General features: G+C 37.3%; 2 protein-coding genes across 4 annotated transcripts in view; one reads left to right on the forward strand and one right to left on the reverse strand.

Annotated features, from left to right (window-relative positions):
- Nucleotides 1-3609: 3609 nt before the first annotated feature.
- On the forward strand, nucleotides 3610-42619 carry LOC146586861 (PRKC apoptosis WT1 regulator protein-like; the record flags this gene model as incomplete). The annotated part of the gene is made up of 5 exons (XM_085320472.1): nucleotides 3610-3738; nucleotides 23477-23511; nucleotides 35132-35270; nucleotides 36485-36589; nucleotides 41433-42619. Coding segments are annotated over 5 exons (495 nt in total), but the record flags the coding sequence as incomplete, so codon positions are not given.
- Nucleotides 42620-71259: 28640 nt separating this feature from the next.
- Nucleotides 71260-72089, reverse strand: part of SYT1 (synaptotagmin 1) — a 269749-nt gene continuing 268919 nt past the window's right edge. For all 3 annotated transcript variants that reach the window (XM_085320512.1, XM_085320510.1, XM_085320511.1), the window contains one exon: nucleotides 71260-72089. This exon is cut by the window's right edge and continues 1464 nt beyond it. The gene's annotated coding sequence lies outside the window, so the exon portion shown is untranslated.

Raw genomic sequence — 72089 nt, forward strand, 5'->3', positions numbered from 1 at the left:
TAATTAAAATTGTTGAAACTGATTTTTTTTTTTCCCAAGATACGAATTGGGAATCTCTTAGATATCTGCTCTGCCCTCAGAACTACGAGGCAGAAACAAGTGGACGGAGGGAAGAGGGTAGTGACATTTTGAACGGGCAGAATTTTCTTGTGGAGCGAGTAGCTGTGTCGTGGCATTTAGAAACTAATCTTTTGCATTTAGCCATACTGCTTGCTTTTATGGAAAAGACATCATCCTTCCCCTCCCCCTCATTTTCTTTTTTTTTTCTTCGCAATGCACAAATATTTATAGGAAGCGACCCAGTGAATCATTAAAAATGTTCTTTATGCAGTATCTCCGTAAGCTGCAGGCTAGTGGTGCGTTGGAACATAGGGATATCTTTGTGGCTGTTTCCTTCATCGTCCTGATTCTTTTGAAAGCATCTTATTCTGCTTGTATTTTCCATACTAGAGGTTTACAGAAAAATGTTTATACTGTAGCTTCAAACATTTGCTGAAATGCTAGAAAACCTAAAGAATTTCTGTGGATTCCTTATATTAAGATCAGATGTGAGAATGTCTCATTGAATATCTGCTCTGCAACAACTCAGCTGATTTTAATGGCAAATAAGGGTCTGAAGTGGTATGTGCCTAGCAGCAAAATAAAAAAGCAGGGGGAAGGGAATGGACAGGGAGAATTATATAATATGTCAGAATTACACCTCAGTGGTTACAAGTCCATTTCTGTGATGCTGAAGAAGGAGAATATAGTTATTGTATTTGTGTGTGTGTATATATATATATATGTATTTTTTTTTAACGGTGTGAAACTAGTTGAGGAAGCAGAGGAATGTATTTGAGAGAACGAAAGCAAAGGCAAGAGTCCATCCGACTGAAATGTTGTACGAGTTGAGGCAGTTTCAGTTGTGAGGTAGTTTGAACAAAACATTTTTTAAAGTATATACCTTCTACATTTTAGATTTTCAAACAATATATTAAATCTGCCAATTGAAACTTGTCTCTTCCTTGATTTTTTTATTGCTGTACAAGCCAGTCCTATAATTTAAATAGTTTTAAGATTACTAATTAACTGAAATTGTCGGAGAGCTATCTAACAGGCTATTGAATGTAAAGTGTTGTTTTGCATACTAGAAGCAATATTTCATTATGAGTCAAAGAAATGTGGAGTTCTATATTAAGGTTAATGATTCTTAAAACTCTTAGGATAACTAATAGTAAGTTGTAAAATCTTAAAATTCCATAATTATTGCAAAGTTAACTTGTCCTCAGCTAGCATTTCATGGAGGTGGTATACATTTGTGCCTGTATGTATGTATGTATGTGCGCCTTTGGAAAGGGAACATGTTCGCTTGGGAAACCCCAGAAGATTTTGACAGGTACAAAACAATTTGCTTTATGGCAGGAAGGCATTGGCAATATTTCATATCAGCTGCAAATAGTGAGGCACAGCCCATCCACCCGTGCCTCTGGTACATCATCTGTAGCAAGGAATAAAAAATCTGCTCCAGTGGTGTAAATGGGAAGGGGAGCAAGCCCCCATAACCTTCAAAATAGAGGTTGCATCCTCCAAGTTAGCTTACTTGAGCTGTCTAGCCTTGTTCCTTGCTTGGGAAGAAAGCCTGTGACTAATAACTCTTCTGGGTTTTTAATATCTTTGGATGGCATTGCTTGTTCAATCCTCTCTGGCTTCTTGAGAGTAAGAGAGTGAGAACACGTATCCCTGAACAAATCTCTACCTGAAAATACTTTGTGCAAAGTTTTATAGCTGGACATTTCAGATAATGACATTTCATACCTGTCCAAAACTGCTAAGTACGTAAGTAGTAGACGATCTTTCATCAAAAAACAGGAAATTATTCTTCCTCACAGACCTAGTAGTATTCAGAGAAAAAGTATTTCTGTGAAATGTTTATGGTCTGTAGAAAATGTATGAAAGTGCTTATCTGAAGAAAAGAATTTGCAAATTAAGAAGCACTATTTCTACTTATAAAAAAAAAATCATACCTACAATGTTGAACTTTGAGCTTTATACTTGCCTTTAAAGATGCTTAAAAATAGACAGTTAAACAGTGATTGCATTAAAAAGTTAATTAAAAATAGACTGGTGAAATTGTGCTAGGATTCTGCTATGGGTGGTGCTGTAGAGAATCTAAATGGCCTTTATTCAGGTAATTTAAGTTCACTGTCATAAACATAAACCTTTCCTATTTGCCAGCTTTCCAGCGCTTCTGTCACCATCGTATTTGCTCTGGAGCAGCCATTTGTTAGTTTTTTATATGGTAGTGTAATTTTTAGTCAGTAAATAACCCTGTTTTTCATTTTCCAAAATAGTATATTCGAGTGCTCTCATTATATGCTTGTGACAATTTCTTTGTCCTCTGGATGAGATGATGCTAAAGATTGTCAGTATCAAAGCCCCAGAGTATTGATTTTTTTTTCCAAAAAACAGTGTGTTAGAAACTTATATTGAAATCCGTTGGCATTCATCTTCATTCTGCTTTAGCCCTGTAGAACAGGGTAATTTACCGTCTCTACTTCTCAAGCTGTTGTGCATTTGTCTGGCAGATTTTTTTTTCTTGTCTTAGTCTAACTTGGGGTTAGCTCCCCACGTATTTTGTAACTAGGCTCTGCACATACTGTTTTAAAGCAGAGTGTTAGCAAGCAGCTTGTAATGTTATGGGCAAATTTTTTTGAATCTTTATGTCTGCTTCAAGTTGGTCTTCAAAATACAAGACTGTAGTTTTTCTTTCTGTATTGTAAATTATACTAACAAAACAAGATACATAGCTGACTTACTGTAAAGGTAGCTGAGCCCTCACTGATCTACCCTGACCTCTGCCTGGCTTTGAACTAGCGTAGGTGCAGTGTTGTTTAATTTATTTATTTATTTTGCTCTGTCTCTCTGTGTCACTGCTTTAGAAATGTAATCCTTTTGAATCATATTTCAGTAGATCTGATACAAAATATTTATGATGAAAAGCCAGAAAGTTCTATATTAGTTTAAATTATTAGTAATTAATGAGACTGTTCAACTAATTTAAAATGACTAATTTTAAATAGTAAATTTTCAAAGACAAAACCCCCAAATAATGAAAGTAAAGTTAAGGTGGATAATTCAAACAGATACTTGCATCTTAGCAGATGCCACTGTGTCAGAAAAGGTCAGCTATTGAATTAAGAGTACAGTTAACTTTTTTCCTTTCCATGCTTTCTTGAATTCTATTACATAGAGCTTAAAATATTGGTTATGACAACAGGGATTGCCCTGGGATCTTAGAATCATTAAAAGGGAAGGGACCTTGGGCTCTTGTTCAGAGCAGGCTTAGTACTGAACTTGGGCCATGTTGCTCAGGGCTTTGTCTACGGCTTTGTCCAGTTGGATCTTGATTTGATTATTTCTTTTTTGTGATTAAGAAAAAGCAAGTAGGTGTCAGACTTTATTCTTGTACTTGAGGATATCAGTAACCATCAGAAAACAATTAAACTTTTCTGAATTACAAAATTAATCTTTGGAAATATTAATTCACTGATAAATGAATTTTATGAAGTATGTGAAGCATGCAAAGTAAAAYACAAATGCAGTTTTGTAATGGAATATTTTTTGTTTTAGAGCCTAGATGAATATGAAGATGATGAAGCAGGACAGAAGGAGCGGAAGAGGGAGGATGCTATTACCCAGCAGAATACAATACAAAATGAGAGTTCCACTGCAGATGCAGCTGGCTCATACTTACTACAGGTGAGATCTTGCTTTTCTGGATATATATTACTATTTATTTATTTATTTAATATATTAAAAAAAAAAAACTCTTGCTGCTGCCTTCTTTGTAATTCTTAACAGTAGGTTATATACTATATGGAAGCAAACATGAAAAATGGGAGTTGTCACATCACTAAAATAAAAAATGGAGTCTGAGGCTCCATAACACATTATTGAGCTAGTATCTCAACACATCTCAACATTATTGAGACCTGGTTCTGACACCAGAAGTGTCTGTTTCTGTAGAGTTTTTGAAGATAAAGGTATTAACGTTCACAAAACACTAGTTTGATAAGAAGAGAGACCTGGAGATTGAAATGAAAAAATATCCTTGGATTTAGAGTATGCAGTTGGAGGTGAACTTTTAATAGCTTTTTCAAATCAAGATCCCTAGAATTAGGAAAAGTCAGCTAGTGACTTCCTGCAGACATGATTACTAGTGCTTTAGCAGCATCTTACATAAATTTTGTAGGTAGGAGTAATAATGTTAAGTACAGTCTTCCAAATAGTATTCTGCTTCTTTAATTATGTCATCCTTCATTCTCTTCCGCACTGTCACTTGTCTCATCCATTGTGCATCTTTCAGCTTCTGCAACTAATAAAGACCTTAGAAACAAATGTCTTTTCTTGCATAATCCTGACCTGTCTCCTCCGGCATGCTACCTGTAGTAAATGTTCCATTTCTTTCCTTTCTTGCCCTCTTTCTCCTTAGCTGGTCTTGTTTCTTACTCTCTTCTGTTACCTACAAGCATGTACAAACACAGCTGTATGTATCCTGCATCACAGTTGCATCTGGTCCCACATCTTGTCCGTGACAGAGATGCCTAGGGAGAAAAGTATAAGAACAGGGCAAGCACATAGTGATACTTTCTATACCATCASTGGGATGTCCTGAACCAGAGTGGGCATTACTGAATTTAACAAGTTTGAATGCACTTTATGGAAATTTGGCCACTCTCTTATGTACTTGTGTAAGCATTTAACATTCAGAATAGCCTATGGCAAAAAAATTCTAAAGCTTCATTTTTGAGTTGGACCTGTCATTTGCCACCTATTTCCATCTGATTTCACCAAGGTCTTCCACAGAAAGAGACAGAGAAYGACTGCTTCCTTTTTATGTGGTTGTGAGTGCCATAGGGAAGAGAGATATATAGCATAACTCCTCTCAGCTGACTTTTCTCTAGGCTGAATAATTCTATTTTATTTAGTTGTTTCTTTCACAGAAGGCATTCAATTACATTCCATACTTTTTTTCCAGTTCCATTATGTTTTATTTGAGATGAGGAAAGAGAATTGAAGAATATGCTCAAGATTCAGATTCAGCATWTAGCTATAGAGCAGTACAATGGTGTTTTCTATTCTGTTCTCTGTTTTTTTTCATGACAGTTTCTGATACTCTGTTTACCTGTTTGTCTCCTGCTGAGAACTATATTGACATTTTTGGTCTATTACAACTTCAGCATCATGGGGTTATACCTGAGTGATAATAGGCAGCTCATAGGCTGATGCATATGAATTTAGAAGAATTCTTACCTTCCTGTCTCACTTTCTGTTTATGTACACTGTATTTCATCTCCCATTTCAGCTCCCAGCCTCTCCCAATAGAGAAGTCCTGCATATCGTCATAGCCGACTCTCATCTTTTCTGGTGTGAATAGTATTTGTGGACATTAGGCTCCTTCCCCATTATTTACCTACCCTTTTCCACATCTCTGAATATTAAAACAAACAAACAAACAGGTTCTAGGAAGATTTCCTGTGGAGCTCTTTTGAGTGAGCACCCTCATTCACTGCAAAAACTGACTGTTAAGTCATACCAGTTATTTCCTGGCTTTTTATCAGTCATTTATCCATGGGAAGACTCTCTTCTTATCCTAATGCAACTTAATTTCTTTAAGAAGCTTTGGGGAATGTATTTTAGAAGTTCAGTAGACTGTCCGCTAGATTTTTCATCTGCATGTTATTTTCATTTAAAGAGCTGTAATTAGACTTGTGAAGTATGATTTTATTTTACAAATGTCCTGGTGACTTTCCCACAATATAGAATGTATTCATTAATTCTTCTCTTTAGACTCACTAGCATCACTTCACTCAGTGTACATATCAAGCTTACTCATCTGTAGTTCTCTAATCTACCCTAGAAACTTTTTAAACATAGTGATGTTAGCCGATGGAAAATCCTCTGGTGCTAGGGCAATTTTAAGTGAGAGACAATAAACAGCCTGACTATATACAGTAGTTTAACTATTACACTCTTCGACAGCTTCAGTAGCTCCATCAGAGCTCAAAGAGTAAATGCTTTATAATTCTACCAACTTGCTACTGTTCATTTGTTGGTTTGTTCTTTAAGTTCTTCTAACCAACACTTCTGTTTGAAACAAATCCTTTGATGAGTCTTCCATAAAGAAGTGCTCTGATGTGGGAGCAAATCTTCCCAAGTTTTTTCATGGTAAACACCAATGAAAATATTTGTGCAGAGACCATAGCAGAGAAATTGTCCTTTGAATGTGCCTCTTAAAGATGACAGATGATCAAGCTTTACAGATTCTCTGACAGGATTTTTTTTTTCATTCCAATTTTTTTCATACACTTTATAAATTGTTTGTTCAACTCTTTCTTGCCTGCCTTATTGTTTTCACTCTGTTTTTCTTTTCTTTTTTTTTTTTGACAAATATTCCAAAGTTGTCACTTTTGGTTTCCCCTAGTGCTATTATTGCATAATGCTCTGGCTATGTTCCCATGTCCCTGTTTTTTCATCCATATTTTCCATTCTTCTTGACCAGCAATCTCAGTTTCTATTTATCAGGCTCTCAGTATTAATCTTATCCCCCACAGTTCCAAGTTTGTCACCTCTGTATTCAAACAGGCGCTGCTACTTCTTTGTTGACAGGGCCCAGCAGGGGTGTCTGTCACCGACAGTACAGGAGACAGAGTCCCAGTCCTCGGCTCTGGCAGAGTTCCAGGCTGGCACATGCACAGAACAGATGCAACCTTAGAAAGTTGTAGCTGCTAAGATTTAATCAGTTTATTACTGACTCTGTCAGCTCTGTTTTTGTTAGAAKTCTTATAACTTTTCCAAATTCGAACAGAGTTTGACAGCAGCATTATTTCAGTGTTYGTACCATAGTTTTATCTTGATTGTGCTTTGTGCAATAATGTAACAATTAAGTCTAATTCTGTTCTTAACAGTATAATTTATATTTTAGGTCTAAGACTTCAATTCTAGTTGTCATTGACCAATATTAATTCTAATTCTAGCTATTAAGCAAAATAAATACATTTCTGCAGTCTCAGATGTTTTCAGTGACTTGTCCATTCTTTTGTAATTTTATAAAATTTGTAACTACATGATTACTGTGAAGTTTATATGGAAAACAAAGTTAATAGTGACTCTGTAGTACATTGGATAATGTTCTGTTTTCAATCCTTAATTAACTAGATCTTTCAGTTTTATGTTAGTTTTATCAGATGATGCTGTTCTTGTTTTAGTTGTTACAGGTGAAATGCATAATTCTTGAAAACATTTTTGRTAGGCTGACTCTTTGAAGTCCTTGATCCGAAGCACAAAATAGAAGATTTGTTAAGACTAGATCTAAAAATGTACCAGAGAGGAGAGTATTTTTCAACAAGTAGAACCACTTTGGCTATAATTTATATCTCAATTTTTACTGTATTGAAAAATATAGAAGACATTGTAAACATTATAAACCTGTAAAACAATTACAATCAGAGGTGTCATGTAACTTCAACACACTGTGTGGAAGGACCCACCTCACTAGGTGAATCAGAACCAGATCCGCGGTTACAAACACTCTAAAACACTGAAAAAGAGTTACATCTGGTTCTTAATTCCKTGCTTTATTTTTTTTTCTCCTAATTTTTAATGCACTAATTCAGAGATTCTGAGCTTTTGAGTCAGTGCTGTGGAAAACTCACTGATGTGTTACAGGGATGCAGACTAGGAGTGATAAGTTTTATGTAATGATGTTTAAAACTCTTATAAATAAGCTGAACATTAGTAATGCTAAGGACAAGATGCAACTTTAACTAGGAATCCATAAAGTCTAGCAATTATATAGACCCATCGCTGAATGGAGATGATAAAATTGAAAATAGTGCAGAAATATTTGAAAATTCTTCTTGCAGCTGGATAGAAATKATGTTACATTCAGGCTAGTGAACCATCATCTCTTTTCTTAGTTGAAAAAGGTGTTACTATCTGCTAAGAATAAAGATAACTTGCATCAAAAAACCTAGATTTTGCTGAAAAAGTGATTAGCCTATTGAAGGCTTTTAAAAAATGTCTCTTGGAAAACTTGCCAAATTCAAAAAGATGGAAAATACTAATGTTGTGCTAGTACTCAAAAACAATAATCATGTGTAAGGCTTCACATTTCAGAGCAAAGAATTTAGGTTGCATTGATACCATGGGCAACAGCCTCCTGGGACTCAGTGGTCCAGGGAAGATTTTAGGCGACAAAATAGGCAAGTATGTGCCTTTCTTTGTACAGTTCTGTGGCAATACAGACAGGAACACCAAGAAATAATAAGGCATTTGAGGTCTTCTGAGATATTTTAGTCATTGGGATAGGGTTTACTGTATTCTAGAATGGATTATAGACGTGTTTCACCAGGTCAGATATAGATATCTAAAATAAGGCAAATGGAATGCTTTACTTGTGGTCTTTCTTCCCTAGCAGACTTGGACCAAACATGTCAGAATGCTTTTTGCTACTACAGTATTTGGAAATAGATTTGAGATTAGAGATAGCAGGAGATACCAAATTTTGTGCCTGTGAACATGAAAAGAGGAAGCTCTGAGTCACTTAGATAATGAGGTTCAAACTTTACAAGATATTCTGAATCCTTGAAGTGAAAGGTAATGATTTAGAAAAAAAAAAACAAGATAATTTAGAGTATCCTGCTGCAAAATGAAAATGCTCATCTTAATGTCACAAAGTAGCAAAAATTGTCTGTCTTAAACTGCAGATTGTAGCTGTCATAGTTTCCAGCACCTTCTGTGTCTTGAGTGACTGACAAAGATCTCTATGGTGATCTGCTAGAAACCTGCTCGTGGGGTTGTGTTGCTGCAGTTGTATTGCTGTGGTTGTACTGCTGCCCTGAAACTGGCAGGGAATTTTGTATCTCAGAAGCACTGAAGCCTGAGACTCCAATGGGAGATGACTTGCTCTTTCTGTTAAGCCATACTTACAGCTTTTCAATACCTGTTTGTGTATTAAAGTGCTGCGGAGCCCAGGAACTTATTGAAGGGCTCTTTACTTAGAGTCATCTTGTCCCAGTCATAAATTACATACGAAATTGTACTGGACATTTCTAGGAGTACCTTTATTGCTGTTAGCTTCTGTAGCAACAGTGATTGTACAACCAAGAAATCTTATGATTTTGARTCTTACTGAATGATTTTATACAGGATTCAAAATCAGATGATACATTTGAGACAGTTAAGCATCCACACTGCCTCACAGTCAGCAACACTGGGCAGATTTGCAACGCTGAATTTTCTTTCTATTTGTAGCATTGAACTTTGTTTTTTATTGATATATGTTGTTTCACATTTCCTGAAATAAATTCAGATGATGTGTTTTATTAGACTAAAGCTTGACCCTAGTATGGAGTTTCTGTGGAGTTGTCAGTCCAAGACATTACAGAAAAAAACTTGTCATCTCATGACACTGGCATGCAGGCAGAGTAGCATTGCTACCTATTGGTTTGCCATTACACCTCTCTGTAGCAGCAACACAGTACTATTTGTTCTCTGCAAAAACAAACACAAATAAAAATAATGAGCTGGATGATCAGCTTGTGATGTTTGGATAATCATTCTGTTTAGTGTAGAAATTACTCAGTGTCTTTAAAAGAGTCTTCCTCATTGGTTGGAGGTGAGGCTAGGATGAAATTCTTGTCTACAGAATCGTCATTCACCTAGTGCTATAACTGTAAAATTCCTCTAGAGCACATTGGGTTCATCTTAGCTAGCTTTTGTAATGAACAGGTTAGATGACTGGTCAAGTCATCTAAGCTTACTTTACTAGTGTGACCATTTAGTTATGACTTGTATGTTTAGTCCTAACTCATACAAGAACTTACGAAGATCGAAGGAAAAACATTTCTGATCTTTTAAGCTTTGATTTTGAGTAAGTTTAACATTTCATTGAAACACTGCAGACATATTCTAAAATGAATGCAGTCCAAAGGTATTTCCAAAGAAATACTATGTTGCAATTCTAATTGTTAAAATACTATTCCATACTTTACATGTGATCCAACATGTTGAAAATTTCTGAAGCAGTTGTGTACACCGTTACAAAGCTGCAAATGTTTAATAGAGGCACCTTATAAGCTACACTGAAAGCAGTAAATAAAATTAAATGAGTGAATAAAAGTCTCTAGTGACTTTCTAGCTGTGTGAAAAACTGTTAGGAATGCAGGGAACTGAAATATTACATGCATCTCCATTAGGAAACAGGGCTGAAGATCTGCTTGACACAAGCTTCCTCAGAGTTTTGTATTTGAATCTTATGCAAAGAATATGCTGACAGAGAAGCTTCTCAACTTGAATTGCAGTTTATACCTGGCTAGTTTGTGTTTATTGGCTTTTTATTTTGCACTGCAGCATGAAGTCATACAACATCATTTTGCATGTGCTGTTATTACCCTAAGAGCATAATAATGATACTCTCAGCTATCTGACCACGGCTTTTCAGAAACATTTTGCATCTAGCTTTCATGTAGTTCTGGCAAAGCAAAGATCTGTGTGCATGCATTCAAGAGCAATAATTGATCTTTATAAGTATATTTTCATGATGTTACTTGCTGTAAATTTCTACCTGTTGTGAAAATTCAGTTGTGCTGCAAGGTACGCCCAAATGTGTCAAGAGACATTTTTTCCCCMAAAAATACTGTTAAGACTAAGCCAAGTATTATTTTACATTTTAAAAAGCGTGATTATAATATTAGTATTCTTTTTTTTAAAAAAAGAGAAAAGATTATAATATAAAAATATACACATTAGGAGAATCTGTGTTTAAATATCTGAAGTTGTATATAATTCTGCAAAATCAGATTGTATATCTCTGACAGCTAAATTACTGCATGTTATTGATCTTAGATTTTCTATGCCTCACATTCCTGTAGGTTTTCTCTTCCTAAACTTCCTATATGTAGAGTGGGGGAAAATTAACCTGACCCATCTCACAGAGATGGTACRGTAACAGCCATTAGATTACAAAGCACTTAGGCAGTAATAGTAAATACAATAGAAGAGCTCATAAGGAAATTAATTTTTATTGTATATCTCAACATATTTACATAAATGTGGATTAAAAATTTAAAATTCATTGTTGCTTAAATATTAAAGGATCACTTTATTTTAATGTAATTTCATCTAAAGTAGGTCTTTTTATGTAGTGTTTTTAAAGTAAATTATAGCAGTTGCATAGAATTTGAAGCAGTGCACAGTTCACAGAGTGATTCTGGTGCTTGAGGTGCTTAACTGAAATGCTTGGCATGACTTGGGACACCCCAATTATTCCTGTGATCTGTATGAAGAAAATCTGGACACAGGAATCTAATCTTACCATGGTCATATATGATCAGTCCCTCACATCAGTAATCTGTGTTAATATGAAMAGGTATTCAGAGCAAGCCAGTATGCTAGTTGCAGTAGACACAGCATGGTGGCCACTTCTTGAAAAACAAGCAAAAGCAAAACATTGAGCAGTGCTCACTGAGTACCATCCTGTCTTTGTATTGTACGTAAGCACTCTTGTGGAAAATACCTCATGATGTCATGAAATCAAGATGCATATAGTTCTAGGAATTTGAATGAAAGTTGCTAAGGTTATCAAAATTCTTTCTARATCGGTTGACTTTGCAGATTTAGTATTCTTCTAAAGCTTTTTGTCTATAATTTTGGAGGCCAGAAGAAAAGCATTGAAACTCTTAAAGTAGCTGATAATACTAACTGCTCTAAGTTCAGGAGTAGTGGGTCTTGGCCAGTATAATTAGAGTTTTTAAAGACAATGATTTGTTTTGCAAAAATAAAATTGCTAGGTTTTAGTTAATTTTTTTGTAATAGACCCATAGTTTTAAAACAGCGGAGTCCAGATCTCTCGGCAGGAAGGCCATGTAATMGATACTGTAGTGGGAGCGTAAGGTGGCTGCCAAAATTCTCTATGTGTGTATGTGTCGTGCCGCAGACCTGTGCATGTCCAGTAAGTCTGAGRTTCCCAAAAGATCTGCACAGGCTCAGCAAATCTGATTCAACTGTATTGCACATGCACTAACTGATACTGCAATTTTTTGAAAAATCCTTACAAGTGAAATCACAGCCCCCCTTTTCCCCTGAAAAACAAGGAAGCTGAGAACTGGCAGTTACTTCTTTGAGGCCTGAGGGGAACAGGTGACTTGAACAGGCTATAAGCCCAAGAAATTTTTTTGGCAGGCCACATGTAGCCCTGACGCTGTAGGTTGGACATCTSTGCCTTAAGTTATCTGACTTCTGCTTTTGTAGAGAAATATTAATACGTAGTCATCAACATTTGTCTTTATGACAATTAATCAAAGAGATAAATTGTYCCGTTTGTTTGCGGAGGGTCTGATTTGTGTTCAGTGTCTAATACTTGTCAGCATAACTTTGATTACCGTTGACAGACAAACCTTGCATTTCTTCAGAAAGAAATACTAAATGATGATCATTTTCTAGTATCTGTGTTCAGTGACATGTACTGCAGTGGCTAAGGAGTTTAAACTTAAAGTTTTGTTTCAGGAGTGCATTTCAGTCCCAATAAAGAAGCATTTAGATTTAACCCACAGTCTTTTATAATTGAATACTAGTTTTCCAGTGCCCGTGCACWAAGTATTCATCTCAAAAAGTTCATGAAAACTAAACCTGAGTCAAGCCTGAATCTGTGACAGCAAAGYAGTGCAGAGACTTCTTACTTCTATTTTAGATTCTCTCTCATGCGTGGGAATTTCAGGAGTTTCAGCATGGTCTGTTCTTTCAAGTACTTTTTAATCCTTGTAAGGACCAAATGAGAAACAATGTGTGTATATTATGATTTCTTAGTTGTAGTTTCTCTAAGTTTGATTGTAAGCCTTCCATTAAGATTTTTTTTATTGTTATTATCATCTGCAGATGTTACTGCTAGCTGCTCAGCCTGTATGAGCCCATTTCTTTATTTCCTGGCTGAATGCATGAAGATATGCTCCAGACTTGTATAAGGGAGTGCATTAGCTAGTGCTATACCAGTTTGGAGCTTTTACGTGGCCAGAAGGAATAGCAAGTAGTTTCTCAAATTCCCAACTAATGTTTGGAGCAGCAGGGGCCTTGTGAAGGAATTCATTTTCATTCCCGCATGCTTTTCTWTTTGGACTGGCATCACTTTTAACTCTGGTAAATTGGATACTGGTTTGAAAAGATTCTTTTATCTGCAAAAGAGTAAATAAGGAAATTTTGTCCAGCTGTCAAAAATTATGTGGAATCAGGTATCTCCTCCCAGTCTTCTCTTAAAGTTCTTGAGTAGAAAAGGTGATTATATGTAGTGATACACTGTAGCTGAGGTTTCTGTGGAAGAAGAGTCCTGTGGAAGCAGGTTTATTTAAAAGAAAAAGGAAGGACTTCCTTTCATGCYGTATCTGCTTGTACAAATAAATGACACAGCTTGACTCTTACCAAAAGCTTCTGTAAGATATAGTAACAGTATTGATTCCTGCACTTCTCTGCTGTCTTRTTCTAGAGAGAGAACTTTTGTTAATCCTTTTCTCATGCCAGGAGCAAGTCTGAAGCAAAGTTAATGATGTTCTAAGTACTGGCCAGGGAGAGGAGAGGCTCCTGAGTTTGGGGAGGTGGTGGTCCTGGGAGTCTTCTCAGAAGCATTCAGGATGCCAGTCAGTTTTCTGTCAGTTTGTAATTATTTGAGAAGAGATCTACCTAAGGGAGTTGRGCAAAGTTTGTTTGCTGGAATCTATGAATAACTCTTTACTTGTGTAATTTGTGACATAGTTCTGTAAGAAACTACATGGACCAGAAGGATTCCTGCCGAATGTCTCATGTAAGGTGGTGGGGGAGAATATCATAGTGGTGGCTACTGATACCTGCTTGTATGTTTAGATGCTGCATGTTCCACTTACAAAATGGATTAAGGATAGGGAAAGAATCTGCTTCCCTGTATGATTATAGTCTGATGTAATAAATGTGACAGCTTAGAAAGTAGGAGGAAACCAGAATTTAGTAGTGTTTGACTACATTTATACTGCTGAAAAGAACAGGACCTAGGAGTGAGCTCAACACTGCACTGCTGATTGTGCCTATGGCTTAATTATTAGCAAGCTTTTCTGGCATGATTTTGGTTCATACTGCCTGRTGTTCTCCAATATCACACCCAGGGACTGTTCATGGGATAACATGCCATGAATGAGTCCTCACAGGAGTATGGACATCAAAACACCAGATTTGGTTGCCTGTGTCATGCTCCTAGGTCTTCACTGCCACCTTTACATTCTCAAAACCAGCTGCATGCCCCTATTTTATACTCAGGGCCATCCCTCATGTTATTTCTGAAGCTTTTAGCTCAAAAAAGAAGTTGTTATTTTGTAGGGGCACCCCATTGGGGCATGGAGGAGCCCCAGAATCAAGCACTTTAGAGCATAGGCATGGCCAGTCTCTGTCACCTGGCCTGGACATCTTTGAGCCCTGCTTTCCAGTCYCTTGGGCTCTGAGAGGGGCATGACTGTGTTGGTGGGGCCAGTGCATGGGCGAACTGCATGGGAGGATGCCTGGGCCACTGCAGGAACCAGGTGAGGCTGGGGTTGAGCTAGAGCTAAAAGGTACCATTGGGTCCTCGCAGATTCAGTAAGAGGCATGGATGTTCGTCATTGCTCCCAATTGCTAGAAGAGTGAAGCCAGCACCTGGCCAGGCTCTGCCTGCAGGCAGCTTGGATATGCAGTTCTTAATTCAAGCTGTGCTGTGCCAGGTAAAGTGAGCTGCAGTGTTTTTACTTGTCACGTTGTTCATYGACAGTCCAGAACCACACACACATGATGAGAAATTACATACTGTTAGAAGCTTCCCTTTTGAAAAAAAAGATGAATAGCTTTACTCCTGGAAGGGCAGCATAGTCAAGAAGTAGAAGAGACTGCTTGGAATCTGAGCTGTATGGACTCCATGTGGGCCCCAGTGAAAGGGAACAGAAAATGCAAAGGAAGCGTCTAAGGAACTGGCAATTTGTGGTGCTGTCCTAAATGATTCTTACATAACTCTGCGTCTGAAAAAATGACTTCTTTTGAGATCTTCTCTTTGGTATTACTCCAAATACATGAAAAGGGAAGAAATAAAGGCAGATAAAGATGTGTGAAGGCAAACACATTAATTGATCTAATTACTTAAGAAACTTACCTTTAGACTTTCTCTCATTCTTTCCTTCTTAAAGAAGGAACTATCCTTGTATAGATCTATAATGCTGTTATGTTTCCACTTAAATAAATGTCTTCCTGAAACTTACCTGCCATGATGATGTTACCAAGAAAGTGACCAATTTAGAAATTTGACATTTCAGAAATTTGAAACCATTAAGTTTAGATTTTCTCTCTTTAGCATGTATATAAAAATGATATCCTTCTTTTCCCCTGTGAAACATTTGTAGGTGGCATTCGTCTAAATAATCTACTTCACATGGAAGAGACTGTTCTTTATTGCTGATCTGGAGTTAAGTTTATGAGTGTTGTTATGTGAAAATAGTTCTAACAATTGAATATTAATCTCTGGTACATAAACGTCTCTTTTCCTGCTCAAAATTTTATTACTTCTGTTACGTTTCATTCGCTATGGCATGTTTTAAAAAGATCAGTTGGCTATAAATTAAACAAAGGCCTTTTAAAATGTGTTGTTCCAGTTTGAAAGAGTAGAAGTCAGAGGAAGATCAACATGTGAAAAAATGCTGTGAAGCTGTTTAAAAACAGTAGGTCAACTTGTATTTTTGTTTGATCTTACCAGGTTCCTGTTTCAGTTTATTTTGTAACTGATTAATACGTGGTGATAACTTCATGCTTTCTTAACAGTTCTAGAAATAAAAGCTCATTTTTAGAATGCCTGCTTATAAAAGAGATTTATTGGGTGTGTAAAGAGTGTTTAAGGTCATCTCTTGGAAGTCTACACTAGAAAAAAGTAAAATGTAATGAATCTTAGATATAAAGTCTTGGCAGCTAGCAGAATAAGGGGAGGGACCCTTTGGGATGTTTTTGTATGTGCAAGTCTTCTGTCCAAGTAGAGATTTGGAAATTACACCGTTACAAAGGGCATTATATCATTAATATAACTGGCTACTTTTCCAAACTTAGAAGCATCTTAGGGTGCTTCTGAAAAATACAGTTGCAGTGCAAATAGTGAGGGTAGATTCTCCCCACCCCCAGTCRTGAAAACATTACCATTCAAGATAAAATCGACATTGCATTCCATGAAAAACATCCCCCCACTTTTTAAATAGTGAAGATTTAGGAGTGGAAATTAAATTGTACCTTTGTGACTGTATTGCTCCTCAAAGTTGTTCTCTTTTGGGGTTGCTTTGATGTGTGTGTGGGGAAAGTGGTGTATTTAATCTTCTGTCTCCTGCTCTTCACACCTGTAGTTATCCTTCATTGGTAATAGAATCAGATTGCCTTTTAGTTGTCAGGCACCAGATGCTATCACACTTCTAAGATCTGAATGAAACTTTGTCCACGCTGTGGAAGGAGTGTGTGTAACTACTGTTTCCATGGAAATAGCAATGTAAATTCGTACTGAGTGTAACAAATAAGTAGATGTAATTAATCAAAATTTGACTCATGTAAGAGATTTGAGTTAACATGATTGGCGGGTTGGAGATAGGCTCTACCCATTCCTTGATATATAAAAAAGGCAAAAAAAATCCTAGCAATAGGCCTCCTTCCTCCAAGCAGTGAATTTGTGTCCTCATGCATCTTGGAGAACACATAGGAGAGTTTGTGGGGAGTCCATATTTGGATTACACTTGAAAAAACAATTTGTTTTGATGACCTAACTTGGGTTAAAATYTAACCTTTCATGTTGCAGGAATACCGTTATGCAGCCATAGTTTGAGTTTACGCTGGTATAGTCAAACTCGAAAACACTGCAAGTACTATGCCTAAGTGTATGTACCAGTGTACCCCAGCAGTCTCATTTGATACAGGCAATTTGCTTTGATTGTTGCTGCTAATTAGTTTGTGAAACTTTAGCCTTCCAGGGAATGGCAGTGAATCATTTTCGTGGTGCAGTTGACTCYAGAGTTTGTACATGTTTAAAAACAATGTTTATTAATTCATTTTAACTAGTGGGTTTGTAATGGTAGGCTTGATTTAACATCTGGAAATCTTTGTCAGACACTCATAAACACAGACAACTATTTATTTAAAGCCAGATGACTAGCTTGTTTATTATCTGTGTATTGGCCAGATGCAATACCAAGATGAGCCAGGAGCAGAGAGACGACTTACTAGAAGTTGCTTACCTCCTAGTTTGACTAGGGCAGTAGTTTGATTACTTGACTGCTTGATCACATAAATTTTTAACAGTATATTCTACTGTTAAAAGGTATTGCAAGATGTCATCGATCACGTTCAAGGAGTAAAAGTAATTTTAAGGGTGTGCATTTTGAATACTGTTTTGAAACTGAAGTGTTTGACAACAACCCTGCATGAAGAACTGATGTTATTAGATGTCTTTGGGAATACTATTTTTTCACCARTGTGAAGGAAACCACTAGCATAATTGTTACGGGTTACTTCTTTACTAATGACGTTTCCTTTCAGAATTTCCCCAGRCATTAAACAGCATTCCTTTTTTAAAAGGGAGACTTTCAAATAAATGGGTCATTGCTTATAAAGCAGTTACTTTTACAAATCATTTTTATAAGAGTTATTAGATGTTTTAAACATGGGTTAAAGCTCAAAGTTTAACAAAATTAAGGAATATACGTCAGATTTGTAAAATACTAGTTATATGCGTGCCCAATCAACTGCTTTTCATTCTTTGCGGAACAGAGATGTTCTTCCATTCTCTTTCCCTTCCACCTGTTTTCTGCCTCTAAAAGTGGTGCAGGGGACAAGATCTCAAACTCTAACAGGTGTTTGCTTCATCTTAAGAGTTTTCAAATAGTTTGGAAGTTTAAAACTATTTTTGCTTAACAGACACACAGTGTTGTTTATAGTTGTTTCTAAAACAACCATTGGATAAATAAGACAACATATAGAATAAATTTTCATAGTAGGAGAGCAGATACATAATATATTTCACTGGTGCTTGCATCATCATCTTAAAGAATGGTTAGTTTGGAGTTAATTTGGTTATTAAAGTGTTTGTCATAGGTAGTTGTTTTATGTATTGATTACTGTATATTTTCAGCTTTTGGTTCATAGCTACTTTTAAATAATTAAAAAATTAAAAATAAAAAACACATTATAGGATCAGGTGATAAAAAGGACTAGTTAGTATTCTGCTAGTTCCTTTTTTAGTTTTAACAACTGTCATTTGTAGCAAAGAATAATCTCATTTGCTATGTACTTTGTTCCTAAGCATTTGTTTACTTTCCCAGCTTTCRTAAGAATTGTTTTTTCTGAGTAGTACTGCCAAACTTCTGGAAGCTTTCTGTTGAGGTAAATGCAGAAGTGTATGTATATAAATTACTTAATACCATACTTTTACATTTACTGTATGGAAAAATCTTGGCAAATTTGAGGATATACRTTACATCCTTTTGATGCCTGGAATAGGGCAGGCACCAAGACACATGGATCCCTAGGCTAGGGTATGTGTAYTTTCCTAGACTTGCAGGGTCATGTGCAAATTCTTCCTTGCTTGTGAATTCTGCCTTTCACTGTGTGCAGAAGTTTGTTTGCCAGGAAGTGTGGCCATACCATCAAGACTTCAGCATTTTCCTAAAAACAAACAAACAAACAAAAAAAATGTATGAAAAAAAAAGAAACTGCAGAAGCTTAAGAGCTCAGAGTTCCCACTTCATGGGCAAAAGATGTAACTATGGACAGTCAAGTAAAATTTGGACTCAGACGTCTGCTTGTTTGTCTTTCTGCAGCCCGGTTTAAAGTAACAGTTGAACTACTTGTCTGGGGCTACCAGGGCARTGAGGATGTTACGGAGACCATCACCATCAATCCCTGTGACTGATACTGCTGATAAGGCATTCCAGTTTTAATATACAAGGAACATGCAWCTTAAGGCATCAGTTGAAACTCCAAAGGCTTTTTAACATCAGTGACAAATTGCCTTGCCAGTCAGTGCTGACTAACTTAAAACTAAAAAAAATTAGACCATGCAGTCCTCCATATGTAAAAGTTCAGATAGGCAAGTATCTAGATAGCAGTGTTAGAGGGCAGAATGAAATCTTTAGAAGCTTCCAGATATTAGATTTGTGTTTGCATAACTCGCTAAGCTGAAAGGATAATGCAGGTGGAAAAAATCAGACAACCGCATAGTGAAGCTTGAAATCTGAATATTGACAATTACCTTCTTTTGGAGACCTTGCTGTCTCCTCTCTTTAAAAAAGCAGGTTAAAGTTTACTATAATGAAATGATATAAATTGCTACGTTCTGTTAATACAAATCAAATATTAAATGCCTAGCATTTTTTCCTTAGTGTAATATAATTTGGTTACCAGTTTTTGGACGTAAGAGTGGCAAAGAGAGCTTTTGATTAGAGATGGGAAAGTTAATCTAATCAGCCCATTRGTGTCAAAAGAAGCCTCTCTTCCATCTTTGCACCAGCTCTATGACTTGTAACAGATCCTTGAACTCATTCAACTCACTAAGTGAGGAGGAAAATTATACAAGCAAAAAGGTTTTCTGTTGCGTTACTGGGTTGTCAGCCCATTGAATAATCTGAGCATCAGACCTTGTGCAAGGGGAGGAGTGAAATAGTTGGAGAAGTAGTAAGATCAATAGTTCCATTTTGTACCCCTGAGCTTTGCTTCTTTCTGATGCTGCTGTTGTAAGAAGAGTAAGAAAAAGCAGTGATATAACTGCATATTGAAAAACCTGGCCATTTTAAGGAAAGTTCAGTGAAAATCTTTTATCATGTGCATTTTTTCCCCAAATTAACCAGAAGAGTAAATACAGAAGTGAATGCTTCCTGTAAAATTCCCATGCATTCTCTTTAGTATGCCTACCTTTCTGTGCCTAGTGACAAAATACTTTCTCCTTTTTTAATGTTTTGCACATCACAAGTATACTTTACACTGATACTTTTATAATTAAGAAATAGTTAAGTGTTTTCCAAACTATGATTTAAAGACCATGGTTTGATACCTGAGCCATGGGATCCTGTTGCTTTCATGGTGCTTTAAGTTAGGTGCTTTTTGATATGTTTAATATGACTGCTCAAGGACATCTTGGGAATTGGTTCATGGTCCAAATACTTGAGTCACTGCTTTAAGGAAGTATGTAATAGTTTGGGGGTAAAGATTTTTAGCAGCAATATTAGAAGACTTCATTAAGTATCATGAGTGAACAGTGCAGGGCATTTTAAATGATTGCTAAGAACTTTTATACAACATATGGCTGTAAAGAAAGGTAGTTTTATTGGTATGTTCACAGTCTTTCAACTAATCTCTTTGTTCACTGACATGATTCACTATTAGGTGGGGATTAACAAGTTAACCATCTTAGACTTCGTCTACATTTTCAAGTAGTGTGATATGATAGGAGCAAATCTGCAGAATGAAACATAGAGATGTATTATAGACTGGAATCACAGAATCACTGAAGTTAGAATGGACATCAGGAGGTCCCTCATCCAGCCTAGGGTCTCATTGACCCCCAAAGCAGGAACAACTAGAGCAGCTTGTTCAGGACTGTATCCAGTCAGCTTTTAAATATCTCCATGGTTAGAAGCTTCAGAACTGCTTTAGGTAATCTGTTCCAGTGTTTGCCCTCATAGTTTAAGAAAAAAGAAAAAAAAAGAATTCCTATGTTTAAGTTGAGTTTCATATATTTCATTTTGTACCCATTGCCTCTCATCCTGTCACTGGGCACCACTTAGTCTAGCTCCATCTTTTCTTTGTTCCCCTATCATGTATGATGGATCAGATCCCCTCTGAGCTTTATCTTCTTCAGGCTGAACAGTCCCAGCTCTCTTAGCCTCTCCTCATATGACAGATGCTCCAAACCTTTAATCATATTTGTGGCCTTTTGCTGGATTCGCTTCAGTATGTCCACATCTATCTTGTACAGGGGAGTCCAGCACTGGATGCAGCACTCCAGATGCACCTCACCACAGCTAAGTACGGGGGAAGGATTGCCTTCCTCAGACTGCTGGCAACACTCTGCCTAATGCAGTCCAGGATGCTGTTGGCCGCCTTTGCCGCGAGGGTCTGTTGCTAGCCCGTGTTGAACTTGTTGTCCACCAGGACCCCCAGGTCCTTTTCTGCCAAGCTGCTCTCTAGCTTGTCGGCCCCCAGCTTGTACTGGGGCAAAGGGTTATTCCTCCCCAGGTGCAAAACTTTGCATTTCCTTTTGTTGAATTTCGTGAGGTTCTTCTCTGCCCATTTGTTCAGGCTCTTGAGGACCCTCTSAATGGCAGCACAACCATCCGATATATCAGCTTCTCCTCCCAGTTTTGTATCACCTGCAAACTTGCTGAGGGTGCAGTCAGTCCCATCRTCTGGGTCGTTAATGATGCTAGACAGTACTGGCCCCACTGTCCTTCCCTGGGGTATGTCACTGGCGACTGACATCCAGCTGAACTGATCACACCACTTGAAGCCCAGTAATTCAGTCACTTTTCAGTGCACTTCACTGTCTGCTTACCTAGTCTATATTTCATCAGTTTGTGAAGGTATTATGGCAGACAGGGTTGAAAGACTTGCTAAAGTCAAGATAAACAACATCATCTGCTCTCTCCTCATCCATTTCATTGTAGAAGGCATGATTTCCCCTTCATAAATCTGTGCTGACTGCTGCCAGTCACCTTCATGCCCTTAATATGTTTTTAAATGGCTTCCAGGAGGGTTTATTCCATCTCCTTTGCAGGGATTGTGATGAGGCTGACCTGCATGTTGTTCCCTGGATCTTCCRCCTTGCCATCCTTGAAGATAAGAGTGACATTTGCTTTCTTTCAGTTCTCAGGGGCCTCTATCAATTGCCATGACCTTTCGAAGATAATCCTTAATAAACCTTAAAAATAGAGTTTAATGTGTTGTTTCTTTGCCCTTTTAGAAGTGAGATTAGGTTGCTGTTTCATAGCTGTAAAGTGCTGCTTTTCAGATGCTGTTATGAGTGATAAAATAGTTACCAGTAGTAAAACAGCAATTTTATACCATTTTGTGGGCTTCTTTAAATAATTTCTGTGACTTTGGATATTGTTTTTCTGCTTAGATTAGAGAAGGAAAATGTTAAGTACATATTGCAGAAGTTGAAAATGTTCCATAAAATAAAAAATGCAGCRTAAAATCAAGTTTTGTTTCTATAATAAAAATAATTTACCATCTTTATTCTTCATGATAAAATAATGTTTTTATCGTAGTTTTTATCTAATTAATTTTTGCTTAGAAAGACAGTAATTAGTGAAGATARCGAAATGTTTTCAAAGATTTCCAAAGAGGATAGAATCTCTCTTGCATCTTGTTTTGAGAATTCATTACATCCTTTTCTGTAATTTGTGCCATAAATAGACAGAATTTCATGTTTTGCCATTATTTTTTCAGTAATGGCAATTTTTCAGTTCATTAGGTATCTTTTTCAGTTGATTAACTCCTTAAGTATTTGTTCCTGTCCCTTTTCCTAATACTGATGCTTGGGGAAATTTTGCATATGACTAATAAAAATAATTGGTTCGTGTTCTCGTGTTCTTTTTGCAACAACATCCTTAAAAATATTTATAGGCTTACACTATCTAATCTGAGCCATCTTTTTATCAGTTGAAGTGTGTCTTAACTTTTCCATGTGATCAGATTTTTTGGAGGACCTGCAATCACAGCATTATTGATGCAGTTTTCTATTTCTGTTTCAATTGAGTTTTCTATTTCTTATTTGTACTTAATGCATTAGGGTTTCTCTTTCTCTTTTTTTTTGTTTTGTTTTTCAGATTGTGCAACAGAATAAATGTGCTCTTTTTGTTACTCTTTTTGCTACWATTTCCATCTTTACAGAACCAGAATAAGAGTATAATGGAACCTTTCAAATTAAAAATAGTATATAATCTCAGAAAAAGTGACCACTTACTGCATTATGGGAATCTGAAAAGTAAAGAAAGAGCATAGCCATACATAGTTACCATGAGCCAAGTGATGTGTAATACCTTGATTTGAGACTCAGTCTTATAGTAGCTGCCAGTTTGTGCTTTCCTTCAGGCCAGAAGGACAGCAGTGGTGCTGAAAGAGTCCAGAGCAGTTTTGCTCTGCTACTCCTTGACAAACAGATAAGCAGCTATCAAAGTKCATGTTTAAAGATGTAACCAGAAGCTGTCCTTAAGAGTTCTGAGCTCCTTTCAGAAGCAGTAACATGGTTACAGTAATCACAATATTCCATTTATTCCTAACAGCAAATTACTGCAAAACTGAGTTGTACAGCAGCAGTTTGAGGGATGGATCTTGCTTTCTTGTCCTACAGGTTTCATTTTCTATGAGATGGTAAAACATTATGCAAGTACAAATAAAAGAAAACTGTTAATAAGTTATTTTTTGTTTTCTTTAGGACTCCTCCAGGATGGCTTCAAGCAGATTTAAAAGGTATGAGATCTTCGTTCTCCACGCATTCTAAAATTCTTCTTACATATTTGGATCTGCCAGATACAAAGCTGATTAAGTATCTTGGGTGCTTGTAGTACAGGCCATTGTACTACTACTGTAGATTTATAAGCTGATTTTTGAGTACAGCAAATTTATCAAAAATGATGTTATGTTATTATTTTAAAATAAACTCAGCTGGTATTTTGCTAGGTCTTATTTGTGCAGGACAGTTTCCCAAGTAAATATCTAACTTGGTATTTTTGACTAACATGACCTCAGAGCCACATGTTTCATAGTTAAGGTATATGAACCACCATCATCTGAAGCCTACTCTAGGAAGATAATTTTGTTGCTTCCTTTGCTATTACTGAAAGAAATTGCTATGATTTCTGTTGTACTACTGTATCAGTTTTAGGGAATACTGTCCATGCAGCATGTCCTGTTCTGTTTGTTATTTGTCTGTCTTTGAGCCAGATGTTGCATGGCTCAAGTTCATTAGTCAGAAAATCATTTCAAATTTTTCATTGCACCTGACCAGAGTATGAAATTTTTGCCCATATGGAATTAATATTGACACAGCCATCACAATTATTGCAAAAATTTAATGGTAATTTAGGAGCTGAAAGATGACAACTGAAATAAAACATTTGTCTAAATATTATTCAACACGTAAGTGTGTTTTCTTTTTGATATCCTATATTCAGTGAAATGAATTCATTTGTATTCATTTGTATATATTTCCTTATTATAGAGGTAGTTGCAAGGAGCACCTGCAGTTAGGTACTCTTCAGTAATATATCATCCACTCCTCAAACTTGTGCATCTATCCTTTTATGCTTAAGCTCAATACTCTGTTTTTGTGCCACAATACTGTCTTGAGTTTGCAGAAACATGGTCCAGTGATGCTTTTTAATGCTGCAGTTTTTTTTGGAATCACTTTGTCATAGGAGAATGTGTAGACTTATTTTCATGATATCTATACAGATTTGTGATTTGTTTCTTATTGATCAGACACACAAGCTCCACTTCCTGTGCAGAATTTTGTTGCTATTTGTATCTGCAGAATACTGAGCTGTGTGTCATAGTATTTTGCGGCTTTTTGTAAACTCTTACCTTTACTGTGTTCACATTCTATACTACATCATATGCAAAAACTCAGTTGTTTGCATGGGGGAAAATATAAAAGTTTGAGTAATCTTATACATTCCTAACTGACTTGAAGATAAGCTAGTTCTTCTGATTAGCATTGCAAAACTAGGAAAGCCCAAAGCTAGAAAATGCTGAAATTAGACTTGTTTGTGCAGTGTTAGTTTGGTTTGCTTTATCTATATATATATGATGTACATTCTTTGTTCATGAACTCTTTCCCTCAGGACTTGCATCACGTGTAGGAAGAATCATACTTGCTGCAAGCTGCTCTCCAGTATTTCATTCAGTATGTGGCCTTGTATCTTACTCATTGAATAGTCTTCTAACTTCATCTTGAGAACAAATACTATTTTCCTTTGAGGTCATCATGGTATCTGTGGACAATATTCAGCTGCTTTAATCACAAAAGTCCTTGTTTATTCTTGCAAACTGTTGATTTATTTGCCTCTTCCAACTTCTGCAACAAGTAGAGGTCTGAGAGATAACAGCCTCTTTTGCAGTAATTCTCATTCATTGTAATGTAGATCTGACCTATGTAGCAAATCCTGCAGAAACCCCCCAGAAACAGAAAATGTAGTTGTGTGATTACAACTATTTCCAGAATGTGCACGTTAAAAAGAATCTGTTACTTGAGCTGCTTTAGTTACAGTTGGTCAAAATTTTGTGGATGACCTTCAGAGGCAGAATGAGACTGGTAGACTTTACAGGCATATGATGACAAAAGAGAAAAGGCTACATTTTCCTAAAGTCTTTGGCTCTCTTGCTCTCTTATGGACAACAAGGGAAGAATGCATTATTTGTCAGAAATTTTCAGATTGTTTTCCTTCCATCTTTACTACTCCTATCCCTTGTCATTTGATTTCGCCCTCTCCATAGCTTTCCCTCACTAGAAGTGACAGCTCTTCATCTCAGTGTTCATCTTCCATCTCACTGGTTTCCATTCCCCAGTTCAGTTAGGCCCCCTTTCTTCTCTCTCACTTTCCCATACATCTTCATATTTAATCATTGAGGTCCTTGTCTTCTCTCTGTTCTTTCTCATGATTTCTTTGTTTCATTTTGTTTAGTTTTTGTTCTGTCTTCATCTTTTGTTTTCCTCTGATTTCTAGTCCTAGGTTACTGATTCCATCCCAGGGTTCTAGTAGCTTCTCCCTCCCTTCTGGTACAACTGTTTCCATGTGTGCGCTGAGATACTCAGCCTCTTGGCGCTAAAGAGGGAAGAGAGACTTACCAAGAGCAGAGAAGATAGATCAGTGCGGTGTGCTTCTCGTGGAATTGCAGTCCTCTCAATACGTTCCAAAGGCTCAAGGAATTGCACAGAATTTACTGCCTGTTTAATCAGACATATTAGCTACTTTGCCTTATATGGATGCAACAGTTCATGGTTAAACATTTATATGACAATTCTGAGAGCCATGTTTCCCTGCACACGCATTGACCAGAAGACATGTTTACAAATGAACTCTGCTGGCTGCTGCTGTGTTATTCTACTTCTGTGATGGCTGGCTCAGACAAACTGAGTCTGCCTTGTTAYACAATAAAATAAATGAACGTTTGATGTGGGGATCTTAATCTGTAATTGTGGTCTTTCTTCAGAATTTACTCACACCCCAAAAATTTCTTTAGGTCCTTTGGGTTTGCAAGAAAAACTGCATAAAATATTTTGAAAAGGAAGTGTTGGCTCGATTGTGGTCTATTATGATCCTTTAAGATCTATTAAGAACATTACCAGACTCTCCAGTACTATGCTTGTACATGACATGTTTATGAGCATATTTGGGAGAACTCTGACACAGCACGTCTTCATGTAAGTATCTTTCTGTAGCAAGAGCCTGTRTCGACTTCCTCATCTTTAATCTTTCTCTAAGCTTTTCTTAATATGATATGCCTCACTTTGGCCATTCTAAGCTACTATTGCTATAACGGGGGCTACTAGTTTTTGTTCTGTTTTTTGAGTAGTTGTTTTAAACCAACAAGCACATTGCCTTGAATAAATACGGTTTTTTGATTCAACTCCGATGCTATTACCACAGTTTGTGCCATCATTGATTTCTCAAACAAGTGAATGACACTGGTGTATTCTGCTTATTGAAATACGTGAGTGTAATTTATATACAAACATATATTATGGTTCTCTTATATAAGCAAGTAATGGCAAAGCAAGATATGTATRTAGCATAGGAATATATTGACAACAACAGAGAATTTATTTTAACAGCTTATTTTAAAGACTGTTTACCATCATCGGAGCTATTTAGCTTCTCAAAACAAATGTTTTAAAAATGTCTTAAATTAAAAATAAAATCTTGCAAATCAGGATTTAAAATAACTTGGAAGATTTTTCATGGTTCATGTATCAGACAGATCAGACTGGATCAGTTTACAGAAAGAGGTAGATTAAAATCTTTTAGTGATTCAGGGATGTTTTCCCCTTGTAATTTCTGTTTATTACTGGAAATMAATACAATATTATGGCTCACAGATAAAATGCCAAACTTCTCCCCCCCAACTTTTAGAATAATGCTGCACACTGAAATGGAGCTCAACAGGTAGAGACTCTGCCCACTCATTCCAAAGCACTATGTTGTGCTCTAATCCATTTTTAAACTCTTTTATGAATGTTAAATGAGCTATAAGAGATTAGTAGGTCATAATTGGAAGTACTGTGAAGGAAATGTTAAAGCTCTGCTGAAATTCTTTCAATGTTTTTAGATTCCAAAAAAGTTTAAATGTTGCGTTAGAACCATTGTTGTGCAGAAATGAACACTTAAAATGGGCAGAGGTTATTCAAGGCCCATTCAGTTTCTGGAAGACACACAAGTAGATTGGGCACATCTGTTCTGACACTTCTTGACTGTTGTATCCCCTTTTCAGCCAATAGTGTTATTATGAAGAAGCTAAAACACTTCATTTCTACAGAAGCTTACAGTGGCCTAGGTTGAGCCGGCTGCAGTGGCTCGCTGTGCCTTGGCCAGTAGCTGTGCCGGCTGGACTTCAGCAAGCCCCGCCAGCTGAAGTCGGTTTCTTCCTTTCACTGGGYGGCTGGTTCGCTGGATCAGCTTCCTGCTCAGCCACGTGAAAGCCAAAGCCAGGACAAGTGGAGGAGGCTGGGCATGTGCAGCTGCAGCAAAGGCATGACTGTCTTTCTTTAGCTCAACTCTGAATGCCACAAAGCCACCTTTAGCAGTCCAAGGTAGCCTGTTTAGAAATAGGCTTTTGCTCATTCTTCTGAAGAAGCTATTACTAACTGGCTGGATTTCAAAGTGACATAATCAATTAGGATTTTCCAAATCAAGTGTAGTTACACGATCCTGGAAATGAAAGCAAATATGCTGTAGTTGAAATCAGTGAAATCTGGTTTTGATTAGATAGTTTTAATTGGATGAAAGTGCCATTGCTTTTGGACAGTGCTTCAGGAAAACACTGAAAGAGCCAAAGAGCCATTGGAAGGAGTAAGATTTATTCCGGCATTCTGTAATATGCCTTCAAACCTGACCCTTTTGTGAGTACCTAATTTTATTTTATTTTAAAGGAAATGACTAGAACTTCATTCCAAAACCAAACTTACTGTCTAAAATAGTAGTCAAAGACTATTGTGCAGATTAATTTCATAAGAAGATTTTTATTGAAATACAGCCCAAAAAACCGCCCACCACATTTAAAAGCAAATCATCTTAAGTTGCAAAAGCATTTTATCTTTTCAGTACTCTATTACAGGAATACACATCTAATATGAGGTTGTGATAGCCTACTGACAACAACAACAAGCTTCCCCCCCCCTTATCTTTTGTAAGATGCCAGGGATCTCTGGACTACAGGTTAAAATCTGAAATCAGTAAACTTTTGTTCAGTTAGGAAGCAGAAAAAGCAAGTTTTCGTTTGCAGTCTAAAGCTAAAACTGTTCTGCTGTTGCACACACTTTTTTTTTTTAACGTAAGGTTTATGAGGTTCTACTGTTGTTCCATGAAATCTTCAGGCATAAAAGCATTCCCTTAAGAGTACAAAATCCTTTTATATATCTAGAAATTATACTCTGATTTCTGTGAGATACTTTACTTGTGCTGTTTTTTTTTTAGTGTAGGCTACAAGTTCAGTGATGGTATTCCAACCGAGTTTTCTTTTCTGGGTTTAAGGCTCATAAAATGACGTTGTTTCAAAAGACTGAAATTCTATTCTTAGTGAAAGATATGCCTACCGTAGCTCAAATGGTACTTTTTGCTGCTGCTGTTTGTGTTTGGCCACTGGTTGGTTATAAAAAGCAAAATAATGAACCATGTATATGTCAGACTCCTTCATGATAGATTAAGGTATGTTAAGGTCTAATGCCTCAAAAAATTTTAAATCACTCTAATTTCTTAGCCTCTATGATATCTGCCTTCTGTACTTACTGATGCTGAAAGAAAAGGAAYGTTCAGTAGGGTCTTCTCCCCAGTGGAACAGAAGAGGAAGTTTCTGAATTTAAGTTTTAGRAAATATACAGAATAATTACAAAGTTAATTTTCAGTATTAATGAAACCCTTCCTGTCTAGCTATTCTTTCTTTCAGCTTTCCCATAGGAGCACCTGCCAAGATCACTCACTGGAGCTGAGTTGAGATATTTCAGTATTGCCAAAAGGGATCATTTTTGAGTGAGGAAAAACTGAGTGGATTTTTTGTGTGGTCTAACCATGTGACATTAACAGCATGAAACAACACATCTTTCAAAAAACTGAATGTTCTAGGACTTACAGAGTTAAGCTAAAATATTTCTCTTWTGTTGTGTTACAACATGCGTATCCGGTCCTAGAAATGTTTTTTTAAAAATCTTCTAGATGAAGAATAAACAGTGCTAAATATGGTAATAACATTAAGCTACAAAATTCCTTACAATTGTGTCAGTGTGCCTTGGAAACTTCACACATGCTAGAGCAAAACAATATTTATATCCATGAAAAGACATTCTTTTGCCAAGATATGCCTGGTTTTGATTTGCACTGTATCCCTCTAGATTTGCACATTGTCAACAGGGGTTTTCTAGAGTTACGAAATGCATAGCTCTTAAATGAATACATTAATCACATATTTTACTGTATTTTAAAGAAAATGTAAAAATACTTATGGTACTTTTCATTCATTTTCTAAGTACTGTAGAAACCCACTGTATAATTTTCAATTGTGCGATTTCTCAATTGAGTTATCCTTTGAAGAATGAACAAGAGTTCTTGTGTTTGGTTTTTTTGATATATAAGTCAAGGTGTTTTTTGATGGATTAGGCAGTGAAAGATCTTTGTCCTTCTGCCTGGTCCCAAGGCATTCTGTTCTGCTGCACTTAATTATGTCTGAGACTCTGCATTGAAGGTAAATACCATTGCTATTAAGAAGAAAATAGCTATGCGAAGAACACTGTTAAATTTGTGAGTCTGAGAATTCTTGACTTCTAATATGTGTTCTTTAAATTACCAGTATTTTTTATACATAATGATCATAATGGAGAACATGATCCCACTTCCTCCATAAACTTTTTTTTAATTAGCTGGCAATGCTTATCTTCTAAGATTCCATTACAGTGCTTTTAAAGGAATAGACACATGATCTCAAACAAGAAAGTTATCACCAGTTAATGATGGAGTGCCTACCAGCTGAACAATGACAAATTAGTGTACACTAGAAAGTATGTGGAAATGGCACAAAATTAACATGTTAGATCACATAACTTTCCCATTTTGGCTTCTGCTTCTGTTCTTTACCAGAAGACCACATATCCTTACATTTCCATAGTTCATGAAAAGTCAGTTGATTTGTGAAGGATTCTTACATTTTGGACACACACTTGTTTTTCCTCCCTTATCACCTACTTAACAAGACTTCTGGTATACGCTCTGTTACGAGGCTTGCCTTTTTGAAATAGAATTGTTTAGCTTGGTTTTTAATTTTTAAGGACTAGCGGGGAAAGACAGAATTCACCTGATGAAGTGAGACGAGTATCTTTGCCAAGAGGCTGGCTAACCTGGTAAGGAAAAATGATGGGAGAAATTATGACCTATAGTTCAGTGAAGAAATAAAGAACAGAGTGGAAGGCAAATGAAGCAGGGTCGCAGGAAGAAGAGAGAACTCAGAAATGATTAAATATGACAAAATGAGACTTTCTTTGAGTTTAGCTACACAAATGCAGCCCGGGAAGTAAGCTGGAGGAACTAGAGTGCCTCATGCATTCACGACCAAATTGCTAGAGTAACTGAGGTGTGGAGTAACTGAGCTTGCACAGCTGGGGTGTTGTGATGGGCCAGTTGATACAAGCTCTTCAGGGAAGACAAGCAGAGAAGATGAGGGAGTGTGCCTTCTTTGCAAAGGAGCAGAATAGACATGGGAAACTCTTCTATGGGATAGATGACAGGCTGGGTGAAAGTTTGCAGGTTAGAATCAGAGGACAGGCCAGTGTGGTAACAGTGTGATGGAAGTTTGTTTCAGGCCACCTGATCAGAGCAAGAAGTGGGAATGAAGTTTTCTCTAAACAAATTGAGGGGCTTCAGTCTCTGCCATCTGCTGGAAGGRCAACACAGTGGAGCCCAAGCAATCCAGAACATTTCTGGCGTATGTCAAGCTAATAACTCCTTGATATAGGCACTAGATAGGCCAACCAAGAGTGATAAAGAGCTGGATCACAAACAAGCAAGAACTAGTTGGGGATGTGATTGATAATGTCAGCCTTGGCTCTACTGACTGTGAAACAGTAGAGTCAAAGGTCCTGAGGCAAATGAGGAAGGCAAGTAGCAGAGAGGGATCATGAGATCAGACTTTGGATTCAGGGAACTGGTAGGTGGAGTCCCATTGGAGGCAGCTCTGAAGGGCAAAAGAGCTCAGGGAAGCTGGCAAGACTTTAGGGATAACCTCCTTCTAAGAGCAAGAACAGTCCATCCTGGCACATATAAACAAAATGTATCAGGAAGCTGGCCTTTTTGAAGAGGGAACTCATGCTAGAGCTTTATGTGGGAAGCAGGGACATAGTACAAAGGATGGATTTAGAAGTGTTGTGCAGCCTGGTCCCCAGTGACTGAAGAGTATTGCAGCCATCTTCAGAAAATACCAAAAGGTCAGCATAGGGAATTACAGACTGGACCGCCTCATTTTTGTCCCTGATAAAACCTTAGAAATGATCCCGTTGAAACRCAGTGCTGGACACAGTGGGAAGCTGAATGGAAACAACCAGCATAGATTTGCCAAGAGTAAATCATGTCTGATCAGGCTGATTGCCTTCTGTGATAAAACRTTTGGATATATGGATGAGGGGAGAGCAATGGATATCTCTTACCTTGACTTTGTTACGGTTTTTGACGCTGTTTTCCACAGTATTCTTGTATCCGAGTTTCGTAGAATCATAGAATGGTAAGGTTGGAAGGGACCTCTGGAGATCATCTAGTCCAACCCTCAGCAGAGCTCATACRAGGACTGAACCCACAACCTTGGCATTAGTAGCACCACGCTCTAACCAACTAAGCTAAACTTAGGACTTCATGGTCTAGGTGGGTGGCAGCTACGTGGGTCAGCTGTTGGATGATTGGGCTTAGAGAACCATGGAATGGTACCTGATGGCTGGGAACAAGTGGAGTATGGCAGTAACCTGTCATGTTTAACATCTTCAGCAGTGATTTGGAGGAGATAATGAAGTACACTCTCATAAGTTTGCAGGTGACACCAATCACCAGTCACACACTTAAAGACAGAGCTGCCATTCAAATGGACCTGTTCAGGCTGGAGGAACAGGCTGACAAGAATGTTATGAAATTCAGCAAGGACCATTGCGAAGTGCTGTACTTCAGAAAGAAGCTCCAGCAAGGATAAAGGCTGGGGACTGACTGGCTGGAGAGCAGCTCTGCTAAAAAGAACCTGGGAGTTATGGTAGACAGGCTGAATATGAGGTAGCAGTGACCTGTCAGCAAAGAAGGTTATCAGCATCTTCAGCTGTATGAAATGGACACAGCCAGTAGATGGAGGGATGTTTTTGTCTTCCTTATTCCTTATTAGACTACATCTGGAATACTGCATCCAGTCTTGGTCCCCCTGTATTAAGCACACTGACTTGAAACAAGTTCAGCCGAGAGCCACCAAGATGGTACGGGGCTGGAATRCATGGCATATGAGGAGAGGCTGAGGGAATTAGGCTTGTTTAGCCTGGAGAAGAGAAAACTTAGAGGGACCTACAAGCAGGCTTCCAACATCTACAAGGATATTATCAAGAAGACAAAGCCAGGCTCTTTACAGTTGTGTGTGGTGGGAGAGCAAGACACAAAGGGCAGAAATTGAATTGAGAGTTTCTGATTTGATAAAAGGAAAAGCATTTTCACTAAATATTGAAACAGGTTGCCCTGAAAAGTTGTGCTGTCTCCATCCCAAAGATTTTCCGAACTCACCTGTATAAAGGGCTTTCTCTGAGCAACCTGGTCTCATAGCTAACCTTCTTTGAGCAAATGCTTGGACTAGCGACCTGATGTTTCTTCTAAGCTGAATTATTCTATAATCGTATTTATTGTATAAATTAAACTTGTATGATCCTTTTCTGTTTTTAAGATTGGAACATAATGTTTGTGATAAACTTAATCTAAAATTTACCTTCAATAATTACAATATTCCTATCTTGCAAGCTTTTCCTGTTTCTAGAAGATATTTATCTTTTAAATAACATTGATGCTCTTTAGCCACTTTTCTTATGTCAAGGATAATGTTCACTGAAGATATTTTCTTCAAAAGCCCCTTTCCTATCCTCCCCCCTTTAGGAAGACTAGGAAGATGGTCTTTGAGGATCATGCAGGAAGATACTTTGCCCACCCAAGGTTTTTAACATAGTGTTCTGTCATTTCCGTGAATGATTCTAGCCAGCAACTTCATTTTTGCAGTTAGTCCTGTCTACTGACGTCATCCTTTTGATTTGGCTTCTGCAGTGTATTCCTTTCACGTAGTGATGCAGGGTACCGCATAATTGGCTCCTGGGCACTACAGGAGCAGGGAATCAGAAAGCATATCACTTCCTTGGGACAACTCATAAGCCATTGACCAGTTGCATCTTCTTTCTCAGATCACGGACTTTGGTATTGATGTGCAGTCAAGGAGTTTGCTGGAACTGCCTATGTAATTCATGGATCACTTGGATGTCCAGAGAGGGGACTTCTGCTTGCCCTCCCCACCCATCAAAAAAAACCCATGACGTTAGAATATTTTCATTAGGGAGCTGCTTGTCAATAACTACCTAGCACTTTGACATTTTCCAACAAAAATCATGGTGTTCCACACCACATGCACACTTTTCCGTTTTATTTCATTAATGCCTAATAATTTTCAGGTCAGTCACCTGACCTGGATGTGGGAGTACTAGAACTGCTGAGTAGGCAATTCTTTCACTGAATGTAAGGCACAAGCTTTAGCCCTTTCTTTTCTTTCATTGCTTCTGATCTTGGCTACTTTTATATCTGATGTTCTTTTGAAGTTTCTTTATCCAAGAAGAATGTTCCTTAATCTTGAAATGATGAATAGGTATTTTTAAAAATATTTTGGAGTAACAGTCCAAATACTTCGTGCTGTTTTCTCCCACAGTGCCAGTAACTTGGCTTTAATCAGGTTTCATTGATGAGTTTCATATTCTTGATCTGTTTCTTGCAACACAGAAATGCAGCTGTTGCAAGGTGGCTTTCATGCAGCCTTTTAAAAATTCTTTGTAAAAAGCAGAAATCAACAGTTTCTTTTGCCTTTGACTCTTAGTGTAAATTTAATAATCGCTGTTCAAAAAGGCAGGTCATCACCATTCTCTGAAGACTTAGAAAATGTACTAAACAACCAGTTGCTCTGTTGATGAGAACTTGCTAAACATTTTGCTTTGAGGATTCAGGTCATGTGTTYCCTAAATATTTCACTGAATTAAACAATTCGAGTGTTCTTAGATTAGTACTTCCAATAAGGGTGTAAAGTAAGTAAGATTTCTTTCATGCTGGAATCTAGAATAAGAAATGCTAACTCTTCAGAGCTGGTAATATAACTCAATGAATGGATCTTTGTAGCTGCAATAACTTAGATCAGATATGGCTTCAAAACTGCCATGTCTTTAACCTAAATACTGATTGATCTTAATTTAGATTATTTTCAGGCAAAAGAGTTGCTGATCTCTGCTAGGGATTCAGTGGTAGAGATGATCCAGAGCTTTTTTACAGTGAATTTGTATGTGCTGTTTACATTACCCTGACCAGAAAGAGGAGAACAAAGCAGGCAGAGTACTCTAAAATGTTGCTCTAGAAAAATTATAAGCTATAACATTCAGTTACAAGGAAATGATACTGATATTGATTGTATCTTGAGATAGTCTAGTGCATGACTCTTTTAGGCAGAGAATCCAATGAGTTCTCAGTAACACAAGATCTGGGAAGAGTGCCTTGCAGAGAATCTGTAATGGTTCCTCCCACAACCATTTTATTAAATGTATGGGTGTCTGTTTTCTTCTTTACTTTTGTAGCACACCTAATGCGCCAGAAGATGATGTTGCAAACAGATATTCCCGAACAACATATAGCAGATACAGCAGGGATGCAAATTCTTCTGGGAATTCTGTACCAAGTAATGCTTTGGAAAAGAGGATTGAGGAACTTGAAAGAGTAAGTACCAACTTATTTCCAAGCAGTATTCCTCTTAAATAAAGTATCTTCCAAATTCAGTGGGGAAATGCTGAATAACATATATAAAAGTTGTGCTAAATACTTGAACTACAGATACTCTTGGCTACAAAAATGAATACAGAATTAGACTGAGAAGAATATGAACTTTTTAATCATCATAAATGTTTAGTTTTGATTTGGTGTGTAAGTGAGGAACAGTTGAGGTAAAGGTAATGTGCTTAGAGCCAGCTGTGTTCTGTGTCTTTCTTGTACTTGTCTCTTAACACACCGACACTGTGCAAATAACTTTTTGGGGAGTGGTGGGAGGAGGTGGGTTGGCTCACTGATTGTTCAGAAAATAAACAAGTGTACTTCTTATCTACTTCTTGTTTGACAAATGTTAATATCCTGAAGTGTTATAAAATTTGTTATCTGGTTGTTCATTGAAGTTTTAAGCAACTTGGATATAGTTTTAAAACAAAATTTCATTTTTTTTAGGAACTTTTCCAAATATCTTTGAATCCTTATGGATGAAAGTTGCTAAGTTAACACAATTTGGATAGATCTTATTTTTTGAAAGGATGAAAATAAAACATATTCTTTAGAAATTGCCATTTTTTAGACTTAGGGGAGTCTGATTTGAGTGAATGCTCTGTAATCACCTCTTCCAAATCAGTTTTTTTTTCCAAAATAATTTAATTGTCARTAGCATAGAAAATGGGGGAAGATTTCAGTACTTTTTTTAAGTATCCTGAGTTTTGATTTGTTGAATTCCTAAGGTGTAAATGTCTTATGTGAAATGTTTCATTTTCTCCCACATTCAAGCCCACAGATCTTACAGTAAGTCTTCATTTTCTTGTTAACCATAATCTAAACAAAATTCTATATACAATATAACAAGTTTGGAAGCTGAGACRTTAAATATACTCATTTCTCTTATGGGCCCCAGTCCTATTTTACATTTGTGCTTAAGTTGGAAATTAATTAAAATATTATCTCTGGAAATTATCACACAGGTTTACTGTGGGTAAAATATTGTCCTAGACATGTGACTCATTAGCTCCTTGAAATGTATCTGTGGGCTTGACTTCCTGTAGAAAAGGAATTAGAGGTATGTGGTTTTTTGTTTGTTTGTTTTTAATAGTAACAACTTAAAACCGTCTCTTTTCAAATAACCTGTTGTATCTGGGACTTCACTACATGTTCTTCTTTAGGAACTTGCAAAGGAGAGACAAGAAAATGTGAGATTAATGAAGATTACACAGGACAAAGAGGAGCTGATTGTTAAGCTGAAGGAAGAAATTGATTTATTAAACAGAGTAAGCATATATTTTCCTATGAGGTGCTATATAAAAAGGATGAAAGGCTCTGTATTCTCTGTGCTCTTCTTTACTAGCCCATATCCATGGGGCAAGAGCAGAAGAGAATTAATTAGAGCATATTTTGTACATATGTAACTTTTCAGGAAAAGCAGAAATAAACTGTATTTTTCCTAGGTGACTTCTGTTTATCATCATTAATGGATAAAGTTCTAGAAGTTATGTGATTAGAGTAGCTGAATTTCATGTTGCTATAAGTGTTTATAGAAAAAAGTTATAAAAGTATGCATTTGTTTGCTACCTCTTCTTTCCACTTCTTTCCATATTCAGGAAATAGCATACCAGGCAATTAAGTTCAGTTTTTGTTTGTTTTCCTCAATAATTTTTTTCCTAGGACTTTTTTTAGACAAAGTTGTTACAGCTTTCATTTCATTTTAATCTGTTCTGTTCCATTTAATAATAATAGTTCAGGTAATTTTAGAAAGATTTTGGAGTGTCTAAGTGCTTAGTATATTATATATAATATACACGTGTTTTCAGACTCTGCTGTTCATCCCCAACTAAAGGCAGAGGAAGACATTGGGCAGGGGACTGAACTAGCAGTGCTCATGCAAGATTTGTAGGCAGGAGAAGAGGGGTAGAAGAGTGAGGCATACATGGGAGTGGAACAGGATGAGAAACTTTAAAGTTAGGATAAAATACTAATACAAAGAAGTTCAAGTTTGCCCAGTTTTAAGGGCAAACTGGAGCACTTTTCTAAAACTTACCTTGTACTCCTTGACAGATCCTATCCAATACAGAGACTCGACCAGGGGAATATGCTTCTACTAGTCTAATGCAGATCTCGTGAAAAATCAGAACTAGCTTTGGTCAATCCAGCAGTGAAGAGAGATAATAATTCTATGTGCATAATGCTAAACAGTTTATTTTGCATTATTAATTTGTAACAAAGTAGGACAACATGTTCATAGGTTTGCGGAAGAATCCACATGACTAAAGGAGCTGATACAATCATTCAGAAATAGGTATATTTTATTTCTTTTCATAAAGAAAATTAGAAATTATTGTGTAGGATAGATAAGTATCTCTGTTTGGGGAGGTTTCTGTTTTTATTGGGGAATTGGTCTTTATGGCATTCTTCCATTCTGCAAAGAATCTGTCACATCTAAGCTGATGGCCAAGGAAGCTGTCCCTTCTGCACAAGGGATGGGAAAACTACCTAATACTGCCAGTCACACCTGAATTCCTGACTCAGAGGTCAGAAACAACAAGTTAAAAGAACCAAAATCACTGAAAGATTGTGGTTTAGGACCAGGGTGGTTCGTAAAAGTTCCAGAAACTGTTTGTTTTCTTGCTCTATCTGAAGGATGATGTCCTCAATAAAATCCATCAGATGTTGGAATGGAGATGAACTTTGAACATACACAGTAAAATCAAACAGAATCTGTGCATTGCCTGCATTAAAATATAGTTGCAACTTCTGCTTATTATGTGAAAAGAAAACATAAAACAGTATTTAGTCCTTCCAAAAAAGGACTTTCTTTATTTGAAAACCTGTTTATTTTAAAATGACTAAAAATATATCTTTCAGAGAGATATATGAAGCCATCTTATCACTACTTCCTATGTGACCTCTCTTTAAATACAGAAGAGAAAGTTTTCTTAATTTTTTTCTCCATAAGGTCAGCAGTTATCATAGTGTCATCTGGTAGCTTTATTGCAGTACAAGTATGTACTGGCTTGTCTTAAGAACGAAATAGCTGCCTTTTAACTTTATGACTATTGTAAAAACTGATCATCTTATCAAAATTTGAAACCAGCATGTCCCAAATGATACTTCTATTAAAACAGATAGGATTTTACTCCTTTTATAATAGTTGTTGAATTTTTGACTGCTTTTATGGTGGCTATCCATGTGGATTTGGAAGAAAGAGAGTTTAACATATTTTTAACAATAGGTAGAAAAATTATCTATCATTCTCATGGGAGAAGTGCATGAAAGTTAATGTGGCAGTCATATTTACCTAAGGTTTGTCATCATAACTGAGATTATAAGCAAGCACTTGGACATCTGTTCTTTATAGAACATTATTCTTTAGGCCTCCATCAAGATTGGATTCTTAGTTTGGAAAAATGGTTAGGATCCGCAGTCTTCTGTTCAGAGAAGGGGATGCCCTGCTAGCTAAACTCTCCGTAGTTTATGAAAAAGTCTTTAAAAACCTTTGCTGGTAAGTAACCTCAGTGGAGCTCTTGAAATTTAACCTATACATTAGGCTACTTAAATGTCTTTTCCCTTCAGCAAAAAGTGCTGTTATTGCATATGAAGTTACACAGACATGGAAATAATTTCAAAGAGCCTAAATAACTTCTTAAGATGCCTGTTGCATTACATAGCTTTCTGACTGCTCAATGCTGTGCATGGGTAAGGCTTGCATTCAAAAAAATGCTGCTGCACGTTTTAGTCAATCCAAGTGGTCCACAGATGGATCCTTCACTGGCAAAGATCTCTCATTACACCTAAAAAATGTTTTTTTCCAAGAATTCTGAAAACTTCTTGGCAATTTTTTTCTCATTTTAAGTAAATTACGTTTTACTTTAAGAAAAAATATTTTACCAAGATCAGTCAGGACGTCACAAAGAAACTTAAAGAACATGGATGACATTTATGTTGAGAACCGGAAAGGGCTTTCCACCATAAATGGCTCTGTTTCGTTCCAGTAGATTAGCCACTTAAATTAGGTCTATCAGCCTTGTTTAAAAGAAAGGGATAATTGATTTTTAAAAGTTTGAACTATCTGAAGAGAAAGACATCTCAGTACAGTTAAATATTTGAAAGCTAAGTTCAACTGTTGACTAGTTTACGCTTGGTCAGGTCTGATCTCGCTGAGATGTGAYAGTTAGTTATGTGTTTGGAGAGAGTCTGTTAGTGAGGATTTACAAGCCAGTTAGTGTGAGTTGTGTAGTCAGTGGTTCCTTTGGTATGTGAAGTCCAAGCTTCCTGCCACAAAGGGACTTTGTGTCCTCTTTTCACTACTAACTATAAATTAAATTAGGATTGTAATTTTGAATAAGAAACTTTAAATTCCAGACTGGCAAAAAACATGTGTCAGCTCATTATTTCCATAGATATTTAAAATGCAGTTCATTATTATTACTGGCTCATATTCAAGAAATTGTTACTTGGAGTAATCTTTGGAATGTTACTCTTGGGTATAGACGTTCCAAAAACTTTATATTTTATTTTGAGTAAATTTCAGATATTTTTACATAAAAGCCCTTTAAGCAGCAAAAGCCCTTTAAGCAGGCTTTAATAGGTCATCAGTATCTAATGGCTAGGTTAATAGCGAGCTCCAACACAGTATTATGTATACAGAAGTGAAAAATTATCATTTTATTGGAAGAGTATTGTCCCTTCCATCTAATTATTTCCCATTGCTGTGCTATTGACCTGAACCGCTAAGAGAGAAAACAAAATATGTTTCTCACAGTTACATCATAGTCTGYAATTATCATAACTTTTGCATGAGCAGATATTTAAGTCACTTTCGTGTGTAAATTTCAGAACAGTTAAATGCTGTTCCTGGAAGCCATCTGTACTGTGATTCAACATTAATTCTGTTAGGCAAAGAAAAGTTTATACTAGCAATTTCTTCATTGCACATTACCAAAACAGAGGAGTAGTTGCAAGGAAGGAATTGCAGTGTGGATTTGTGCACTAATTGCCAAAACACCAAATCTGTGCTTTAATTAGCAAATTGAAGAGACTTTTTAAATCATAATACTGATTTTAAAAGCCCCCAAAGTCTCTAAAGTGTGCTTTTGGAATGACCCCACTAAAAAGAAACAAGGAAGTAGGCTCCTTATGTCAAATACCATTTAACAAATTAAAGGCTCAAGAGAGAGAATCWTTTTCCTGCTACTGTTTTATATTTAATTTAGCATGACAACAGTAGGGATTTGTGGACTTCATTGCAAAGGCAGCTAAAGTCTCTGATTGTGACCCTGGTCGGTCTCCTTTGCCTGCCTGCTGTTTTCCTCCTTAAAATAGTCTGCTTGGGGTCAGGCCTTTATTTTACCCATTTTTTATTTTCTGTTCTTTCATGTTTCTCATATAGGAAAACTATATTGACTGAAGTAATGCATATAGTAACAGCCAAATTCACTGTTTYTCACTTAGAAGACTTGGAAAGACTTGGTAGGAAGTCTAGAAGTAAAATGGGAACTGTTTAAATACAGTCATTGGTGGAAGATGGAAAGATATTTGGGATAGAAGTAATCTATTTTAAGCACTTGGTAGCAGTTTAGATAGAAGGTACGATATACCTTTTAATTTTTTCCTAATAGCAAATTGAAAAATGGGCAAGCAGGACTTTTCCTGATTTTTTTTTAATATTTAATTTAGAACACAAAGCAAACCTATTACCATAGTCAGTAGTGATGCATATGTGCAAGTGTAATTCTTGCAAATAAGCACAGTCTGGAGAGCAGAAGCAATAGCTGACTAATACACTCTAGGCATATGCCAATAAAATAGTCACCTCCATCCTATTTTGGTTTCCTATTGCATTCATTCCTTCTGTAGCTCCAGTTTTGATTGTATGTTTCCACTTAAAGGTGCTTATACATGGGAATATAATACCTATGTTTTGTAATTATGGTAACAGGTAGAAAAATGCAGGTTTTAAAAGTTTTAAGGGAAGCTACTCTGAAACTCTAATTCCTCATCTTTCAATACACCATGTCTTCTTGATATCAGAGATAAGGTGGTAAATTCCTGCAGCTACTATTTGAGAGTTTATGTTCTGAGAAATATTTGGTTTTATTTTCCTTTTTCGTTTCATAGGACCTAGATGATATAGAAGATGAAAATGAACAATTGAAGCAAGAAAATAAAACCCTGTTAAAAGTTGTTGGACAGCTGACAAGGTAGAAGATTCAAGCCTCAATGAGGAAAGATTTTTAAAAACTACTGATTGAATGTTAAGGTCAATATAGTAATTCTTCCTGTGTTGCAGTTTGTTAAAATAACTGTCTTTATATTTATTATTAGGAAACCAGATGGATGTTTATTTTCATAATACTTTCTTCTTCATTCAATGAAATGGCATCAATTTGGGCATATATTTTTAACTTTCTTTTCAAAGGAGAGTAACAATTTTGACGTATTTCAAAATACTAAAATTATTTGGGTTTTATATCTTCAGATTACATCTGGATAAATTACAGTAGTTTAAAATTTGTAGCACCAAGATCACTTTCAGTCTATGTGGGTGTATATTTTTTGAATGAATGGAAGCAATAGATATAAGCGTTGTTTACACAGATCCAAAATATATATTTTGGGAACTATTTCTTTCTTTGTTTAAGCAGCTGTAAAGTGGATGCCTTATTACTGATGTATAACATTTTGCAGATTGATTACTTGCTCTAAAAACTCTTGTATGTTGAGGTTTTTTTTTACCGTATCTGGAAGACTGACAATAGTAGAGAGTAGCTTTTTTTCTATATAACAGTATTCTGGCAGAAGGGGGAGGTTTTACTTTAAAAAAAAAAAAAAAAAAAAAACACCTGCAGTATCAGCATTAATGAGTTCTTAGAATCATATTGAAGTTGTGCACTGTAGTTTATCTTAAAGCTTTTTGCTTTAGCAGTGAAATGCAAGTTTTCTATCAAACAGCGAATTTTTTGGCGTGTTAAGAATACAAAGCCTGGAGCTTTCATTTTGGCAAAGACACTTTTGCAATACACTTTTATTTAAATCTGTTGTCTTAAAATTTGTAGTGATCATAATCAATGTGATGTTTTTGATGTTTTCATTTTTTTAAGCTGAGTCAAAATTTGTGTATATAACAAAYGAGGAGTGTAAGTGATTCATGCCCTTTTGAAATAGCATATTGTTTTTAAAAAACATTCTATCCTTGATTTTAAACTTACAAGGTGTTTGAAAAGTGCCTGTTTAGATGTTACAAACCACTTATGTTGATACACTGATTTTATTATAGCATGATAGTACACAGAATTTTCTTTTTACATAAACCATAGACTTCAGTGAATAATGCTCTCCTAAAAATTCTTGTTAGGCTGAGATATGATGTACTTTATTTCATGTTAATACAGCACACATTTCATCCCTATCTGAATAAAAAATCTAAGTTTTGGGGTGAGGAGACCGGAAGTGAAATTATTTTGTAGGCTTTTTTTCTCGATGATTTTGAAGCTCAGTGTTGGAAAATGGCATGTGTTTATTTTTTGTTACCTTAAAACTTCAGAGCAACTGAAATATATCGTGGTGATAGTCATCTAAGATTTGTCAGTTGCTTCCATGATTTCTATTTAATAAGAGATTCTTAAACTTCAAATCCAAGAATTAATATTGGATACTTTTGAATATAGACTAGATTATTCTAGATTCATATATTTTAGTAARGAGGAGACTTTCATAGCTTCAAATTATTTTACAAGATACTTATGTTCCAGGAATCCTTGAGGTTTTCTTTCACAGTAGAAGAGATCCTATAGGAGACAATTTAAAACTTTAACAGAGTGGTTTAAATGGTGCAAGGATTTTGCCTAGACCTTCTGAACTATACTATTCACCACTGAATATGGCTCTTAATATTAGTCAAGCAGTAACAAGTCCCTTAATTAATCACTTTCATAAAATCAGAAATTTAAAGTGATAAAAAATAAATTTCCTTGAGATTATACAATCTTAGCAAATATGAAACTTTCATTGGAAAAATGTGATTTTCTTCTATGTGTACTAGATAGGGAATGTACTTACAGATTTAAGGCATGGGAAGTCGAATACTGGAGTATGATCAAGGAGATGAGACATTAAAACATCTAGAGACAGATATTAATTCAGAACACAGATATTAATACAGAGGTGTATATGATAGTATCGATACAGAGGTGTACAGTTTTATAAACTGTATTTCATATATATTTTAATCCAAAGGACAATGGCAACAAAGAACATAAACAAGAATTACTTGTCATCGTATTTCCTTCTCTTGGTCTGCATGCGTATTGACTAAAGCTTAGCAGCAGAAATTCCAAAATTAGAATTCCCTTTTTAACCTACATATCCAGTTGATGGGAATATTTATCTCATGGCAGAAGCACTTACGATACCCTACTGTGAAGAGATGAGGGCAAAGGAAGTTTCCAGATCGTTGAAAAGAGTAATGCTTCAGCTGGAGCATGTGAACAAGGCGCTGTGGGAACTCGCACAGCAAGTACCTTGGGACATTAGTGTTGTTCTGTGTTACTATACAGAGAGAAAACTCTTCACGATTTTAAAAATTCCCACAAATTGTATCTTGAAACGTAACGCTTTTGCTGACGTTTCTTAAGATTTAGGGAGTTCTAGGGAAAGAAGTATTTCTGTAATAAAAAGTTAATTGCAACTTACGTTATCAGCTCTAGGGGAGAAATTTAGTAGTCTCTAGGAAAAAATACATACGTAGACTATTAATAATCATGTAGTCGTAACTTACCRTTACGTTTTTATTTCATTAGCGTATCCTTATAGTCATGCTCAAACACAGAGTARGGTTTTTTTCTGAGGTGATTTGAAGGGGTTGAATTACCTTGCCAGCAATTTGCTAACCCAAGCCCACTTGCTCTCCGGTCCAGCACCTCAATTGTGTAATTTTAAAGCAGAGAGACTGCTTAGGCAAGTGGGAACCCACCTCACTGAGGAAGGCTATATATTTCCTTAATGAATCTAGGTATTTCCATAATGAGGCTAAATTAATTTGTTAGCACTTTTTCTGGATTGCAATGCAATATTAACTGTACGGGTAAATCCCTTGAAAATTCCCGAACTTTATAATGTGGATCGGACTGCAGAGGATCTAGCATTTGTGTTTTGTGGAAACCTAGGTTGTAAAGGAAATTTAAACAGAATAGTATCTCTGTTGGCTAAACTAATATGACAGAAATTTTTTTCAAGATGCTTTAATAATGAATGGTACATAATACCTGTATTGATCATGAAAATGATGATCACATACTGTTCCATAGAAAATACTACATCCAGAGCTGGAGGTTCAAATAGTGCAGAAATACTTTTACCATTGATAATATTAATTTACCATTAGTTTTTGAGGGATTTATTCCTTAAAGTGAAGATTAGCGATATATAAATTTTGATGATTTTTACAAGGAAATCCAAAATTACCCTTTTTCCATTTTAAAATAATTAGATTGCTATGATTAAGTTTGATGTTACTTGATGTATATATTAACCAGAAGAGTACAGTCTGTATTTTGTATCTTCAAAGAAAAATCTTTGTTAATTACCAGATTTGTATTGACACATTCAGAGATTATTTTTTTCTTTAGATTGTCTGAATTTGAGGGGCAAACTGAGAAAAAACATTAACAAATAAATGAAGGACTCCAAAGTAGGAAGTATAATCTAGTGAAGTTTTTTATTCAGATGTACTGAGAATTAGCTATAGAGAGATTTGTGATTGGCATAAACAATATAAAAGATGTAGAGGTTTTAGTTCTAGTTCATTTGAAAATAAAAGGATCAAACTACAGCAAAACTCTTTTCAACTTGCCTGGTATTATTACCACTTGGAAACTTCCTACCACAAGAGAGACTGGTGGAGATACTGAAGATCAAATTACTTTTAAAACTTTGCTATGAAGGCAGAGATACACAGAGTTCAGCCGTGGTTATTTCCAGCTGAATTGAAATAAATCAATATTAGTAGCCAAGTGACTACTGGGAAATAAACACATGAATTATAACTGTAGATACTATCAACATGTTACTGAGCGTCAGTGTTTCTTGAGTTCAAAGACTCCTTTATGAAGATGTCAGTTGAGTCACTCCTTTCTCATCAGTATTAATAAAATCATAAATATGTGGTATTTTTAATACAAAACATAAACATTGTAGTAAGAAAAATTAGCATTGCAAGCCATAACTTAAGAAATGAAAAACAGTAAATGAAATATGTGTGGTACTGGTATCTGCTGAGACTAAGGAGCTAAAAGAAATGAAGATAAAATACTCTAAGGTTAAAGTACCTTCTGTAGAATTTTTAAAAGTTCAGCTAAAAATGAAATTAATTCTGCATCCTGTCATTTAATTTAATTTGGAATTTCTCTGCTAAAAGTTCACTACAGATTTGCTTGAGTCAGTCATTCTGGTGTCAATACCTGCATAAGGAGCATTTCTACTTCTGTTATTAAGCATTTCTTTAGAACGAATTAAATATATTCAAGACATAAAGTACTTCGATATGTATTGGATGTAAAAGTCATGATCTTCAAGTACGTTTGCTTACTGTAGTAAATCTGTCTACCATTTCTCCTTGTACTTCCACAGATGTATGTTACCTTGTTAATTTAACCTTTTTGGTTTTATTTCTAGATTTCTGGTGTACTGTTCTTGTCCAGGGTTATGGCTAGTTGTGATTTTTCTGTTCTGAAAAAAATTGWGATAGTTGAGGTTTTCTTCTGAAAATAATTTTGTAATCGTAATGCAGAGTCATTTTTTTAAATTTTCATTTTATGCATTAAAAATTTGAAGCATTATTAAACTATAACTAAATATCCATTTTAGTTTTGAACGTTGACTACTTGTGATATTATTTGTGATAATATCAGTTTAAAATAAGATGTTGAGATACTTACTATTGCAGGTAAAAAATATGCTTTTAACTAACAATAAAAATTGTGTGCCTTTGTCCAAATAAAACAAAGTTCTTTTTAATCTMGGCTGACTACTTATTGCATTCAAAGGAGAATTTGTATTGTCCGGCTAAAATGATTGACAACTGGATCTGTGTGTGTGTGTGTGTGTGTATTCAGATTCAGTTCTTCAGGTACACCCACACACGGGAGAAATCCCAATACTTCCACTGCACTAATTTTCTACACTCATTCTGCCTTCAGGAGCTTAATGACTATCCTTCATTCAGTTACATGGAAATGGCCTTTTCTCATACTTCAAAGTTTAAGTTTAGCTTTTCCCAGGAAAAGGRAGTTAAGGATGTTAGAGTGGTTCTGCTACACAGGTTAAGTGAGTTGACTTCACAGTGCATTTAATCTCTGAAACTTCCTTATGAATGTATGTTCTCTTTCCCTGCACAGGCAGAATCAGTAAAGACAGTCTCYTCCTCATGCATTGCTACAGACAGAGAGAACAAGTGAGCAATACCATGGATCATCAATAAACACTAGGGAAATTAAATAAACTGTGATACAGTTTTATAAAGGTTAGAATATTGATTGAAAAAAACAACCTGAAATATGAATGCATAAACACATGCATTCAGCAATACAGTTACTTAGGATAAGATATTCTGGGCATCTGCATTTAGAGAGTTAACTTTAAAATGTTGGGTAGATTTGCTTCAGGATTTATTATTCCTGCAAGTGACTTCCTTTGCAAAAGACTAATGGCCTTCAGATTTTGTTTGATTTTAAAATTTGGAAGTATTTTCTTCCTTAGTTTGTGSTTCTGGCATTTTACTTCATTCAATCTTTTTGAGAAGTTTTAGGTCCAAGTGCATAAGTGTCTGTTCTATTCTTCTTCTGGACTATTCTTCTGGATACAAAACTATCTGATCTTAGTACTAGTTGTATTTTCCTTCAGATGCTTTAACTTCTYTCTCATAGCCCAGCTCTTCATTTTTTCTTTTGCAATTTGGATTTCTTGTTGTTTCCTTTGTTACACTAGAAGCTTCAGGTGGTATCTGTGAAGCTTAACAATGTCCATAAGGTAAACCATTTTTTGTTTTTGTTTTTTCTTTTTTTCAAACAGAAATCAAACTTCTATATGCTAAAATTTTCTCATTTGATGAGTAATTACACTGTGGAACCTGCTGCTGTAGRAAGTTGCTTTGGATTGCCAAGAACTTACTGCAATTTTGAGAGGGGTTGAATATTGATGTGGATATTGAGAAGATCTAAAGCTATAGTTACACTGTAAAAAGCTTGGTAAAGGTTCAAATCAGTCTCTAGCTATTAGAAATGAGAATGAAACCTCAGATAGATCTCCAAAGGGTGCTGACATTGAAAGCATTTGGACAGGAATCAGCAACAGGGGTGGTATTCTGATGTGTTTCCAGCATTCCCAAGTAGTTGCAGTTCTGTACTGAGGTCTCCTGCTTTTACCACCTACATTTACTTGTTCAAAGTTGACAGCTTGCAATCTAGCAGCTGACAACCCATCAAGTGTGGAAGCTGCTGCTTACATTATGCTTACACTTTGCATTCCTTGAGCAGGAAGGAAGCTCTGATTACATAGCCCGTATCCACAGCCGCTCTGGCTGATATCTCAGTAAGGATTCTGAGCAAGTATAATTGACTGAAGTTTTCTAGGTTGACTCAAGGCATTTGAAGCAATTTTAAGCACTTGACGTATTTGAAAATTTGATGGGGAAGCAGATGGAGCCTTTTATGCCACGTAAAAAGACTGCGTGTCATTTTCTTGGGCAATGGCATGTCTTCTAGGCCTTTTCTTTAAGGGAAAGCTGCTGCCTCCAGAGAAGACTTTAAACTCTTTAACACCTTTAAATAAGGCTTATTATCGATCAGGCTGCTCATCTCAACAAAACCAAAAACTCAGGCCTTCTCTTTAACAAGCACTAGAAGTTAAATTTCTTTAGAAAAGTCCTGGGAGCAGATTTGAAGGTTAAGCTGTTCAGTATCAAAGGAGGTCTGAAAGTCCTACTGTTTTCCAAGAAAATCTGGCCAAAAAAAGAAAAAAAGAAACAATGTTCCTGAACGTCTACCTTCGGAGTCACTGATGATCATCTAAGGAAAACTGTGCACATCTGAGTCCATCAGGCCCGTTAATATATTTAAGAATAACAGCAGAGTTACAGAAATGTTTCAGATTTGCATCTTTTGCTAGTTTGGAGCAAACCTTGCAAAACATCCGTAGTAATTAGTAATTGCATTGTAGTTGGTATTGCTAATGAAGGAGTGAGACCTTTCTTCTCTTACCTTTTTTATTTATATATGGTATTAGTCTTTGAGAAATGTTTCTTTAATGTTAATTGCTGAGCAATTAAACAGTTAAAAACATTGGCAATAATTGCATAAATCTTGTAAAGAACCTTTGAAGTAAGAATATAAATCTTACAAATCTTTAAATAATGTCTTTGACTCTTAGGTATTTGTTACGTAGTAAAACTCTATTACAGACAGTAAAAGAGAAAAACCTGTATAGATAAAAATCTGTATTGCAGAGATAACAGTAATAGCCAAAGTCTGTCCTGTTTTTTTAATCAATATGTTGTATATTTGCAAGAACATCAAACAATGTACATATCAAACTTTGTTTTGAGAACTGGATTTCTTTAATAAAGGACATAATGAAAACATATTCATATTGGAGCTAATTCTCTGCCTTTTTTCTGATGAACAGAACTGCTATTGAATGTGAACAAGTTTTATAATTCATTAGCTATGTGTTGACTTCTTGGGCTGTTACGGCTGATGAGATCTGTGCTTTCTAAAATAGCAAAAGCACGCACTTAAAATGTGATGACAGCAAAAATGAGAACTTAATCTATGCTTAGTCTTTAAGGGAGGGAACAAAAACAATTTTTATCAGAGTTTCCCTTGATGAAATGACCTGAAGATATTTAGGTATTACAGGCACACTCAACAAGCTATTGCTTAATCTCATGTAACAAGGCAGTATTAACTTTGTCCTTTCTTTGTGCTAGGGATGTTATCTAAGAACTATAAGCATAATTTTAAAGAAAAAGAGTGTTTTTCTGTTGCACAAGATCATAGTTGAGAAAACTTCATCTTGATAAYTGTCAGCTTGACTTTGCTCCATTATTATTTATTATCTCTGGAAATCAGATTTTGTAGACCAAGATCCTGTGGAATTAAACCTTTGTTTTTCTCTTTATTAGAAATGTTAATCTCTACTTTTGCCTAAGGCTCTTTACAACAATAATGCATTTTAGAGAGTTTAAAATTACGATTGCAACAGTGTAAGTGTGGTTACAGCCAGCTACCAAATATATTTAATGGGTGGGGACAGTAAAACCACTGAAGCTTTGCAAGTTCAGACTCTCTAGAAATAACTCTCATATTTCTCTGTGAAGCAATTACGTAGAAAATGCTAATTGTTCCCAACTGAATCACTCTTTCTTTCCACTTAACTGCGTCTTCTTGCTGTAGTTTGTAAAAAAAATTACTTACAAAATCCTGTAATTGTGTTGCTCAGACTTTGTATTTGTTGTTCAGACTGTTCAGGCAGTGACATTTTAAAAAGATGAGCCACTTCCAACTTTCATTCTTCAGCTTTGGAGTTCTATAAAGATGGCTAAAATCAGGGAGAAAATTAAGGAAAAATAAATTGAGGTGGGGAACAACTTATGCAGGCCTGAATATTACAGAGAGGAACAGTTGTGTAAGGAAGAAGAAACCCTAGATTTTCTCCAACGTTTTTCATATAGTTTTCAACAAGAATGAAAAGATGGCAAACTGGATACTTTATTTTATAAAGATCTAAAAATGCTTCTAGTTACTACAGGAYAGTGTTTTCAAGAGAAAACTTGATCTCCAGCCCTTCATTTGCTTGCCTGTATACAAATCCTTAAAAGTGAAGAGAATAAGACTTTCAACTTGTCAAGAAATGCAAGTTGCTGATTAAAATTACAGCTTTGATCAGGTCTTTCCTATTTCCTGCTAGACTGTAGATGACGAGGCAGAAATTCTGGATGTTACTTTCCAAATATGACCTCATTTGTGGTAGCGCTGCAGTAATATCAGTTAGCGTGTCTGATGTTTTTGGGAGCCTGGAGGCTACCGCAGGTATTTAGAGCTCTGACAGAACTGAAGCGGGCTGCGGCTGGCTCTCGGGATGCGGTGGGAGCCCCTCGCTGCCCCTCGGTGGCAGTGCATTGTGGAGGATTTGCATCCTGCACATTTAAATGTGGAGAAGTCTTGTCTACAATGGATACGAGCTCTGTCAAAAACAAGACGCTTGTCTTTGCACTATACCAGATAGTACTATGTAAATGTTACAGAACAAGTTAAGAGAAATCTTTTAAAAAATGCTGTATATAATGTTACTGAGTTAAGTCATTTAACATATTTAAATTTAATTACCTGTGCCTATTCAAACGTGCTGGTGCTTTTGTAGTTTTTTAAAAACACATAAAATAATTATAAGCATAKGTGTCATAGTTTTCTATATACAGATTTAGGAATGGTATTTTAAGTAACTGAGAAAGAGTGTATTTAGGTGCTTCCTTTACATAAATTTAATAACTGTACTTATTTGAAAGGTTAACTGTTCTTTTATAGGAAATGCTAACTGAAAATAGGAGTTTGCTACTAGTGTAATGGTCCATCATTTCTTAGTACTAAAAATTCTAATTTGAAAATTCATGACTCAAAAGTCATGTTCCTGCAAAAACTATAGTCATTATTTTAAGTAATACGTAAGACTACTTAAAGAGGGGATGAAAGGAAACATTTACATTTACCCATTTTATTTAATATTCAGTAACATTTACTTTCCTTCTTATCTGTTTGACCCAGATTTCATGTAAGTATTTTTTGGTTGACTTGCATAACAGCRGGAGAAAGGCACTTCTAGTGCACGAGCACTTGATTATAAAAGCCCAGGAGTGGACAAGGATCTCAGGAAAGGCACTTCTAAATCTTATTTTTAATAAAGCTGCTGGTGCACCTCTGTAAGTATGCTSTTTATTCAGATTCCTTTTAAGCAGCTGTCAGCAATCTCCTCTGAGAAACTCTCTATTTAGCAATCCCATCCTTTTTATCTTACATCCCTGTCCATTGCAGTTTAGGCGTCAGTTTGAATGCTGTGAATATTTTAGCCAAGGCACTTGACAGTAGATAGAATTGCATTGGCCACCGTCTGTCAGAGTGTATACCAATATTTGGAAACTGTTAATGGCAATAACTGTAATTTACTCCGCTAGTGGAAAAACAGTGAATTGCTGTTTGGGGTTTGTACTGACGGGTGGAAGTGTTCACTGACTCAGTGGCAGCAATGCCTGGCAGGTGTTCACAGGGCTACGTGTGTAAACCAGAGCAATATTCCCTTCTGAAATTTGTTGATAGAGATCTACATGAAGGGAGTAAATTGGGTATTAGTTCAACTGGGAGGTCAAGGATATGCTCAAAACAGAAACTGAACTCCTGTATCCAAAAGGCCAGGGGATTATTGAGATCGATGAATCAAGTCTTTTGTCTGTCTATTTAGTAGGTAAATGAAGACTCGGACTTCCCAGATGTGTTGCCTAGATGCTTCTGCCTGATCTATATGTAATTAAAGACTCAGGCTTCTCGGTTGGGTCATTTCAGTATCCTTCAGTGGCCTACAGTTACTTCTTAACAAAATTTAAACAAAGACAAGTAGGTCTCATTTGACTACTTTTTTTTTCCTTATAAGGTTCTACAAAGAAAAGTGTAATTGCCTTTTTCCCAAGTTTCTTTTTCTTATTGATACCTCTTGAGATTTTTACTGTTTAAGGTGAATTACAGTTCAGTTAACATTTGAAATCTAAGGAAGACTACCCCAGCAGATTACTATTTTCCCTGAAACTGGAGTGTTTCTGTATATTTTACCAAACCTTTAATGTCATGGAGACAAAAGCACTCGTGTCRCCAAATTCTCAGTATTTGAATCTATTAGCAGTCTTTTCTGGCCCCATGCTGCAGTCAGAGCTATGTGATTAAAGAAAGTAAATAACTGAAGTACGTGTTCAGAGAACAAGAGTTATAGGTAAGCACTTTGGTTTTTTTTTTTCCTCTCAGACCATGCACTAGATTATATTGTGCTGTCCGCTAAGCTGCTGTGACTAGACAGCTGAACCAACATATTCCGGGGCAGTATCATTAACCAAGTGCTGATATGAAAACCCACCGGACAGGATGAATCAGCTTCCATTTATTTGCAAATTGGCAAAATGTCATGTTCCTCCCCTGCTCTTCCTCTGTGAATTTTTGCCTTTTTTTTCCCCGTGCTCTTTTGCAAATTACACTCTGTTCTGATACTAAGAAACAGGAAGGTTTTAAAGCAAGTCACCTAATTTGTCAGCTGACTTGTTCAGGATTGAGGCAGTGAGACACAGGATGCAGTTTACTAGGCGTTGGCACTAACGAGAATTTTCCTCTTTGTAACATGGCAAAATGCCATATCTTCTCACCAAAGAGACTGAAACAGAACATTATTTTCCTTGTAATTATGGAAGAATTAACATAATAACTGTTTAGAGACCTTGACAAATAGTACTTTAGATTTTAATAAATTTTATCACCTCTTAAAGTAATGATTAAATCACTATGTATAAAGCATCCTAATTTGAAGTCATGGACAGAATATTTTTTCCTGTTTTGTCCCGTGCAAAATGTTCCATTTGTGAGGTTGTTAAAGATTCTTGGCACTTTCCAGAAGAGATAAAATGACATTCTCAWGAATTATTTTTTTAGTACTTAAAAAAAACAGATGCCTGTAAAATAATATCCTAATGAGCACAGATTGGAACTAAATATTAGACCTTTTATATGCCAAAATAGAAGAAGAAGCACTTGTATTTAGTGTGAGTTTTTAGCAAGCCAGGTTCTACCTTGGAACGTGTAAAGAACAAACACACATGTATAAGAATGTTTTAGAGGGCTGGTCTCTGTTGTAGTGAAATGTGTCTTAAAACCGCAGAACAAAGCAAGCTTTGAATATATAGATTACATTATCCTGTGCTGGTAGTCAAGATAGCAGCCAATGTTCAAATTAAACAAGTAGCTGGCTTTTCTTAATAACCTGGCTGCAAGGTCACAGGCGTAGAATGGGACACTGCAAGAGCGGGCAACGCCTTTGGGGTCAGATTCACTGTCACAAGCCAGCGAAAAGTATGGCTGCATTTTGGAGCATTTTATCTTCGGKCCACGCTTTTTTGTGCTGCTTGACTTTGCTGCAGTTTTTTTTTTTGTTTGTTTGTTTGTACGTCGCAGAGTTTGGGGTGTGCCACCAGGAGACAGGAACCCGTGCAAAGGTCAGACTGGGGAGCAGATAGGGCTTGAGGCGTTTATAAGGAAGTCCACGTGTAAGAAGCATGTTTGTATGAGATGATGATATTTGGCTTGGGAGGGGAAAAACCAATGCGATTGGGTGATACATTAGCCGTATGGAAAGTTCTGCAGTAGSTAGGCCATGCTGCACCTGCAGAAAATATTGTAACTTTTTATTTAAAAGTAAATCCTCATGCCTACTGATTTTGTATTCCCTTTTATTTATTTAGTGCAATAGAGAACAATAGCTACTGGATGCAGAGGAAGCGGAAAGCAACAGAAGAGGGGTTAGAGTGTTAAAGAACAGAGCGTTGCAAAAAGAGAAGGTTTAAAAACAAAATGGGCACAGTAAGGCAAACGTGAGAGGAGAGTGGCGGGAGTCCTTTTGCCAGCAGACAGCCTGTCCCAGCACTCAGCAAAATAATATCAGTCAACCAGAAAGGCATTCAGTCAACTTAGAAAGGCATCCAGACTATGAACTGTGAAAGGTGAGAGCCGGAAGGTTCTTCCTTTTCATGCGTATAATCTCTTTTTAAGGCCACAGTTTTGGTCAGTTTTCAGTTGATAAGATATCTATATACTATTATTAAGCCTGTATAATCTTTGGTAAGCATAGCACTACAGAACTTAAAATGTGTTGCAGATTTTCAATTTTTAAAAGTATATTTGGGACATTTAATTTTACAAATTGTCTCAATGACATGCAGTAAAAAGAAATGAAAACATATCCACAGGTAACGAAGAAAGCTTGGCAGAAGCAAATCCTGGATTTTGGATCAAGAATTGWGAATACTCGGGTGCTTCTTTGTATTCTTTTGTATTTATGAAATTCATACGCAATGAGACTCTATACTTGTTGATAGCAAAGCTGGTTTGGTAGAGCTGCAGAGAAATCTGAGAATTTGCAAACTCTCCAAGAATTAGGCAGAATCTAAAAGATAGCTCATGAAGAAATAACTGTCATGGAATAACTGTGATGTGACCATTTCTTCACTGAATAAAGAGGGAAATAGGCCTACAAATAGCAGCAATAGGAACAGAGCACTACAAAGTCTAGCTACATGCTGGTGTCCCTAGCAATAGTATTCTGCTCCTTTGAATCACAGCTAAAGTAAGAGCAGGGTTATCCAATCTGGGAGAGAACCTAATAGGATGATCTTAGTAAGGAACAGYTTGTAGACCGTACTAAAAAAACAGGCAGCATCAAGTCCTTGGAAAAGATCTTTGAAAAGGAAGAAGAAATGCCATTAGCTCATTCAGAGTGCCAAGTGCATTTGAAGGAAGGGGAGCTTGCTTTCATACTTCTCTTGTCTGCTGTAGAAGGATTCTGATCTTATTTAAGAGGGAATTTCCTTGATAAAGGGGAGAGGTCTCCTAGTATGAGGTTTGCCATRAGAACTATTCAACTCTGGAATCTCTTTCTGTGTATACAGCCATGCTTAGTATTCAAGACAACAAATGTTTTAGCTATCTAGACACTGTAAAAACTTCTCATTCCTTCCCCATTTTTCCAATAAGGGTAAGGTGGTAGCATTTGAAAATGCTACCAAAAAAAAAAAAAAAAAAGCGTTTGAAATGATTATTTCTTAGAATGGGAGAGGTGGATTTGATGATCATTGTTAAGACTGTGGCTTAATGGGTTTTAGTGTTATTAGAGAGCTGGGTGTTTTGGAAAGCATGCCCAGAACTTAGTATGGCTGTTCTAGAATCTGTTTTTTATATTACTAAATTAGGAATTAAAAACAGATGCAACACAAGGTTAATTAGTCTCCATGTACTTTCCCTTGACACCAAGAAGCCCTTCTGCTAGAAAGCCAGGAAGAGAGGCAGTCTCACCACAAGTAATTTCACTATACAAGAACAAAAACTAATTCCCAAGTTTCCTCCCAAATATAACCATGTTAAATAGAGGATCTGTTCAGGATTGCATAACTACTTTTGTAGCAGTTACAGAATATGCTTACATGGAAAAGCAACAGTAGGAAAGCATCTGTGTTTCTAGCTTGTCTTTGTAATGTTTTCTTTCCTTTTCTGTTAATATAACACAGGCGCAACTGTATAATCCATTTTTCTTCTTAGTACATTTTCTTCTCATTTGGTCTGTCTTCCTAAATAAAATGAATAGAGTCAGGTTGACAGAGCTAGCCAGCTTTCTGCAGAACACTGGCATGTGTTTTGTGGCCCAGAGTTGGGAAATCACTGGTATTAAATTGTTTATGAAATCTGCTTCTGCAGCCTGTTGACTGGAGAAGGATGTCAGTGCTATTGTGTGGAGGAGGAAGAAATCCCATAGCTTACTTGACCACAAGCTGCTTACGCTTGAACTCTGCTTGTGACACTGACCCCCCTGGATGCTTAATAACAATCTCTTTCCTATAACTCTGCCTGCCTGCTCTGCTGTGAAGGAATGAGGATGACTACCCAGTAATAAAGTCCTGTARAGCGCTAGGTTATATATACAACAGGTGAGGGTATGAACTCCATCCCAGATACATGGTTTTGTTTTCTAACGCCTAGTTGCTGCTTTGATAGAGAGATCTAGATATCTCAGTCAAGACCTTTCAATCAGCTGTTTGCTAGAGGCAGCTGCCTGTAYGCTCTTCCCAAACTGCATGGGAAGGGTTGGATGAGAGCTAGGATTGTGAAGGCTCTCTGCACCTTGCTCAAGGCAGAAATACTGTGGGGCAGAATGTGCTGATAATATAATGGGAAAAGCCTTCTGGAAAGGCTAGGATCAGAGAATTGTAGTATGGGAAGCGGCCAGCTGGGGAATAAAACTGGAAGCCAGTTCAGCAATCCACTTTTTATCAGAAAAATGCAGATGGTCAGGCTGGAAAATTTCCAAATGAGCCAGAGCAGAGAAGTGGACAAGGAAAGGCAGAAAACATTGCGGCAAGTTGCTTCCTGCATATAAGGTCCCATAGCTTCTCCCTGATCCAGTGAGGCTGAAAGGAACCTGTCTAAATTGTGTGTGTATGCGTGTGTGTGCATGCATTTGTGCGTATAAAAAGTTCCGTCCACAAGTAAAGGAAAAATGATCCAACGAAAGACTGCAATCCCCCTTGATACAAAAGAGGTCCTGCACTGAGTGTGAAGAGCTTTACAAGATAAAAGAGACCAAAGCACCTGGTGAGATCCGGTCACTAGCTGTATTTGGATTGCTGTTTTGTGCTTGAATTCTCATTCTGAAATGAGMAAGAAAGACTTCTGCTGTAGTTGGAGGCCAGATCATTTTGCAAGGCTTGAAGAGACTAAAACATCCTGAAGGAGAGTTTGTATATAATCACTACATATCAGAAAGGGAGTATTACTTTCTTTCAAATTAAATAGATTGCAGTCTCTTGGAATTGCTATTTAGGAATATTAGTGCATATCTCATCCATACTTTTCCAGAGTGTAATTTTAACATCAGACATACTGTACTACTAGAGATAGATACAAAGAAAAAATACAAATAAATAAACAAAAGGGCCTAATACTGTCTTCCTGAAAAGGTGGAAGACTGCTTTTTAACTGAGAGACTATATAAATGTTTCTGATAAGGAAGAGGTGGGGCTTACATTGTTTTGSCCAGATGATGACTCACTTGCCAATTTAATTGAAAGGGGAATAAAAATACATAGTCTGACTTTCCTCTTATACTGTGCAACATGGTAATTTCATTTTACATAATATCTTTCATAACATGAAGCTCAACAGCTTTACCTAGTTCCTATTACCAGAGCCCTGAAGATGTGCGATAACATGAAGCTCTGCTCCCCCAGCATTTAAATTCCACGCAAACTGTAGCTTTGATAAAGTCGTGTCTCTTGGCCAGACTGTTTACTGTTTCCCCTTTTCAACATTCTTTTCTTGACCTGCGGTGTTAGTTTATGAACTCCATTAAAAATTCCAATGCTTCAGGTCAGTAGATTGTGTAGAGCTCATGGTTTTAAGTAATTCAAGGCTGATTTGGCATGGAGCAGATATACGGGTGTGTGGCTTGAATGAGATTCAAGTTAGGGTTAGTTAATCCTGATTTGCCTCAACTGATGTGAAACAGCAAGGAAAAAATCCCAAAGTAAGGTACGGACAATAGTGCCAAAGTTGTAGTTATGTGAAACTGAAAGATCAGTGCAGCTGCAATGTTAGAGCTGCGTCTGTTCTAGACCTTGGAGTGAATAACCATTACATTCGTAAATAATTCTCATAATTCATTGCTAACCAGTCAATGTTGATTCTTGTAAGGCTGTGAGCATTTTAAAGACAGTAAGGTACAGTACTTTCTTACTGTAAACTTGGCTTTAATTGCATTTTTAAGACTGGAAATAGAATTCTTTCTATCTGCATTCATAAAGAAGAGTTTAGATACTGGACCAAAAATGTCCTTTTCCTACTGCCTTTTGCTGAAGGCTGGGACAGCAAAACCTTTCCAGGGGAGTAGAAAGGGGACACCAGCACTATAGTTGACATCAAAACTGTCACATTTCCTGAATGTATGTGAATCTGAGCCATTTGGAGATGGCTAGCTGAAAGCAAGACAGGAGCAACACATGTTCTCAAATCTATGAGGGGCTATATCTGATAAAGCCCTAGTGATTGTTGCTGTTTCTGCATGACCATTTACATTTTAAAATGAAAAAATATGACCTGGAAATTTAGGATCTGAAAGGTGGTATATTATATTTTTTCAGAATATCTTCAAATAGACTACAAGTTGCCCTCTGCATAGCAGTAGCCACCYAGAAATAAATCCACGAGTGGGTTTTTACTGTTCCATTTGTCATCACAGTGCTGGGTAAGATTAGAGGTGGGTATGAGGAAATAGAAAAGTTACAAAAATCTACTAGAGTAAAATCTTCTGAAGAGAGAGCAAAAGCCAGAGAGTAGATCAGCAGTGTAATCTTAAATGTCATAAACATTTAGGTCTACGATATACTGAGCTCAGTTCTGTTCATAATAATCAATATCTTCCCCTGAGCACACTAAAAGGGAATCTGCTGAAATAAAGGGCAGCAGTCAAAAGAAGTTGTCCTTGTGTTTCGGTGACAAAGCAATGCTAGTGAATTGTTTCAAAACTATTCAGTCATTGCAGACTTTGCAATGYCCGCTACACACATTTTAGCTTCAGAAAGTTGTCCTTGAGAAAAATCATTGAAAATGATTTGTTGTAGCACATGCCAAGCAAATGGCGTGCTTTGATGCAGAAGCTGACTGTGTGTGTGTGCACACACGCGCGTGTGTATACACATGCACGCACATGGGGGCCTTGGTTTAAAACATGAAAATATTCAGGCCTTAGTTAAATGTTCTGAGTATTAAAAAAGTGAGTAACAGTAGGGGATGAAAAGCATATTTTTCTTTTATTTTAGAAGTATAGCAAAATTAGATATTTTTCTCATTTTCTTATGTTGGCATTTTCTTAAGTGTGAAGTAATGACACAATATTAGCAATGACATCTGTGCTTGTCAAGTGCTTTTGAAATGAGCGTCTCTGTAGGTTTGAATCTCGGTCTATGCCGAGAGGCTGGTGTTCTCGGTCTGTTCCTGACATCTTGTGGTTACTTTTACACACTGCACAGTAACCTGTGCTGTCATTAACCAGGAACATTACAAGCCCAAGAGCTTAAGAAAAGCATTTTTTAAGCTTCTGGGAAATTGTCATACTAGCGTTTCATGACCATGCAAGATTACCCTGTTGTCGTCTTCTTCACCGTATTTACATACCTGAAAACTTCTGCACAAATTCTGCATTTGGAGTTATTCCTGTTTTCAAGTTTCTCTTACAGATTTATTTACTTTGATGTCATTTCAAAAAAAAAAAAAAAAAAAGAAGAAGCATTATTTAAAACATGTATCAAATAGATGAGATGGATTTCAACTCTATCGCGAAGTCTCACTATTTTCTTAAATTTATTCAGCCCCTTGTGTGCAGCTTTGGGGCTTCTGTCATATAACGCCAAAACCTCATAATAGTACATGCTTTATACTCTCATAAATTTAATTCCTTAAGCAAAGCTTAGAGCAATGTTTTCGTGCAAGCTAGGCCACTGCCTCTCATATTTCAGGAATTAACTGAGCTGGTTGTGCGTATATGAAACAGTAGGAAGATAGGTATGTGTTTAATTTTAAAGAAGCTGACTGTTTTGTTTACAGGAATTAACTTTCTAGCCCTTCGCCTTCATTCCTCGCTGCATTCCTTTCATCCAGCGGCCCAGACTGTTTACATGGCCCGCTTCCCTGGAGTTACGCTAAACCCTAGGAAGACGACATTTCGATTTCTCCAACGAGAGCTGTTTGGGAAACTCCCCCAGATTAATGGTCTGCGTAGAGAGACCTGGTGGGAATTTAAAGCCCTGGACTGTCAACACGGGCACGGGGTATGTTCCAGCCGTCCTGAAACACGGGCTGCTGCCAGGGCTCCACGTCTGTTTACTCCTCAAGGTGGTCAAGGATATGACTTCCACGGGTGTGAGACACAGCACAGCCACTTACTTGCTATGTTAGTTCCTTGAATTTATTTAAAGTAAACAAGCCTTTCCGAACGCTTCCTCCTCCCAGCCCCGACTTCTGGAGCAGGCAGCCCCACTCCTCCTCCTGCTTCCTTCAGAGCCGCAGCGTGGCTGGCAGCGATTTGCGCTTCCCTTTAAGAGCTTTCCCTGGGTTGTGTGTATACAAGTGAGGCACGGTGGAGCATCCAACTTGCTCACGTTTCTTCTTTGGGCCGCTGTTGGTTTTTGCAGTGTTCGCTCTCATTTGCTCCATGAGCACGGAGAGCTGCACGTTCCAGTGCCGCAAGGGCTCCGTCCCTCGGCGCTGAGGGTAGTCTGCAAAGCTCCGCACGCAAAAGCAGCTGAAGTACCCTGCTCAGCACTTCCAGCGTCGTGGCAAACGATCGTGTTGCTTTTTTCCCTTACCCTTCTGCTCTCTGAAAGGTCCTCAAATGACTTMCAAAGCTCGTTCAAAATGTGTCTGTATCCTACTTCTCACATAGAGCTGGGACTTGCTTCTCAGACAAGATCATGACTGAAATGAAATTGCCAAAAGACAACAGAGTCATCGGTGAGTGTTTCAAAGCACCTTAGCTGCTTTCACCTCTTTTAGTGGATCGGGCTTGAGTATGGTGTACAAAGCATTAAAAGCACTGGCCTTAAACTCCAAAGCTGAGCTAATGCCCTCACCTGATAAAAGGATAATCCTCTCTCTTCTCCTTCTTCTGACGTGGCATGTGGTTATGATCAAACTGACGTGACCAGCACTTAGTAAGGCTTTACAGCTCTTGGCATGGTCTGACATGGCATGAACTTACAATTAAGAGAGCAGGCTCAACTGAAGCGCAGAATGTGGTCTGCACTGAGAAGGGTTCCTACATCGCTTCAAAATCTCTGCCAGGATAATATTTTATCCCATGCAGAACCAACTCCTTAGAAGGTGACTTTGGATGTTCTGAGAGATTTATTTTGAAATTGATATYAAATCCGGATGTCCACTTAGAGCTGTCTGCAGGAGCACCGCATGCCTCAGTTCCTGGTATAGGCATCAGGAACAAGCGAGAAGTGTGGGTCCCTGATGCGGTCTCTCACTGCCTTATCACTGAAATTGCTGTCTATCATCTAACCTGCTCTGTCTCTATTAACTAAATTCCACCATCTATCACAGGAATTAAAAATCTGGTGCACATGTAGACAGACACCTCTACGCGGATACCTACAGTCAGATGTCTTAAGCTCCCACCCTCATTATAAACTGAACCGATTCTGCAGCATCCAGAAGTACTARCGCTTTTTTAAAGAAAGTCTATTCCAAACTACCATCCTTGGAAAATTGTTCCAGTTCAGTGAAATCAGTGAGTAACCCTATCAGGAATCCAGTTCTCTTCCACTGTGTGGGAAACGAGTTTTACAAGGAACTCACAATTAACTATTTCTATTATTAAATACCTTTGAGAGTATTCATAACTGTAGCATCTGGACTCTCAAAATGATGTCATTTCAGCTCTGACATTAACGCTAAAGCTGAAAAATTTCCCGAGAGATGAAATAAATTAATTTCTATTATAATATTCAACAGGATACTGAACAGATTGAAAAATTCTTCTTTCTCCTTTGCAGAAATGGACCTGTGGTCAGGCAATTTCCATAGCTGCCTATCTAGAAAKGTAGGAAATGCATTTTCTTTCAGTYTCTTGATTGCTGTATTTTGCAGTTCCTTTTGGTATATTTAGCAGCTAGGTAGAAGAAAGAAATACAGCAAAGTGCATGGAAAAATTTGAATGCCTGCAAGTCATCTTCCACAAAGTGGAGCTACAGCTGCACTAMGAGGAAGGAATATGAGTAACATGATAAAAGCATAACGGAACGGTATTCTCAATTTAAGGAAAGTTGCAGCTTGATAGTTGAATATGAAGGACRGATAATTCAACAACCTAGCTTTGCAAATGCTTTAGATGATAAAAACGTGACAGATCTAGAAATTAGGCTTCTGATCCTAATCAACCCGACCCTGAATGAGCAATGAAGTGCATATAGTGCTTGCTCATGGCATACCATTTCTTTACCTTGGCATAAATCTTATTTGGGAGCGGGTAGGAAGTGTTGCTCAGAAAAGACAGTGGTGAAAACAGTGCTTTTGTTTGCAGCTAGAGACCAACCAATATGATGTTCTTCTCTAATGTGGAAGTGCACTGCTGTTTCAGTCTGCAGCTTCGCTAGATCTCTAAAACCACCTTAGTGATACTTTACTGCTCAGTGAGAGTGTCCAGATATTCTTAAGATTTGAGYTGAATCACAGCCAAAATCCTTATCGTTGCTATATCCAGTGTGGAGCAGAGTGGATCGTAAGTAAGTAAGTACGTGGTATTCAATTTCTGTCTACAGGAAAAAAAAAAAAGTAATAATGCTTACCTACGCACTACTGAAATTACTGTTTAGATATGATGKTTAAGGTTTATACAGTGTGCTGAAAAGCCGATGTGTTCATTGGTTCTTAGTTACATGTGTGGAAACAGAGGCAAGATGAAGTAAATTACATRAGATTCCCTGAAAAAAAGCCAATTTATTGAGTCATGAATAAAATTTGATCACCTTAGTTACAATGTAGTCTTCTGCCCATGAGGCCAGCAGTTACTTAATTAGCTCGTAAACCCAGAAGTTCATTTAACTGGGACTGTAAGCCCAGCAAAAACACAACTGGAGCTGGAAGGATGGTTAGGGCCCTGGAAGGTTTGGGAAATGCAGCCCTAGACTGCAGAGCAGGAAAGAAAATACAGCATGATTCAGTACCAGTGYTGCCACCGGTGAAAGAATTTAGCTTTATAGTTGGGAATGTTTAATGGCAGTTTCACCTGCTTTTTATTTACAGAATCATCATACAGTCTAGCAGATGTCCATCCACAAACTGACACACTTTCATGTGAAGGCCAGAAACTTGGGTTTGTTAAGCTAACGCTCCAGCACATTTGGCAGGTGAGAGGCAGTGGGTGATGAGTGTYGCTAGACTGACTTGACTAATGCTAGACATCTATGCAGCAGAAATGTTCTGGCTCCTTGTTGCTAGTTTTACCAGTAAAACTCTGACTCAACTCCCTCATATGGCTTTTACACCCGGTAGGAAGGGAAGGGAAGCAAAAAAAGGCTGATGCCAAACCTCGCTCTGCCCAAGCTAGGGTCCTTTGCTGCCCTAGACAGTGTCCTTAGAGTAACATCCTGAAACGCCAGTGAAGAGGGAGACCTGGCCATACATCCTGTCTTGGCTACACACACTGTAGTTTTAATAAATATAGGAAACCTGCCTGCCAGCCTGTAGCCACAAACTAAGCAAATAGGTTATGGCTCTCTACTAAAAGTCTGTGCTTTCTGTTATTACACCTAGGGCTGACACTGGCCTGTATTTTCCAGACGGAAATGGGGAGCAATGTGYTAGGAATCAGTTATTTCATGCTATTAGCCAGATCAGTAAATCCCAAGATGTTTATTTGTTTGTTTTATTTTATATTTTTCCTGACACATTGCTGCTAGTAAGATGAACTACACTCCATGGATAACTGCTTTAGATGATAATTAACAGGATCAGCTGTTTTCTTATGTTCTGATAAGYAGTTCAGAGGAAAAGGGTTTTGCAGGGTTTTGAAAACTAACTCAGCTCTAGAGAAACATGTCACAGTAAGTGGCTGTTCTACAGTGTGRGACTATATTGTTAATGAGATGATCAGGAAATGGCATTAATCTTGTCTTCTTTTTTTTATATTCTGGGTACAGCARTCTTTAAGCATATTGAAAATCCAGAGATCTTTTGAATAAGGTGGCTTGACTGACGATAAAATGATTGTTTAGTAGATTATGTTGCTTCTAGTTTCGTATTTGCAAAGTTAAAAGCTAGGGATCTGGAAGSTTTTTGCTGTGGCTTCAGCATTGGTATCTCTAACAATATTATAGTAATGCCTAGGTGCCCAGATTGTGGACCCCAGTTGCGTATGCTCTCMACACTAGGAAAAAAGGAAGACAAACGCAGCAACAGTGTGAGAGTAAATGAAGTAGGAAAGTGTGGTATATGCCATGTAATACACGCAGTGAGGAATGGTGTGTTGCTGCTTAGCTGTAAAGGTGCTCAGCAATACAGTGTGCCAGTGCATATTTATATTGAACAGCTGCTAGTCAAGGAACCTGTTGTGTAATTGTGCGAGGACATGAAATATCCTGTTGTGAAGGAGCCTCTCATCTATCCTTGAACATATCAAGAGTGTAAAAGGATTTATGTAGCTGTCACCCAGAAGATAACTAATGCATGCAAGTACCAACGAAAGTGAATACTGTAAAACAGGTAGCCTGGCTATCAGGAAAATGAAGGGGTTCCCAGACAATTAATTTTAAAAACTTGGCTATTCTTTCAATTTATTTTAAAAACTAGATTCCAGTAAGTTCACTTTTACTTCAGCTGCATTGACTTTCCGTGTAACATTTGCTATCTACCTTGTTGTCTCATTTAGTTTTGCTTTTTAAGATAACTGGAAATGGATATGGCATAGTGGAGGGGGCAAAAATTTGCTCCGTGTTCRGAAGAGTCACTGTAAAGAGAGAACGTGAGCCAAACCTGCCTCAGCGACCCAAGGGCTGAGATAGTCGTCTTAGCATGTGATTAAAGAAGTATCTGTGCAACCGGCTTCAAACAAGGCTGGGAGGAGACTGGCTGAAGCTGGCGTGCGGTTCATACTGATCGTCAGCTCCCTCGGTTGTCACAAAATGTGCTTGCATTATGGTGGTAGGAAGCCAGAGAGTTTGCCCTATCTCAGGGAAAGGGTTACAGGAGCTGTGATGAAGGCACTTGAGAAGATGAAAGTCTTGGTGCGGACTGATTTAGAATTTCTGGTATGAGGGGGGCGGGAAAAAACCCTGCCCTTGATGCGGCCCCGTCCATCACATTTCAGAAGGGCCACTGCATTTCTTTGAAGTGCTAGTATGACTCATCCGTGCTAATAAGTTATACTATAAGATCACGAAGAAGGTAGACTTACACTGTTTGGGTACAGAAAAAGTATTATATTGTGGGAATGATTAATCATTGTAGCATCTTTCTAATTTATATCTTGAAGCAYGTATTAATTGGTTGCAAAGACTTTCGAAACTTGGTGTTTTTCCGTAAATCCATGTTCCTAGGAGATTGTTGGGAGCTGTATTCTGCACAGACAATGAACTTCAGAAAGGGAAGAAAAACTGGTTAAGCAGAGGTGGAGCAAGGGAAAGAACGAGCGGAATCAACAGTAGAGCAGTTTGTGCTCAGCTGGGTGATGGAACATTGTAAAAGTAACACAAACAAGCAACAAAYATGGGATCAAAATTTAAGTTAGAAGAGATCTTGTTAGTCAGTGACACGGGGAAAGACAAAAATGAATTAGACTATTTGGTCCTGGGCCAGTATGGGAATGGATGAAGGTTTGGTCCCCTGATTTGGCAGTGAWTTTTTTTTCCCCTGCATTTCTCCCTCCTCCCCCCCATTTATTCCCCTGTATTATCTGAACATAAAATGTCAGCTAGAGAAGTTTACTTGTTTTCCATGCTTGCTATTATTGCATTCTTAATTACTGCAGATTTAATTATGGTCACAGTGCTCAAACCTTTTTTGGCAGCTATTTGGTCATGTTAAAGCCAAGGAGTGAAAGCATTAAACAATTCTCATGACTGGACAGGACAGGGAGATGCTGTTCTCTATATGGTRAAGTCTTTTTTCTGAAGAGTGAAGCAAAACTGCAATGATTTCCTGAATCTTCTCAGTTTTTTGTTCTGGAGAACTAAAGCTCAAAGACAGGACAATATATGGCCTAGGTAGGAATCATCTTTGCTTTGGTACAAATCTGTTGCTAGATTCTTTTGCTCCGGTTGTAGTAAGGTAAAAGTGTAGCTAGGAAACATCTATTCATTTGACGCACATTTATTTTTCTGTTAATTTTAATCACCTCCATAAATGTCTTATGTTTCCTCCAAGATTAGCTGGTTTTACATCTATTTCTCACAGCTTTTTCCTGCCAGAGTCTCCCTCAAATCCTTTTTACACCCTATGTCTAAGATACAGAGACTTACCTGGTTCAGCTGCTGTGGAGAGTTTCTTGTTTTATACTAGCTCATATACCAGCTTTTATCAAGGTACTATTTTCCAGTTTTCCAACAGGTGATTTTCAAGCATTAGTCAGYGCTGAAAAGCATTTTGACACATTTGCATGGAGGATGTTATGTGTCAGTGGCAGCAAGAACTGCAACGGGGAAATGCCCTTRCTGAAGTCAGGAAGCATCGCAGCTTCCTGGGATGCCGGTGCCCTAATGCGCCTGCTTCTTCCAGGGACCACAGTACCTCTACACAATACTCTGCTGGGATGTACTGATGTGTCCCTATGGGTGTGCAAAATATTTTTTTATAATTAAACATATTCCAAATAATGCGCATGAAGTTTAAAAATGTATGTGAAGTTAGTAATTTGAATAACATTTTTTATACTCCCACTTCATCATACACTTTCATGTGCATCGTTGGAAACTGTTGAGAAGTCTGTTTTTTATTATTAAATCCTGTAAAAAAAAGATCTTCTGCCTTCATTGTCATTAATGGCTTGAACAGCTCTCCTACTTTCTGATCTTCTTGTATGAAATCGTCTCTAAGAACAGTTTTGTTCACAGCTTGTCCACAATAAGTGAAAAATAGTATTTGGGTTAAAATGCCTGCCTGAATACTTAGTTCTCAGTAGATGAAGATAGCCTCATAATTTACATCTGTTCCAGCTGAAACAATTTTGTACCATTGCTAAATTTTGCCGGCTCATCTTTCAGCTCTATTTTCTAGATCATTAATAAATTTTCAACCACAAGGGACCTCTTAACACCCCACTGCTAATGTCACACTGTGCTGAAGTTTTAATCTTCGGGGGGGGGGGGGTTCTGACCAATTTCTGCTCCATAAGAAAAGAACTCTACTTCTTACCCTATGATTACTTCATTTCCGTGCTAATCTGCCATTTTAGGGCATTTGGCCATGAGGGAGAGAGCACGGTGTGGGCTTGGAGAGCAGTGAGTGAAACCACAGGGGCTGCTGAAGCACGAAGGAGTCCGTTAGAGCCAATTCAGCAATTTTTAGCTGCTTTTAAAAACTTCAAAGCTACCTCTGAAGTGCTTAACTGAGTTAAACAATGGAGGCAACCTACTCTATGGAAGAAAGAAAATACAGAAAAGCCATTTGACTTTGTGAATGTCACAGAGAATATCTCCGTAAAGCAGGTTTAAGAACATTGCCGGTTTTGCAAAAAGAAGAAAATGTCCTGAGCRGGCTGTAAGTGACTGAGCCTCGGGGTCAGTCTTTGGCGAGGACGAGCAGACGATAACAGTTCTGGCTAAGWGTGAAAGAATCGACCTCAGCGTACGATGCCCTGTTGCAAACTGTCAGGCTTTCGGTCAGGATTACAGCTGCAGCCCTTCCTCTCTGCGCTCAACGGTCGGTGGAGAAGACAAATACACCCTACWCCCGACCCGGAGCTCATCGACGGCAGGTCCATGTTCAGCGCTTCGAACAACCTCTCAGTGACAGCGGTGCTCTTAGGGGCGAGCGACACCAAAGAAGAAACCTGCTAGAGCAAGCACAAGCGATAAGGAGAGACTTGTCCTCGGACTCTGAACGAACAGGAGTAAAGTTTGGGGGCTTTGTGCAGGATTGTGGGATATTCTYGATCAGCGACTGTTCTGCCACTTTTGTGCATCAGTCATTTGATTTTTTGACAACACCTGCTGGTGCCTCTTTTTAGCATATGACACTAGTGCATCATGTACTGAATGCTTTCGTTGTTTTTTGTAAGCAATAATAAAGTATACAGAGTTTTGAAATGGTTGACTAAAATTAAATGTGAGCTGTCAAAATGATGAGTCTGGTTCTGTCAGAAGATGAAACTCTTTTTTTTTTTTTTTTTGGTCTAGATGACTGATCAAGAGCTCACTGTGCTATTGGCACAGTGTTTGTGTAAAACAAAAAGATTAAACCACCTATCCATCTTCTCCCTACCCAAAAAGCTTGGAAGAAGACTCTTCACCCCCTTGGCATATCTAGCCTGTTCATTAGCACCATGCAGTATCTCTAGAACATCCTTTAGTTTATAGAACTTTTTTTTTTTTTTTTTTTTTTTTTTTACACTGAACACAGCAAGATCTTTAAGTAAACTCCTTAGTATGCCTCTTGTGTCTGAAAATACTGCGTAGATGTCAGTTATAAAGTACCTCATAGAGTTAAATTTCTTCCAGCACCAGTTGGTCACGTACTGTTGCAGCCATTCTCCTGTGCAGTATTAAGAGTGCTCTCTAGATTAAGTGTAAAAGGACTTACTGCACATATGGTAAAGGTAACCAAGATTGGGTAAAACTGTTAAAAAAAAGAAAAGGTGCCATCAAAGCACAAACACAGAAAACAAAGCAGTGTAAAAAAAAAAAAATCTTCTTCATGATGTATACAGAAAAATATTTCGATATAATTTATTTTACCTTTGGACAGCAACCAAAACGAAGTTTGACTTCTAACTGATACTAAAAATAGGGCCTGGACAAGAATTTGCTAGCTATATGAAACGCAGGATAGTTTGTTTATAAAAAAAAAAAAACTGAACTGGGAGCCTGGAGTGAAAAATGCTAATGCATAAATAAATAAGGGAATTGACTGTTAGAATAATCAGAAAAATATAATGATCTAATTTTTGCTTTGCAAAAATAACAGGCAATAACTTTCGTTGACTCATGATGTGAAGCGTGATCGAAAGACATAGATTATTTGGTATGTCTTTGCTTTGGTAACTGAGTCTGTCAGTAGGGAAGAATGTTTTTCTTGACAGCTGATTAGGGGTTAAATGAGCTGAATAAAATTCGTAATTTTTGCTGTTTTTCCCACTTAGTATAACAGCTATTAGATGAAGCTTTTTTCCTTTTATTAGTTGTAACCACTAGCTTTACTTGATTAGCTCTGTTAGAAGAACTCATTTTGAGTGACAAAGTTGTCATTTTGGTAGTCTCATCGTGAGCAAAAATGGCCAATAYGTACAGGATCAAGATGTTTTTATTTATTTACACTGATAGCCTACGATTCCGGTCCATTCTTAAGAAGCAAACTGCTATTCTTAGGGAAGTACACACKTGGGCTGGCCTTGCAGTGGCTTGGGTGACGAAGGAAGGACCACCTCGTAGCAGAAAGGACCAGCAGCATCTCCTAGCTCCGTAATACGGTGCCTGCTGGTATCTAGAGGGAAGTACAGTGACGGRTTGGGAGTGTTACCTCAGCTCCCGCAGGTCTGTAGCAACTGCTCTCAAACTCGCTTTGGCACTGAGAACCGCCCGGAGAGGTCAGCTTGCCCTCACTTGCTGAGAGAGTGAAGGTGAAGTGGCATCTCATCCAGTTGGTGCTCACTGACTCGAGGTGATGGGGAAAAAGAAAAAAGCTGGGAGAAAAGAGAGCACATACTGAGCAGGGGGAATAGGGAAAGCGGTCTGCCCTGGAAACACTTACAAAATAACACTTTTATTCTTAGTAAGCCTTGGTGCAGTCAAAAGCTGTGGTTAGAAGGGTACATACCAGTAATTACCATAATGAGGTTCCTGAAAGGAATGGGCCTATTTCTTTGAGAGCAGGGTAACAGGGACTGCTGTGGAAAATGGTTATATAAAGCAAACAGGGCTACAGTTCTTTGGGGCTGTTTCCCGAGGCTCAGGAACGTAAATTGCTTCACAGCACAATGTTGTTTTGATCATTTTTGATTTGTGGATTCACTTCCTCCCACATCGTTTTTTCCATAAACAGTATTAATCTCTTACATAATGATCTTAAGGCTGCAAGAAGCTTCATTTTATGGCCATCTTAGAAGCAGCTCATGCATTTACGTTAAAATATACCATCTCCCTCCAAACTGACCCTACCACTGCCGTAACCCAGGTCACTAGAGTACTGCCTGGGGCACTACTTGGCGTTTTTGTCACTATATAGAAACTAGCCTTTATTTTGGTAAAGAATGATATTCTTGGAGGCCTTGGGAAAACAGGGCAATATTTGTTGGTCTGCAATAAAGATGAAGACTCCTCTACCGGCAAACTCCTGGCTGTGGCTCGGTGTCTTCTGACACACTGGGGAAAACAGCGGTTTGCAGCACTGCTGAAGGTGAAGCAGCAGTTACATTTGGAAAACTTGCTAAATGATGGCTGTGCTAAAGTTTAGAGTGAATTTTTTTTTAACTTTAAATCAGAAGAGAAACACGAAGACATCAACAGGAAATAAAACATTTTTATTGAATATCTGTGTAATATGTATGTTATTTTAACGACAACTGGAAAACTACTGTGGGAAGTCACTACACAAAAAGTGAAACAAAATATAAACCACCTCATCAAAAATGAAGGTAAAATACGGCTAAAGTTGTCAGCTCGCGGGCCACGAGCGATATGGCAGGATTAAACACCCCAAACATTTCTACAAGATACAGAGAAAACCCACACAGAGAAACACTCAAGCAGGCAGTAAATATACACAAAGGCAACTAGGATCTTTCTACAGCATCAGATTCTAATACTTCACACAGCTTTGTCAGAAAGGTACATGTGGCTTCTCTGAGGATGAAAATGTCACCTGGGTCGAACAGCAGGTTCAGTCTCTGAGACGCGCAGCACATTACAAACCAATCCTATGATGACATTCAGTCTGGCAGTGTAGGAAGAGAAAGCATTAAGAATACCTTAACACAACGCATCGGCTCTGGCAGTCTGAACCTGCAGCTATCCCGAATGAACAACTTAAAGTTGGTATCATGAAGCTGAGTATCTGTTCTCCCGCTGGGAATCTGTCTGTCTAGTTCTTCTTTTCTTTGGTGGGGTTTGGTCCTTAAGGTTAAGATTTTTAAAGTATCCCAGCTTGATGCTTTGCATGTATGCGCCTGTTTAGATCAGAAAATGTCTCACTTGTGTTTTTTCCATGTTTCATGTAAAAAAAAAAAAAGATAAAAAATGGGTTTTGCTATTCTTACTTTTGGAGGTGGGGAGTGGTTCAGCTTTTTTTTTTTTTTTTTTTAATTCTCCTCCCATTTCTTTGCTGCTTCCTTTATTCCCAATGTACTGAAAGTGTTAGTGCTTGGCCATCTCACTGGCCCCCCCCCCCGCCCCAGACTGTCACACCCCTCTTAGAAGCAAAGCCTTGGAGCGGGTGGTGGAATCTAATTTTCAGTACAGAATTCTGCAATCACGTCCATCCCTTTTTCTTTTCCCTCCCCCAATAATTTGTTTCCAATACAAATGATAAGATGATTAATAGCTACCATCTCATGCCTTCCTCCAAAAGGTATAGCAATTCCACATTTCTGGGGTAGCTTGCAGTGCTGAAAATAATTAATCTTCAAAGTATTATAAATAAATATATTCACAGCTTGGAAAGATAAACAAGGGGCCTCAAAGGATGGTACATAAAATCGAAGTGATGCCCTAAATGACTTGATGAGATGCTACAAGCTGAGATGACATGCTGTCTAGCCGTAAGATGACTGTCTACAATAGAGGGAGGGAGGTTGGAAAAGTAGAATATTGCACAGGGCTTGACAAAATGCTGCGTGGGTCAACCCAGTCTATATAACATCCTTGTCCCCTGCATAGCTCGCCAGTTCTAAATTGGTCCGTAATAACTAGAACTGCTTGTGCTATGCGGTCCTTCGGCAGTGCAGTAGAAGGGAATGGCAGTATTATTACAATATCACTACGGAATAAATTGATTGCTATCCACTGAGAAAACTACATTTCTAAGCACACACGGCAGTCACAGTGATACACAGAGCAGTCTTTCAAGACTCTTATGGAATGACTAATAGCTTCATAATAGTGCCATTTACTACATAATAACATTGAAAACATTTAAAAACTCCTCCTGAAACGAGCATCTAGTATACAGAAGAGGTTGCTTCAGTTTTCTAGAACTTGTTCTTTGTTTGTTTTCGCTTTTT

Source organism: Rhea americana, unplaced genomic scaffold, assembly GCF_003343005.1.
Source record: "Rhea americana isolate MKP2758 unplaced genomic scaffold, rheAme1 scaffold_64, whole genome shotgun sequence".
NCBI classification, from domain to species: Eukaryota; Metazoa; Chordata; class Aves; order Rheiformes; family Rheidae; genus Rhea; species Rhea americana.